General features: G+C 37.4%; 1 pseudogene; it reads left to right on the top strand.

Moving 5' to 3' along the window:
• The first annotated feature begins 15,970 nt into the window (after positions 1 to 15,970).
• Positions 15,971 to 45,938, top strand: LOC123787564 (tyrosine--tRNA ligase, mitochondrial pseudogene; annotated as a pseudogene).
• Positions 45,939 to 72,089: the final 26,151 nt, after the last annotated feature.

Raw genomic sequence — 72,089 nt, 5'->3', positions numbered from 1 at the left:
AATGACTGGTGTATTTGTCTCAGAGAACAAAATATCCTGAGAAGATTCCTGCACCACCTCCCCAATTGATTCCTTCTGAGATGGAAAGCCAAGGTTCCTTACAGAGTAGGCAAAAGAGCAGCCAACCCACTGAGCACTGAGGGTTTTAAAAGCAGGATGCAAACAGGTATTTGAGCTGCATTACTCTAAAATTTATAAGCTATGGGAAAGAATCGATGAGAATTTAGGGTTTTATTTTAAATTTTTTCCAGCTTAGGTTGTAATGGACTCTGAACATGTCCTATAATAGCTTGTCCTGCTGTTCCACAAGGTGTCTGAACATTGATATTATGGGTAAAAGGAATGTTTATAATGATATCACAGCATGTGAAGACACTCTATCCAAGTACATACAAGTGGGTCCAAGTTTTAAGAGTTAACATTTGAGGAAAATATTTCCCAATATTCTCCAATTGTCTATCACCCTCATAAACTCTGTCCCCTTTTGTATTTTTCAGGTTAGTCCCTTGCAATATGTAAAGGAAAAGAAGCAGGAATTGCAGAGATGAAGTTTATTTACTTTTAATATTGTCTTTAAGTAAGCTCTACATCCAATGTGGGGCTCGAACTCAAGACCCTGAGATCAAGAGTCACATGCTTTACCGACTAAGCCATCCAGGCACCCCCAGAGATGAAGTTTAAATCCAGGCCTGTTTGATGCTAAGCCTGTGATTTCTCTAATGCTTCATGCTATATAGAGAAATTATAACTATATTCCATTTATTAATCCGAACAGTGCTTTTTTTTTCTCCAGGAATTTTTATTTTTACTAGAGTCTTTTTTTTTTTAAACTGGGATTGATAAAAATATTTTCCCTCTCCTTTCTTTCTGCCACTGTCTAGACTCTGATGAACACAGGAATTAACATAAAGTTATCCACCAAGTGTCAGAAAAGAGTGTAAACAGCACAAAACTCTGAGTGCCTGCCAGTCAACTCTCAAGAGGCAGGTCTCCATTTGGCCATACTCCAGGTTATCTCTGGTGATTGTTTCCTCCATCCTCTGGTAGTAGCAGGTAATGAATGAACCAGTTTACCCCATTACTCTCTAGACAAGTATTGAAATATCAAAATTAAAGTCTTCATCAATACTATTTTTTCATAAAAATTAATCCTTACCATTATTATTACAACTATAATGCACTGAGTGCCTGTTGGAGGCCAACACTTCACAACACTCATAAAAATACAATCAGAAGTGTTTTTTTTTTTTAATCCCCAGTTTATGGATGAGGGACCTGAAGCCCAGAGAGGTCAAAGCACTGTGCCATCACATACCACCAGTTCATGTTTCAACATGAATTCAAATCCAGATCTGCCTGTTGTCACAACATACACACTTGTCGCTTTACCCTGCTGCCTCTCAACCAAATAAATAAAGAGCAGGCACGAGGCATTGGGGAGGAAGCTAAGAATTCAGGCAACCATCTAATCATACAAATAATTGGCAGTTGCACTTCATGGTATCTCATATGTATAATCTCATTTAATTCACGAATTCTACAAAAGCTGAGGCCAAGACTGTAAGGAGGGAGAATGCAGAAAGACAGAGTGAAAGGAAAGCGCCTGTTTTGTATGGAATCACTAAGGGAAAGAAAGGTCACATTGCCAGCTGGTGCTATGCTGTCTGTCATCAGGTTTTATAATACGGTGTAAACACTGGGGTCTGTGACACTGAACAAGGAGGGAATAGCTTATTACCTCCCAAAATAGCACAAATGCCAAGCAACTTTAACTGGCTTAGCCTCAGGAAATTTCTCCATTCTCCAAGAATGTAAGGTCACATTAAATTATTTAGAGACGTAAGGCTTGAGTGTATCAAAAAACCTCGGTGCATTATTTTGATGATGGTTGAGTGAGGACTTGCTGTGCTCTTGAGTTCAGATTTCCTAAAGAGGCCTAATATTAAATCAGTTGTTGAATTATGAAAAAATAAACACAACATCTTATTAAAGGAAAACTGAACTATACATGTATTAGTGAAAAACCTACTTGGCATATTCCTCTGAATTTAAAATAAAGAAGCTGTCTCCCAGGCAAAGGTTGTCATTCCATAGGGAAGACTTGAAATGAAATTATAAATCCCCAAACAGAGATTTTATTAGAGTGGAAAACCTGACAAAATCCTAACCACAGAAGCAGAATAGAAAAGGCTATGATGAACACCAGCTCTGTAAGATTCTTAAACAATTAGGACAACAGAGAGAAGAAAACATTAATTAATAATTTTATGTGTACTCATTGAGTTCTCACCAAAATGGTTATATTTTCCTTTTGTAAAATTAATTTTGATAATTCTCCTTGAGAAGCTGTTTGTTAAAAAAAGAAAAGAAAGAAAACTCTGAAGGAAGTTTCTAACTTGGGAAAACTTTTCTATCTTACATAATGCCTGTTTTTCAGAAAAGAAAAAAAAATCTCCCAAACTTGGACTTCAAAAAACCTGTGATACTTCCTTCAAAAAAGGGAGGAAGAGGTTGTTTATGCAATATCCACATCCTCACTTCTATTACCCATATGCCTCCTACCTAAGCTGATCGCAGTTCATTTGGTAGGGCAATGCTTGCTGTTCAATCTTCAACAGTGGGATCCTATGTTGGAATAAAGTTGTGTCTAGAGACCTGATATATAAATCAGGTGCAAGGTCAGCCAGATAGTTGAGGACCGGAAGTTGTGCATAGGGAGCAAAGCCCACTTCAGATGGCTTCTCCTCCACACTCAGGAGTCCCTAAGTCTCAAAGGAAACCATGAGAAGAATGCCCCCAACCATATTCTTAACCGATTTGACCTGTTCGGATTCTGTTCCACTCCCTTCTCTGTGGTTACATGCCTGTTCATGTTTCTAAACTCCTGCCACATGTTTATCTTCATGAATAATAACAGATAATCACCCTGATAAGCAAGAAGTCATTTTTTTCTATTGTAGGGTTAACTAGCAGTTTTAAATTCTTTTTTGATAAAAATGGAATCATCATAGCAGGTGTTAATATTATGTATAAATACTGTAGTAAGAGGTTATATTTCAATACTGTATCAGTGGGGGTTCTCCAGAGGGGAAAAAAAATCAATGGGGTGTGTTTGTGTGTGTGAGAGAGAGATTTATTTTAAGGAATTGACTTGTGATTGTTAGGCTGGCAAGTCTGAACTCTGCAGGGCAGACCGGCAGGCTGGAGGGCTTGAGGTTTCAGTCTTGAGGCAGAATTTCCTCTTTTTGGGGAAATTTCAGTTTTGCCCTTAAAACATTCTACTGATTGGATGAGGTCTACCCGTATCATCGAGGGCAATCTTCTTTACTTGAAGTCAAATTATTGTAGATTTTAATAACATCTACAAAATACCTTGACAGCAACACCTAGATTAGCTTTGATGAAATAACTGCTCATAAATCTAACTCATAAATCTAACAATCAAAAATAAAATGTATAAAAATTTTTACTTGATATATACACACAAAATAAATGCTAAAAATAATAACCTAGTAATTTAAAGAAAGTGCAACACATTTAATATTTAAAAGTTACTGCACTTAATCTGAAGTTTTAAAACACACAAAAATATTATAATTGCCCTATCTGAGAGTTGATCTTTGTTTCATGAAAAATAATACAGGTGAAGAAAATTTTCTTTCATTTTAGGAGTTTGTCGATAGAATTGTTAAGGTGAGTTCAAAAGCATCTTCTAATTGGTGTCATATGAGCTCCTTTCCTGTTTTAAGAATAAAAAGATTTGTGTGCTTGTTCTAATTTGGTTTTACTAGTAAAATCAATATTACTTTTGCTACATTAGATTTTATATCAGTTTCTGTGTTCAGATCAGAGTATTACACAACAATCACATCTTCTCTTTGAGACTCCTCTGTTAAAGTATTTATAAAGAACTCTAGCTTTTAGTGGATAGTTCAACACTTAAAAACTTCAGAAAACATCACTGGATAATATTCAAATGATGTAATATTTGCTTCTTTTAGAAGGGCTAAGAACATATATCTCATTTCCATGTTTAAAGACTTCTTTTACTACTAACATGGATTATTTCTTAGAATACATCTCATAGGACTTATATATGTATGCAATTGTTCATATTTATTTTATCTGCAAAAATTTCACACTGTTCGCAACAAGGCCACATCACACAGATGGCAACAGCCACCAACAATACTAATTGATTAGATAGTGGCCACTTCTCTGTTCCTATTTCAGTTCCCAGATATAACAGCATTAACCTTTAGCTTTCCATGTGTATATGTCCTTCTCCTACTTTTGACATAAGTGGATTCTTTTGAAACTGGGAACATATTGACTGCTAAGCTTTCATTCTCATGAGAAAATTAAAATATATTTTCTCTTTTACCTGACTTGTCAACTTAAAAAAAAAAAACTATATTTTTTTCTGTTCACTTAATTTTTGTTTTGACACTTTTTTTTCTCAACAATTTTATTTGAGAGAGAGAGCAAGAGAGAAAGCACACACACACACACACACACACACACACACACACACACACACACACGGGGGAGGTGGGGGGGGCAGAGCAGGGAGGGAGACAGAGAAGCAAGCTCCCTGCTGAGCAAGGAAGCCTGAGGACAAGGGCTTGATCCCAGGACCCAAGATCATGACCTGAGCTGAAGGCAGAGACCTTAACCCACTGAGCCACCCAGGTGCCCCTCTTAAAAAAAAAAAACACAAAAAAAAAACCACAAAAAAACTTGAGCCAATTTTGAGATTTCCCCACTCCCTTCTCTGGGATAAGGAGATCAGCATTAGCTCAAACAAGTAAACGCATTCCTTATAGTAACAAAACAATCCTGATTCCTCCCTCCTGTCCCTGTATTATTGTCATTCATTTTACTTGTATGTAAGCAGATCTACAAGAGGGCACAAACGTTCGGTTCTAAAAGATAGAAGTACTGCGAATCTAATATATAGCATGGTGACTATTAAAAAAATAAGAAAAATAAAAGTTTTTAATTTACCTTCACTTATTTCTTCTTTGATGCTCTTCCTTTCCTTCTGTAGCTCCAAGTTGCTGACCTGTATTATTTTTCTTCTCTCTAAAGAATTTCTTTTCGCATTTCAGGCAAAGCAAGTCTACCAGCCACGAACGCTGGTTCACAAACTCGGGAGCTGCTTGGGTAAAATCTGAAACCGGCCTCCTACACCTAGGGCAGGCAGGGACCGAGGAAAGAGGCAGCTGCTCCAGACCCTTAGGCGGCAGGTTTTAGGAGCAGGGGAACTTCTTTATGAAGATTGTCTTGGCGGTGGCAAGACCTGTAGATCTCTGCACCCACTCGCCAGAGTCTTACGTGTTTGTAGAGAGGCCTTACTGGGGTTCCACCACGTATACTGCTCAGATGGCCTCAATAGCACTTGCGCGCTCAAGGCTGCATCTTCGAAGACAGTTGGCTGTGGGAATGGGAGGCAACTTGCTTGTTTCAAAGACTGAGAAGGTGCAGGAGTCAATAGCCTGGGGCCAACTGGCGGGTCAGCCCGAGGCCGCGTCCTCTCGATGACCTCCCCAAACACTCCAAACCTCAAGACCACCTCTTGTAATCTCACAGGCCTCGCTCTTCTATGTGCACAGCAGGGTCCGCGAGGGGCTTCGCTAGCACTGCGGTGGCTCTTTGGCTGCACTGGAGGCAGATACCACAGCAAAGATGCAGGTACATGCAAGAGAAAACACAGATTAAGATAATGATTCCCAAAATAAGGAATTTTTTTTTTTTTTCCCACCAAGAGCCCACGGATTCACTGAGTCCTCTAGGGTTGGATTACACAGAGAGTTCGTTTGTGTCCTCCTGCGATTTAGTAAAAAGAGGATACATGAGCAGACTCCTCCAGTATGAACACACAACGGTCTGTTTCAATAACAACACAGGTAACTGCTTGCAAGGCAGTAATAATGGCCAAGGCCATTCTGTTTTGGAGGACAGCTTTTCCAATGAGAGACTTTGCAGTGTTCATTAAGGGCAGGCATTGCCAGCTACCATTTAAGGCCCATTAGTGAATTGTGTAAGGGTTTCTATATGTGCTATCATAACCCTCAAACCAATGGAGGGGGGAAAATAGCAGCCAAATGATCATATCAGTAGAAACAGAACGTGCGCTCTCTCTTGAGGAAAGAGAGGTTAGGAATATATGTTATCGAGGGGCAGATTCTCCTGTGCCCAGGGAGAACCTAGGGTGCAGCACTCCAACCACCCAAGTGGAGCCAAGGCCAAAGATTGGGCCACATAGCCATCAGGTCCCATTCAGGGCCACCAAGGAAAACCTGAGGAGGAGTAATGGGTCATTGCCAAACCACTTGCTATCCTTTAATGTGACAGAAGGACTGCGTGGTTCCAGTGATCTCCATCCCATATTCCTGGTACAACTGGGTTGGTTCTGTTTAAAGTGACTTTTCTGTTCCCAGTGTAGGGGAGCCCTGGTGCTCAAACTGCCATAACCTGGGGTGAGCCACATGAACTTATCCCAAATCTGAGTGCAGCCACCCATGGTTCCAATGGTGGTAGTTTTAGGATCTTCCTGATCAGTGGTTGGATGGGCTGCCCGTGTAGTTTGCCACCATGCCCATTGTTATCGATCGTGTGTGTCACAGGCCAGTTTTCTGGACCGGTACTGGTAATATCAGATGAATGAAGAACACTAATTCTAGCTTGTTTCCCTTAATGTACTATTGTAGGCTTTCCACTCCCCTCCCTGAAGTGGTGATATCCACCATGGCAACCTGACAAAGCTAGAGAGGGGCAGCTGGCAACATATCCAACAGTTTGCCAGGCATACAAGGGGGCCCACTGTAGAAAGGTATTTTCATCAGGTGCTCACCCCGGGGCCAGATACCACAGGAGCAAAAGTCCAAAGTTGAAGAGAGATATTTAGTAGGAACTTGAATGGGAAGGTCTTCTCTTTCTGTAAGAATTGTATCTGTGGTCTGATCCTTAGATGTTAATGTGGCTGCAGCATTAGAAACTTCACCTGGTTGTGCGTCCATACATGTTAGCTGGGGGAGGCAGAACTGTCAGGCAGGAGGAGATATGGTGGGGATGGGATATACCCGATTGCGACTCTTGCATTCTTCCCTCTTGCAGTGGTGTGTGTTCCGTTCCAGGTATAGTTTGTTTCCAGAGGTCCAGCTTGAAGCAGGACAGTGGGATCCTAGTGGAGACTGAGTAGTTCTCCCCTCACCCAGGAGTTTAGAAGTAACCCACCCATCCCGGTGGGACATCCCATCACAAATTCCAGTAGATGACACCTTTTCCAGGCATGATGGGACATGGTGTTCTCAACAGCATAACATGTTGATCTGTAGTGAGAGGCCAATTTTTGTCTTCTGTGACTTCCATACCTTTAAGGTCTTGGGTGACTTGGCAGGGGTTCCCAATTTGCCATATGGGGCAATAGGCTCTATTGGCTGATCATTCAAATGTACTGAAGCCTGGACAATAGTTTAGTCCACTTGGCTGAAGCGTTTTTACCTGTTTAGTAATTTAACGTGCTGCTTTAATACTTCATTTTTCCTTTCTACCAGCTCTGCTGCTTGTGGGTTACAGGGGGGATGAAATCTCTGTTCAATAGCATGTTCTTTTCCCAGTCTTGCACATCATGACCTGTGAAATGTTATCCCCAATGACTGACTGTTCGACGAGGGTATCCATTCATGGTACTCAGTTTCTCTAATCCCTAATGGTGGCAGCCTGGTTTTCACCATGACGGGGGAAAGCTTGGGTGAGACCAGAAACAATGTCCACATAAACCAAGGCACATTTAGAACCCTCATTTGAAGGGAGGGGGCCAATATAATCAATTTGCCAATCTGTCACCAATTGGAAACTCCAGTGGACGGCCCCAGGCCCCTTTGGCAGTCGCCTTGGGTGTTGTTTAGAACACAGAGGACATGCTGTTACTGCGCTACCCAAGCCCTGTATTTCAAGGGTAATCTGGCATCCTGGGCAACACACCATCCTAATGATGTGGCCATTTTCCTTTACACCTAATCTGCCATATCTCCTGAAGGATCAGTTGCTAGGGCTCATACCTGAGCTAGGGCATTAACTTCTTGATTGCCAGGAACATTTGGTTTGTTCCACGGTCCATCACCACAACATCCTCCCCTTCACTCTCCTCACTTTTGCAGGGATTTTAACCTTTGACGTCTCAATCAGGCTTTGTCACAGCACCTGGACCTTAATCCCCTCAGGCTGCACCCTCTCAGCTTTGCCGAACTGCATGCTAGGGTCTACAAACTGCTTCTCCTGCTCTCCCACCTTGCCTGCCAGCCCTGAAGCCAGCAGAGTGGTGAACACTCCCCCTCCTCCTCTAACCTTGGCTCTTCTTCCACCTTTCTAACTCAAGCTTCAGCCTACCCAATCCTGGGGCAGCGGTTTGCTCTGTGTTCACCTCTCTCTTATGCACAAAGAAGAATTGGTGATTTTTCAGTCTGTTCCTGTTTTACTTGTTGCTAGGCTGGAGTGAGAACTTCCAAGTTTCTCACCTGTGGCTTCTTCACTCTTTTTTGTTAGCATATTACTTATCTGTTGCCATGTAACAAAATGGCCAAAAAAAGTACCACGTAACAAAGTGCCACATTGCCTGAAATAACGCATCAGGAATTTGGGAGCAATTGGATTGGTTGGTTCTGTCTCAAGAGCTTTCATACGAGTTGCAGTTACAATGTGAGTCAAGGCTGGAGCTATCCAAGGCTTGACTGGTGAAAAGTCCACTTTCAAGCATGCTCATGTGATTTCTGTCAGTCACGCTGTCAGCAGAGAGTTATGGGAAGAGGATGCCATGGCAGGTAATGATTCTGGGTAAAGGTGAATGCAAGGCAGACCAGGATGCATAAGAATGATAGGCCTTGCTAAGGAGTTTGGTCATTGTCTTCCAGTGGAGAACAGTTGGAGGCTTTTAAGTAGCTTCGTTGCTTTATACTGTGAGATCAAAAGGTACTAAATAGGGGTGTGCCGGGGTGGCTCCGTCAGTTAAGAGTCCAACTCTTGATTTCGGCTCAGGTCCTGATCTCGGGGTTCATGAGATTGAGCCCCACGTTGGGCTCCATGCTCAGCATGGAGTCTGCTTGGGATTATCTATCTCCCTCTTCTTCTGCCCCTACCCTTGTTCTCTCTCTAAAATAAATAAATGAAATCTTTTTTAAAAAGTTGTTAAATAGCAGGTATAGCAAAAGACTCCTTGGTCGGGGTTTATGTCAAGAGATACAGAAGGCTCAACAGAACTCACCTGCTCATCTGCCTTCAGATCTCAGGAAGCTCTGAGCCCGCACTAATTCTGTGACATTTTCTGGTCAGAATTAGCCTCTGAGGGGCGCCTGGGTGGCTCAGTCGTTAAGTGTCTGCCTTCAGCTCAGGGCGTGATCCCAAGTCCTGGGATTGAGCCCCACATCGGGCTCCTTGATCTGCTGGGAGCCTGCTTCTTCCTCTCCCACTCCCCCTGCTTGTGTTCCCTCTCTCGCTGGCTGTGTCTCTGTCAAATAAATAAATAAAATCTTAAAAAAAAAAAAAAAAGAATTAGCCTCTGAGTGAGCTTTGAAAACTAGAGGATGTATCCCGGGGCTGGGCTCTGCTGTGTACCAAGCATCCAAGCAGACCAGCCATTGCGCCCTTCTGCTTTGGATGTTTTCTGTAGCTCAGGCAATAGGAAAGCTAATACGTATCAAACACTTATCAGTGGCATGCCTGCTTTAAGTGCTTTATGTGAATTAATACCTTTAATCCTCATAAGAGCTCCTTGATAAGTTGCTATTATTACTCAAATTTTACAGATATGATAACTGAGACCGGGAGTGGTTAAGTGGTTCATGGTTACAGAGATAATAAAGGGTGGTGTTGAAATTCAAGCCTCGGAAGTTAAACTAAAGACTTGATCTCAATCCTCTCATTGATGCCACTTTCAGGGAAATTGCATAAATACTCAAGCTCCGTTGTGCTTAGATAAATGAAATCTCTGCTGCAGACAGCTCAAGGGAAGTAAGCATAAACAATCTAATCTAGAAGTTAAGATAAACCACGGTCTATTTTTTACTGTTTCTAAAGAACATTTTTCCTTGCATTCCACTGATGCCAATAGGATAAGAGAAATGGATTGTCGAAGTCTCATGTAGAGGTCGAGCATTATTGGTAAACGTTAATGTAATTCTTCATGTTAAGCACCCTGTTTTGTTCTTTCCACCTTCAGAATCACTGAACCCCTGAATGTGTCCCATTTCCAATTCTCAGTAAGATGATTTGCCTCTTTCTCCTCAAAGTCAAACCACACCGTAACACATGTGATTAGTCCACTACTTACTGAGACATGATCTGTATGTCAAAGTGAATTAGTTACACTTCTACATGGGTGTGGCTTAAAAGTGGAATTGACAATACAACTGATACTGACAATCAGGTTTCCTTTCTTTACACATATATTCTAGACCAATGGGTTGTGAAATATTAATCCAAATGTAACCCTGTGTTTATTCTTCTCAAAATGGGAAATTACCTAATTCACTTTATATACATATCCTCAATCTGTTAGTCTCTAAATTTGTAGCTCTTATTGTGGCTATTTCTGACCTACATCTATTTCTATTTAACAAGGGCCTTAGGTGGTAATTTTGATAATTCTCAGCTTGTTGTATGAAGAACAAACTTTGTCTTTAATTAGACTTGTACAGAGTATGCATCATAAAAAAGAAAAACTAAATCTTTTTTCCCTTTTACTAAATTAGGGGTAAGAACCCTTTCAAGCATATTATCTTGTATTTATACTGGTTTTAATAAGTTCGGAAGATTAAGGGCAATACTACTTGAACAAAGTTGGAAAGAATCGGATCCTTTTTTTTAGAATGTTACAAACAGTGCTCTTCATAGCTGCCAGGTATGACACAAATCACATTTTTCCACACTGTTTATTTTTAAATAAGAGGATTACATACATTGTCAATCTGCTGTAATCTCACTAAATTGCGTTTTAACCAAACTCTACAGAATACAATTAAGGAAGGTCTCTGAAAATGATGTAAGCACACACAGTGAGCAGCCATGTTTTCCGAGTCCTGCATGGACCCACCAGGGATGTGTCTAAGTAGATGACGCTTTCTGAGGCACTAATGGACCTTACTGTTAATGGTGACTCCTGTAGCTAGAACACAGAGGCCCTGGGAGTACCCTACATACTGTAGAAATTCTTTCTGCAAAATCCCTGGCGGGTGCTCATCCAGTCTTTCTTCCTTACTCAGAGCCTCTGCTCTTGTGTTTCTCTCTGCTTAGAATAACTAGGTTCTTAGACCTTCGCATGGGTAGAGCCTCAACTTTAAGTTGGCTCAAATAGTCCTTCCTCAGAAACTTTCCCTGGTAAATGAAAGAATGAAAGAAAATTCCAGCAGCTCTAGGGACAATGGCATACAATGCCATGGGTTAGGCATTCCATTGTTCGGAGCTCTAATGGTTGAAACATCTGTATTAATTTGCGAGGGCTGCTGTAGCGAACTGCCACAGGCTGGGTGGCTTAAACAAATGACATTTATTTTCTCACAGTTTTAGAGTCTAAAACTCTGAGACCAAGGTGTTGGCAGGTCTGGGCTCTCCTGAGGCATCTCTGCTTGACATACAGATGGCCACCTTCTGGCTGTGTCCTCACATAGTTTTTCCTCTGTGTGCACACATGTCCCTGGTGTCTCTCTCTCTGTCCACATCTCCTCTCCCTACAAGGACACCAGTCAGATTGGATTACAGCCCACCCTAGAGGCCTTGTCTTAACTTAATCGCCTCTTTAAAGGCCCTATCTCCAAATACAATCACCTCCTGTAGTCATGTGGGTTAAGCCTTCACCAAATGAACATGGAGGGGGCACAAACTGAATTCACAGCACCATTCTTTGCCCAAAGGATTCTTTCTGCTTTCTGGATACCCTCTTCTGTGTCATACTTGTCTTTGCAGCATTATCTTGTGCCCTTCATACACACTACTTAGCTGAACTTACTTGAAAATGCCTGCTCATTTACTGTAGCAGATGAGAGAATGTGGCTCTCAGATTTCCTACTCAGTAACCACAATTGACTAAAGGCCTCACTGGGGTGCTCTGAATCCTTTGCTGCACCTGCACCAAGGTGACCCTCCTGTTGGCTGCTCCCAGCCAATGACTCAGTGCAGCAAGTATACTAAGGCAGGTTTTTTCCTATGAGATACAGTGCTCTTCTGGCTGGAGACTTTGCTTGAGGATTCTCATCAGTCTCAGGAAAATGTCTTCAAACTGCTCTGCAAGCTAAGACTTTCTTTCTATCCCTCTCCATCACAGGGGTGAGATCTGCACTAGGCTGATGACTTCCCATCCTCCTCTGGCCCCTTCTCATTTTCCCTCACAGGCATTTCTCCCAATAATCTCTTGCACATCTAATCATCTTGAATCTTCTTGGAGGACCTGGACAAATTGTCTCCACATGTGTAAATGATAGAGGTCTTCTCTTTTCTGAGAATGTAACTTAAATTGAGAGAATGGATTCAAGAGTGGAAATTCTAGCAGGCAAGGGGAAATATATGTATTTTGGAGAGCCGAAATACCATTGAAATAATTCAACGCTTATAACAAGGACAACATGAATTTAGTTAAAGTGTTTCTCAGACTTCTAAATAAATCATTAGACATTTTAAAATATAAATTTATGCGACACGAAATTTTTATTCTGAACACAAGGATATCTTATTCCTCTTTATACTTAAACAAAATATATACTTTTTTTCCTACCAAAATTATCAACACCAAATCAATAGGGTCTGCAAGGATTAAGACCACACATTCAGGATAAAACCTTCCCATTTGAGCCTCCAGAATGTTATCCTCAAACCTATCCCCAGTTCCACAGCCCCCCATCCCTGCCTACTCTGAGACCAGTCAGAACTAATCTCATTAAGCCCATTACCTGTTTGGGTCAATCACCACAGGGAATCCCAGGCTTCCAGGTTTTCCCTCACTGCACACATTTTAATCACTATATATCTTTGCATATCCTTTATTATGTCTCTTTCTTCCATCTTCCCTAACTCCTAAAACCTCTCCAGTGAGCCCTCTGGAATTTATGGTCCATCATAAATAAAACTCCCTGCTCTCTTCTCTAAAAATTACCTTCCACCCACTCTCAATGAAACTTAATTCTCCCTTAAGGACATGGCTTCCTCTGCAGGTTCTCTGGCAGAAGCAGTTTTGTCTCCCTCAGCCCTGATCCCAGGGGGTTTGAATCTGGGTAAGTGTTCTCTTTGTCCTCATGGCCAATTATAGGCTGCAATCCCTCTACGGTCCTGAAACTCTGTGACGTTGATTATGAGGCCATTCGCTTTGGCCACATACCTCCTGTCCCTCACTAAATCTGCTCCAACCACAATGGTCTCCTTAATTTTCCTCGAACTCACTGGAAAACGCCATTCTTGGGGTCATAGTACTTCTTACTTCCTTCCCTACAACATGCTCTCAAATATTTGACTAAGTTCCCCTGTTTCTTCATTTTATTTAATTTTTGGGGGGTCAAATGTCAATGAAAGATATCCTGTCTACAATATTTAAAATGGCAACCGCCTTCTGCGACATTCTTATAATCCATTGCTTATATTTTCTCCATGGCACCTGTTTTTATTCATATCCTCCATTAAGAACTTAAATTTCAAAAACACAGATTACGTTCTTTACCGATGAATAAGAGTCTACTATAGAATAGTTACTCAATAGACGTTTAATGGATGAATACAATAAATCGAATTTATGGAAATTATAATCTTTCTCCCCTCCGAAGAAGGATAAGTTAAATACTGTCTTAAGAAAAATCACATTGCTTTCTGTCTTATTCAACATCTTCCTATTGTTTTTTTCTTTCTGTTATGTGCCTAATGTTCTGCTAATAATGCAAACATGAATAAAGTCCGATTTCTTACCTTGATGGGTACCCTTTCTAGCTATAAGACATAAATATATACAGATTATTATGATAATAACAGGGATAAATATTTATGCATATTTAAGTTTTAATTTTCTCTGGCAACTAGGGACAAAACCAGAGACTGGGAAACCAATTAGAAATACGCACAATAGCCAAATGATAGACAGTGGAACCCCGTGTTAAACTTTTTACTTGGAATGGGAAAGGGCAGACACACGGAAAATATTTACTAGGCAAAATTCAGGAAAAATAATTTTGATTATATTTAAAAAGTGAGAAACTAACAAAAGACTGCATGATAAGGAGATGTTAGAGGAAGTCAATGGAGAAAGATTAGAAATTAACATTTCATCTGATGAATGTTGGTGCCTATGTGAGATACACAGAAGAATAGATCCTTAATATTGGTCTCAATATAAAGCTTGGTAGAGAAGTATGGGATGGAAAAATACATTTGGGAGTTCTCAATGCATCTGCAGTAGTTTAAGCCTTAGAAATAAATGAGATAGCTCAGGATAATATATAAAGTCAAAATAATTGAGGCGCAAAGAATTACACTGAGAACAAGAATTTGGAACACTTGTAGAAAGGGGAATGATTTTATAGAAAGGATAAAATGTCAGCGAGATCACTCCCCAAAAAGCATAGTTCCTACCGTGGTATGATGTAAAGTAAGAGATTAGAGAGTGTCAAGAATGAAAACATAAGCAGAATTCCCAAAAGCAGCAGAGAAGCTCAGTAAACTCAGAAAAGACAATTTTCACTGGATTCAAAATTAGGAGACCACCAATGACTACCAAAGCAGTTTCAGTGCACTAGAGAGAGAAGCAGGCAGCAGGCAGGGCCCCGAGAATGGAATGGGCTGTGAAACTGTGGTCTGTGTGGCAACAAAGCTTTCTTTCATTAATTGCAGATGAAAGTGAGCCATACATGGGGCAGTAGGTGGCTGGGAGATGACCGGGGAGGTTTAAGTACATTGGAGGCTAAGAGGAAGAAGCAGAAAGGAGAATGTTGAAGATGCAAGAGAGAGAGAGAACAACTGATGGCACAAGAAACGTTCTGGACACAGTGTTCAGGGGTGGGATAAAGAGCTGAATCAGAGGGGCAAGAGAGGCCAGAGGACTATGACGGTCTTAGGTGTGGATATAGATTGGCTTGCAGGAAGGGGACAGCCTCGCTGATGTAAAATGACATTGGTAGTTTCATTTTTTAATTAAATAAAGGAGGCACGTTTCTTGCTGACAATTTTAGGAAAAGAGTTTGAATATTAAGGAAGACATCTGTGAAAGCTTGGCATATTCATAGAGGGGAATGGAAGAGAATGATAGTGTTTACAAGTCATTGGAACGAAGACACAAACTTCTTGGGGAAACAACCTGCATGGTTGGGTAATATCCTCCAAAAATCCTTATCCTTCCACAACCACAAATGATAAGGCAGGAGGTGACACTGACGCCGAGTTAAAGTTTTACTAGGAAAGTATGGTAAAACAAGGTAATTGAGAGACCAGATGGAAAAGAAGTAGATTTGATGGTTGCTCCTGTTTTCTAGGTGGGACTGGGAGGGAAGAGAGACCAGCCGGAGTTGATAGAAAAGGAAGAAAGGGATCAAGAATCTTTAACTTTCTTGCAACCAGAGTAGAAATGGTAGGTATGAAATCATGGGAGATTTGGGAGGAAGGGAATACAAGATTAGAGAGATGGTTCTTGGAGGAGAATCTCTCGGGAACGTTTGTTCCAGATGATTTCAATTCAAGACACTGTCTGATAAGAAAAGGGGTAAATTTTATGAGACTCAAGGATGTCCATGAATTTCAGAGTAGGTAGAGTTTTGGAATCCAAAGAAAACATATAAATATTGTAGTTTAATTTCTAGACAAGGGATCTGAGAGAGAAATAACTTGTTTGAGGGCACACAGCTAATTAGTGGAAGAATCTGGATCACAGCAAGATCCTTCTGACAGAGTAGATTTTTTATTTGTTTATTTTAATATTGCTTCTTGTTATCTAATACTGGGAAGTATGGCGATATCTTCTGATTCTTCCCTGGAATTTCGGAATCAAGTGATTGAGGTAAGTGGTGGGATCTTTGTGAATAATAAGCATTTGGAAAAGTAAGCAATGGTAAGAAATGAAAATTTGCTTTTCTTTTGCTCATACATTCCACATTTTTTATTAATAAAAATTCTCTCTCTCCCTGTTTGCAGATACACCTTATAGAGGAAGAAAGTTGTAAGGCTGGTTAGAGATTTCGATGGAATTTATTATTGTCTTTTATTACTTTCAAATACTAGCTCAAGAGGAAATCTAATAAGTGCATTATTAAAAAAGAAAAACAACTTACATTTGCATATTGAATTGTGTACGTGTTTGTAGCATTGCTGCAAATATTTCCTCCAAATTTCCTATGTTGACTCAAAGTTATTCTAGAATTCCAGAGTTGGGGTGCTGATATGCTGATTACTTGCCTTCCCCAGAGTTGGGGTGCTGATATGCTGATTGCTTGCCTTCTGTAAAAAGAAAAGTCTACTTTGAAGGTGGTTTAAGAGGCGATGCTGTGCACAAATTTGCACACATTATTAACACTTTGGCAACAGGTGCCTTGCCTCGGTGGGAACATAGAACAGGTACCACAACTCGCTGAGCTGACTCCCACAACGGATTCTTAGTTAGCTTTCAAAAGATAAATAAAATTGCTTCTCACATCTTAAAGAAGGTAATGTGTAAGCACATGCCAAATGACTGTGACGAACTCCATAAAATCAGCTGTCACAAGGAGCAGTTCAACACACTTTGCCTCTTTGTAGGGAGGGAGGTACCCTTTTATAGTAATAGTATGAGTAATGTAATCTACTGAGTCAGTAATAAATTTTGGCTGATACAGTTAAACTCTAATCCTGTTAGATAACTATTATATATTAATTAGTTAAGTAGGTTTCAGCCCTAGTGTTTGAAAATACAATAGATGATAAACTTACATCATGGAACTAATGATAATACCTTGTGTTAAAAGCGTGAAGGAAATATATTTATTTATTTATTTATTTATTTATTTATTTATTAGGTATTTGAGGCATATGAATTTAGAAAAGTATTTGAGGTAGGTGATGCTCAGCTTGATACAACTTAGAACTTAGAAAGTGTGTAGGGAGCATGGAGATGTGAAAGAGAGAAGTATGTTTGGGGAATAATAGCTAATTTTTAATTATTGGCACACAGGATGTGTATGAAGTAGGGATAGAGGCAAAGCTAAGGCTATGCTGGAGGTAGGCAGGGTCATGGTCCTAAAGCAATAGTCGATTAGGTATAGGGCCAGGACTGAAGCCAATCAAGGAGAAAATAAATTAGAAATATCATTATGCACAAAAGTTGAAATAAAACTTATAATTTGCCAATCATATTCTCTGTAAATACCATGGAAACTGCGGTGGAAGTATTACCTTATATAATATGGTTAAATTATTGTCATTTTCCAACGAATGAAAATGCAAAGATTTATCTCAAGAGACACGCTTCTTGAAATGAAATTGTGTGGCTTATTCTCAGTCCTTAACCTATTTGATTATTTTTCAGTATTTTATACTATGAAATATTATCATCATTGAAAATCTTTCTGATTGGCCTATATCAAAATATACTATCTAATCATTTCTCCAGTGCCTTCCTCAAGCCTGCGCTTCTAGCTGAATCTAATATTACTCCTGCCCCTCCAGTAAGTAAATGTGTTAACTCTCCAATAACCTCACTGTGGGCTACCATGACTGCCCCTACACAGCACACACTTATCTTCACAGGAACAACTACTTCCCTCTCTGGCACTTGTCAAAACCTATTCGGGTCAAGCTCTGGGAAAATGCTACTCTTTACTCGAAGTTCTAATTAACCAGGAAGAATTAATCTTCCCTCTTGCTCCTACAGATGTGTATAACTCTTTATTCCAGGACTAGTATTGTGACCTTCTTTCTTAAATTATCTATTTGCCACCCAAACCTCCAATACAAGATTTAAGTTATTGAGAGGTCAAGGCCCTGGCCACTGTTGTGTCCCCTAAGACACCTTTTTTGTTCAGTTGCCAGTTTCTGCATCCCTCCTTCCCATGTATCTAGGGTGGCGAATCTCTGCTAGATATGCAATCTAATCCCAGTGCCCAGGACTAGTTCTGAACAACCAACTTTCAGGTATAATGTATTTAAGGCATGTACCCATCCATACTGGCCATTGATACATTCCGTTTTATGCTAAGACATGAACCTCTCTGCCAGTTACTCTGACTCAGCTACTCAGCTGATCCTTTCTTTATTCCTTTACCCTTGACTATTCTGTTAATCTTTATGGCAAGGAATAATATCTTCAAGTCCTTTGGTTTCCACCCAGGAGAATTTTTATATTTCCTGAATAGTGATTAATTTTTTAGTGTGTTATTACTGTGCCATGAAATTACCAATAATCTTTATAAGGATGTATTGTTTAAAGGGTGATTTTTTTTAATACATCACTCTTTTCTTGACATGAATGGGGCTTCATATGACATTTTTGCAAAAAACTGTCTGACCTGCCCAACAGCTTTTTTAAAAAAGCAGCAAATGTAGAGTTAAAATTTCAGAGTAAATACTCTCTCAATTCCCAAGACAACAACTTTAAAAGGGAAAACAACAGAGGCCAGTGAAGGAGGTTCTAAGACACCTGTTTTGTGGCCCTCATGGAACTTTGCACTTCCTGAAATCTCTGGAGGAAGGAAAGTTATTTGTGTTAGCACCGCTGGGGTGAGACGGTCCCTGAGAGTAAGTTAGGGGACTGCTTTGGATGTTGCTTTTTGCTCTTTCCAGCCCCTATGAGATTTCTAGCACACTTGAAGCAATAAGGGAAGGAATCAATTCAACTTTTGTGCTTGTAGAGCAGATTCAGAGATAATACTTGTGTGAAATCACTTCGGTTTCGCATCGCTAGAATTTATGGTTGTACTCAATGCTGTTCTACTAGTTTGCCGGGGCTGTTATAACAAAGTACCACAGATGGGGTGGTTTAAACCAACAATCTGTTTCTTTAGACAGGGGTATGTGGACTGGCTTGGGTGGCAGCAAAGATCAGGGGAATGTCGGACTTCAGAGAGCTCAGCCTCATGTCTACCCACAGCCATCCACTCCAAGGCTCACAGACCCATCCCTTCCTACCGGTGCGCCCTTGCCTTCCCAGAGGAAGGGAGTCAGGGCAAGGATGGTCAAGCAGGCTGTGGGGTTATTAAAACATATTAGAGCTGGATTTGATGGGTTTGTGGAGTTAGCTGAACACTGGACCGAAAAATGGCCCCTCTTCCTCATCTCTGCATCCCAACAATCCCAGGACCTCAGAAGTCATCCATTTTCCCACCTCAGGATCAGTGGCAGTTTCTTTTTTTTTCGGGAAAGAACTTGTTATACTCTGTTATACCCTCCACTCAGGAAAATCCATTTCCTTTTATAAAGTGGACACAATCCTATGAGACTCCTTTACTGGGAATCAAAGTCAAGTACAGCTGGCAGAGCTGCGTGACTGGAGCACTCCTGGACAAAATCATGAAGGAAGGGGACAGCTATAAAACCACACCTGTCTGTGGAGAGGTCACCTCAGGCACCACAGAACTTGGGTGAAAAACTGTGTATTCAGAACAATCCATCTTATAATTAGTTTTTGAGAATAAAGTAAGACAATACATACAATGTTCATGCAATGGGACAAAATCATTCTGATTTGCAATTAGAGCTACCCAAACCTGAACTTATTTAAAAATAGATGAGTCAATCTGCCGGTGACTCTGGGAGCGCAGGGCAATGGCAGGATTTGTGCTTGGATTGTTCTTTCAGTAGATCTGACCAAATGGCATTAATGTGATTTGAACTCTGAAGTTCCAGCCAGAACCTAAAAAGTCTTTTGCTCCATTCCCCTGCTACCTGGAAATCACCGAGTTGAAAATGCCTCCAGTTCTAATCCATTAAAGTTAACAACTTTCAGAGCCATTAGAGATAACAACTTCCTCTGTCACAGTTTCTCATAGGAACCCCCTGTGAAGGATTTATGCAGAAAGCGGATCAAAGGAAAATAAACAAATTCAAATTTTGTGACACAGTGACAGGAGAGATGAGGGGCACACGCTGCTCTGACAGGAGTCTGACCATGTCGCCTTTTACTTCAGGATGGAAATCTGTGCCTGAGAGTGGCGAGCCAGGCTCAAAGATGCACACCTTTCTTCCCTTCGTGTCCACAAACAACTGCAAGATGGGAAGAGAGCCTTTCATGGGGGAGGCTGCAGTCCTTTGCTGGAAACTCATTCCTTCAGAGAGGTAATGTCCCCTGGACTCCCCCCCAGGTCTGCCTCTTGGGAGAGGGTGCTCCCCCAGCTCCTCCTTTAGAGGTTGTTTGGGATGGGGCTGTCTCTTGCTGGAATTTGCTTGTTCCAAGGCTTAACTTTATTATTTTTATTCTTTTCCATTTTTCAGTGGTCAGAGAGCACAGCTTCTGCCTCAGAGAATGTGCCCTCCTCTCATCCTACCACAACCGCTGCTTTCTTATCCTTGACCCAATTCTGTATCTTTCAACAAGAAACCGAAATCCATAGTATTGTGAAAAAGAGAGCCTTCCTTAGGCGCTCCTTTAAATCTGCAAACATTCAACATGTTTTTCTTTATACTGTTGTAGAATTTTTTTAACAATTCCATAGGAAAATGACATTTTAGTAAAGGAGCCTGTTTTCATTCTACCTCAGAAACAGTATCCGGTATTGGACTGTGGAAACAGAATAGTTCATAGACACTGAATCAGGCTTGGCTGAGTTCAAATCCTAGAGAATCTAGGACTTCATAGCTCTGTGACTTTGGACAAATGGCCGAGATGTCTGTGCCCCAGCGTCCCTGTCTCTAGGGCGAGGATGGGGATATTACCTACCTCACAGGTAGCAAGTGTGAAGCTCTTAGCCTGACACAACGTAAAACATTTGCTATCTCTAGTCTGATGCTTAAAGCATTAATTAATCCACAGATTCCAAGCTAAATCGTATTCATGTCGGTGAGACTAAAGAAAGAATGCTTGGGTCTCTCCTTCGGCTCACGGAGCGGTGACAGATGTGGTAGGGACAGCAGCAGCCCACCTAGTAATCATATTCACAGCCTGTCTGAGATAGTCTGAGAGTCACTTTGGAATGGCAGAAACCAGAGTTAAGGGAATAATAATGGCGAAGGGAAGAGAGTTGAACATGTGAGATTATTTCCTGTCAGAAAAAAGGCATATTTCTGAGTATCTAAAGAGGAAGAGGACAAGTGAACACGGGAACCAGATCTGGCAGCCTTACTGAATACAAAGCAGGGCATAAATAGCAGATGAGAAAATGTGTTTTCCTGACAATAAATAAATAAATAAATAAATAAATAAATAAATAAATAAGCAAGCTTGCCTGCCAAAGCCATGCCTCCTAGAGTTCTAACGTGGTGGCTTTGGGTGCTGGCTCTGGGAACAGCACCAATTAGGTCACTGGAGAAGTCCCCTCACCTTTTTCCCTCCAGATAAGCACACAGGCTATGCTGTTTTCACACTTTTTTTTTTTTAAAGATTTTATTTATTTATTCAACAGAGACAGCCAGAGAGAGAGGGAACACAAGCAGGGGGAGTGGGAGAGGAAGAAGCAGGCTCATAGCAGAGGAGCCTGATGTGGGGCTCGATCCCAGAACGCCAGGATCACGCCCTGAGCCGAAGGCAGATGCTTAACCGCTGTGCCACCCAGGCACCCCTGTTCTCACACTTCTAACATAGGAGTAACTGGATGAGTAATTTTGTGTGTGTAACAATCATTTTAAGATTTTATTTTGAAATACTTTAGGCTTACTAGAGAGTTGCCATTTTCATATATCATTCATCCAGCTTCTCCTAATCTGAGCATCTTATATTGCTACAGTGCAATTACTGAGCCCGGGAAATCAATACTAATGCAATGCTATTAACTGATCTACAGGGTTGAGTTGAATTTTGTCAATTTTCCCACAATTAGTACAGCAAACTCCAGGAAAATTTAGCTGATTTTTGTCTAGAATTTTTGGTGATAGGGAGAGGAATCATGAGTTCTCCTAATTCGTGGTTCCATTTTGTCTTTTTTTTTTTAAGAGAGAGAGAGAGAACAGGAGTAGGGAGAGGGGCAGAGGGAGAGAGAATTCCAAGCAGACTCTCTGCTGAGTGTGGAGCCCCATGCAAGGCTCGATCTCAGGACCCTGAGATCACGACCTCAGCCAAAATCAAAAGTCAGACGCTGAACAGACTGAGCCACCCAGGCACCCCCCATTTTGTCTTTAGGACCCTAACTTTGCACTATCCAATTTGAAAAAGGGGGCTTCTTCCATTCTGCCGGCTTTGTCTCCCCCAGAACCAAATGTTCTGAACACAGCCCCTTTCAAACACGTGTACTTTCCAATGACTTCCTTTCCTTTGTCTATATTTGATGTCATTTGGTTTTGTGTTTTTGGATTTGAAGGGATTTAGTATTTCTTTCTTTCTTTAAAAAATTTTTTTTATTAAGTAGGCTCCAACACCCAGCATGGGGCCCAATGTGGGGGCTTGAACTCAGGACCCTGAGATCAAGACCTGAGCCAAGATCAAGAGTCCGATGCTTAATTGACTGAGCCAACCAGGTGCCCTGGATTTAGTATATATATATATATATATATATATGTATATATATTAAAGATTTTATTTATTTACTTGACAGAGAGACAGCCAGCTAGAGAGGGAACATAAGCAGGGGGAGTGGGAGAGGAAGAAGCAGGCTCCCAGCGGAGGATCCCGATACGGGGCTCAATCCCAGAACCCCGGGATCACGCTCTGAGCTGAAGGCAGATGCCTAACGACTGTGCTACCCAGGCGCCCCGGGATTTAGTATATTTCTGGCAGTGATTTGAGATCATCCCTTGACCCCATCCGTATTTTCCCTCTTCACTCTTCCATCATTTTTTTTTCTCTCCATTTGCTTTTGTTCATGTCAGAGCCTGGCGGTGAGGTAGGGATGCGTGTGAGAAAGAGATAGCATGTGCCGGGATTAGGGATTTTTCTTTATACACAGTTATTTAAAATCTGGGTATTCTCTATCTTAAGTTATGCTGAAGGCCTGGTTTTGTGTCAATAAACTCTTCCTTTCTTATTACTTTTATTATTTTCCACATACCCAGAAATTCTCGGGGTTTTGTTTTGTTTTATGGATGATAAAGACACAGGTGGTAACTGGACAGTATCCTGAGGGGTCTCATGATCTAGTCTCCTATCATCAGGGAATGTTTGCCCCCTACAGGAGCTACGTCATGTGGACTTAAGGAAAGAAGATTCTGTTAAAGATAAGGCTTACAAAGAATCCCCACATTCTCGAAAATCTCATACGGCAAGAACCTTATTACATTGTTGTTTCCTCATGTAGGTTCAGGAATTTCAAGACGATATTAAAAAATGTGGGCAAACATAGTAAGCAGCATGTTATGGTTGAAAGTTAATTTCTAATGAAACAAAAGGATAACTTTTTTTTTGTTAAATTATAGGGAAAGGAAAAGAATCTTATTCTTTGTCAGAACTGCAAAGATGTGATCATTTTAACAAGCGAAATTTTCTTTTGGATTTTTCATTACTTACTAGTTAAATTTTCATCTAAGTATTCCTTAACATAGAGGATGCTTAGTGTTACAGATGGAATGTTTGTGTTCCCCCAAAATGCATATGTTGAAATCTTAACCCACAGTGTGATGGTAGTAAGGAGTGGGGCCTTTCGGAGAAAGGTGGAGCCTTCATAAATGAGATTAGTGCCCTTATAAAAGAGACCTAAAGGTGGAGCCTTCATAAATGAGATTAGTGCCCTTATAAAAGAGACCCCCAGAGAGCTCTCTTTCCTCCTCCTCCGTGAAAGGATACAAGCCAGCAGCCTGCAGACCAGAGGAAAGCCTCAATAGAACCCTGTCCTCAGATTTCCAGCCTCCAGAAGTGTGAGAAATCAATTTCTGCTTATAAGCCACCCAGTAACTTGTTATAGCGGCCTGCACTAAGACACTTAGCTTGTTACACATAGGAAAACAGAGTTAAAAGTCAAAGTTTCAAGGTCTTTGTTCATATATACCACATATCTACAGTTTCTTGTCAGATTATTTTTAATGTTAACTGCAGTGACCAACGTGATTTACGACCTCACTTTTTTTTGCTAATAGTTCAAGTAGTGTGTTAGGGGAACTCATTCGTAAGTGGGCTGTATACAACCCTTAACTGTGGTTGATTTCGGTCATCAGCTCAATGGGTGGTATGGCTGATCTCTAGCACCATTAATTTTCAAATCATGTCTATTGCACCATAAGGATGATAAAAGCGTAAGGAACTTGAAGTCACACTGCACATGACTTCAGGGTCATAAACATGTCATGTTGACAACACTACAGTCTGCCAAGCGTTCTGATGCTAGCAGAGATCTTAAATCCTTCACTGCCAACAATTTCACATGACACAGGATGGAAAGGATCCCAAGATCTTACATTAAGCCCACTCTTAAACATCTTGATCTTAACCACTTTACAGATGTCTTTTTTGTTCCTAGCGTTACCAACTTTGTCTTTTCAAATAAAAGCTTCTCCCATTTATGTGCTCCTTATGACTTTAACTCTCGCCTTTTAAACCACTGGAAAGAGGTTCTCAATAAATCACCGCTTGTCTTTTAAGTTATATCAATATTTAAAGAAGCAAATTTCTTTTAGCTCTTTTGACTGAAAATGGAATTATATCAATTGTTGGCCTATGAACCATTTCCTTATAAATTTAGGGAGTTTTGATGTAAGGAGGAAGTGAAGGTTCAGAATTTCAAAAGTTCTCTTTATGATTTAGCTTCTTTCCTCCAGATCCTTGATTTTCAGTGTTTTATATAACAATGCTTTTGGTGGTTGTCTTTACTCTACTCATCACTGTGGCTCCCTTCTTAATCTTGGATTCACATTTTCAGTTTTATTTTTTCTGATCTTATGCCCTATTGAGTCTTCAGCTTGTTTCTTGTTATTGCTTTGCCAGAATCCATATCCTTGTTTTGAGATGAAGTTTTAACCAAGAGTTTCGTATGGTCTGGAAAACAGTATTGACTCTTCTAATTTTTTCATTTATTATGACAACTTTATTAATCAAACAGGATGTGACATCCACTGTGATAGAAACTGAGAATGCAGTCCCGCCTGCCCTGAAGAAATTCAATCTAGTGGAGTAGATAAAAGAACTAGGATACACTCTGGAGAGTGTTAAGATTGAGGTGTGGACAAGGTGAAGTGCCACCACAGAGAAGGCACAGAAAAAGGCACTGGAATCGGGAGCAATCAGAAAGCTTTACAAAGGAGCTGGCTTTTGATCTGAGTCATGAAAAATTAATAGGAGTTTAATAAGCTCTCTCTCCCTGTCTCCTAACTCTTACTTTCAACAAAAGCTTTGATTTTAAAAACATAATTTTTATCCTTTATGTCTTTCTCCTGTTAGCATCCTATTTCACTTTTTTCTCATCAGGACTCACCTTCTTGAAAAAATAGTCTGCTCTATTTTCTTACCAACCAAGCACTCATCCATCAGAGCTATCCAGATTGTGCTCTAGCCATGGACAAAAACTCTCCGTCAATTCTCATAGATGATGTCCTAATTGCCAAATTCAATACCAACGTTTCTTTCCTATTTGACCTTTCTATATCATTTGGTACAAGTTACCACCTCCTTCTTGAAACTATGATCTATTTACTTTCTTGCTATCACTTTCTCTAATGTTCTTCACTTCTGGATGGTCATGCGAAAGTTTTCCTTAGGTAATTTCTCTTCCACCTTGTACTACTTAAAGAATCCTACAGGATACAGAGCTCTAGGGTTCCCTTGATTAATTAGATACTTTATTTAAGAACAGCCAAATGCATGATCCAGAACTATCTAGAGCTGAGGGCTGGACCTGCGTTTCTCTGGAGCAGATGCCCTGGTATAATGGTATCTGCGGGGATACCATTATTCTGACATCAGTTGATGCATATGCAGTGTCTGTACGGGGTCTACTCTATGTAAGATTCTAAGGACAAAGGAGGTGTGTACATGACTAGTTAACAAATTATATGCGAATATCAAATGGGCTTATATTTGTTTTCCTTCTTCTATTAATATTCTTGGCTGCTTACTTGTTTGGCAGAGATAATTTTGGCTTATATATTTACCCTTGCTTTTATTAAACCCATTGGCTTTATGGTTCTTTTCTGTTTGCAATATTTCCAGCAGCAACTGACTCAACTCCTATACAATCCTCAGTCATGTATTATTCACTCCTTCTATGTCATTAAGAATAATGTTGAATTGGAAAAGGATGATGATCCATCCTAATAGTACCTCATTAGACACTCCTCTCCAACTGTATGGTGAGCTATTTATTCAATGCCCGTGACCAGCATCCTTTTACCTACATTTCATCAATAACAACTTTAACCAGGCTGTCATTATTTACCAATTTCCCAAATTTCTTTTCTTCATTTTTCTCTTTAAAAAATAGAGCCATATAAAACCCATTATCAATGGCTCATTGATTTTTATGTCCCTCCCTATTTGTTAGCAGGCTTTTATTTTCTCTGCCCTCTTTTTTTTTTTTTTTCACTCTCAATATTTAAAAACTCTACTCACTAACTCAGTCTGTGTGTTTTCCTCTGTCAGTCTTCCCCACTGGAAGTTTCCTTTTTCAGATTCTGTTCATCGGTTCTTAACAGACTTTTGTTTTTTCATATATCTTATATTATAAGTTCCATACTAGACAGTAAGCTGTTGGAGAGAAAGGAAAAGATGACGTGTGTGCTTTTAAAGTGAGCGCTTCACAAATGACGTCTTTTCTAGGTGATAATGAGTGAGAATCACAAATATGTTTTATGAAATGATTCTCTCATGTTCAGCTTTTGGCAGCTCTTATTTTCAGAAATAGTAGCAAGCTCCTAAGACACAGAAGGGGTTGGAGGAGCTGAGGATCTTTATCTGCAGGAGCCACATTTTAAGGATTTCACTTTGGCTGTGCCTCTTGCTGTTGGAACAAAGATCATAGGTATTGATCATCACATCCCCAAGTGCTGGAGAAAACGTTCTCCACAAAATCAACGCCATCTGCTGAGCTTCCTATCTTTCACGATTTTCATATTTTGTTTCATATTGTGTATTTAAATATTTTAATTACTAGTACCTTTTAGTTTTCATTTGTGTAGGAGTTTTTTTTTTTTTAAAGATTTTATTTATTTATTCGACAGAGATAGAGACAGCCAGTGAGAGAGGGAACACAAGCAGGGGGAGTGGGAGAGGAAGAAGCAGGCTCATAGCAGAGGAGCCTGATGTGGGGCTCGATCCCATAACGCCGGGATCACGCCCTGAGCTGAAGGCAGACGCTTAACCGCTGTGCCACCCAGGCGCCCCTGTGTAGGAGTTTTTAAAGTGAAGGGCACTAGTACACACATGAAATACAACAGTAATTACAGGGAATTACGTGGAAGGATGTTGTGGAAATTATCTGGATTCTTCAACCAATTACTGCATGCCTCTCACTCTGCAGAGAAAAAAATTTAATTAAACCTTTCTTACAATACAACAATATGAAGGGGAGAACCCAGTCTTATAGCTCTATAAAGATTATACTCAGAAATTTAGATTTTCAATTAAATGACAGTGTTCTTACATTTGATTTGTGTCTCCTAAATCGGAGATACTTTTAAATTTCTTCTTTTTTTTTTTCTTATACTCCTAACCGTTATATAAGCCTTATTTATTATAATATTACCTGATTTTTCTATATTAAAAAGCTGAAAATAATCATGGGTTAATATTATTAACTGCCTTTTCTTTTCCTTTGAGCATTTCCTTTATGGTTCTCAATATTTGCTTATTCCATTTATTCTGCTATTCTTCCATGGCACGTGAGAGCTTCCCATCTTACAGACAGCCTCATTAAGAAAGGTTTTCCTGGGGCACGTGTGTGGCGCAGTCGTTAAGCGTCTGCCTTCGGCTCAGGGCGTGATCCCGGCGTTCTGGGATCGAGCCCCAAGTCAGGCTCCTCCACTGGGAGCCTGCTTCTTCCTCTCCCACTCCCCCTGCTTGTGTTCCCTCTCTCATTGGCTGTCTCTCTCTCTGTCAAATAAATAAATAAAGTAAAAAAAAAAAAAAAAAGGTTTTCCTAAGAGGGAAGTGCGAGCATATACAGGAAATTTAGAAAATTAAGTCAAATCCAGTCTTAATAATATTACTCCTATATACATCATCCCTACCACCTCCAATTTTGACTTTTCTTTCCCTTTCTTTTTTCATTTTGGGAATAGATTTCTTCTGAAACTATCTTTCAACTTTTTTGATTCTTATCACCTTCAAAACCTAATGAGGAGTAACTGATACTGAAATTTCTATCCCACAGTAACAACTAGAAAGCAGAATGAAATCTATAAATAATTGTTTACAGATAACTGAATGACAGAACAGGGCTGTGACTCTGAGGGTGGGAAACAAAGTGAGTCCTCTGATTGGCTCTGGCTTTCTCTGTGAATCTGCCTTCTGGGCTCTAGTACATGGAGGAACTCAAGTAGATCACTGAAATATTGGTACCTTAAAGAGGCAGAGATCAGACACTGGGGAGACCGAAGTGGCAGGTAACTGTGGGGCACAGTAGCATAGAGAATGGAGCTGTGCATGTAGAGGAGGAGATCAATGAATATTTATTGGGATCATCTGGAGTCTTTGCTGAATACTAAGCTGTGCAAATACTGGTTCTAGAAGATTCTATTAAACTTGACTCTATTCTAGAAGCAAGCTAGGTTTAGGAGAACTGGCATGGAGCAGTTATCAGGAAGCTGTAAGATAAACTGTTCCCAGATCTCAAAAGGGCTTAGAGACATTCAAGTGCCAACAAAGCAATAATGGAGACACTCTGTTAAACACTGGCATTAAGTAGAGAGACCAGAGTGACACACTTTACTGGAAAGGATAAAACAGCCCTGGAATAAAGACTACTGTAGATAAGTCCTGGCAAAGTCTAAAATCAATAAGCTGATCAACAAATAAACTCAACTGCCTGATAAAAGACAACTCTATTCTACCTTTTTAAATAGAATGCAAAACTCAGACTCTTGATAATGTAACTATTATATTGTTCAACATCCTATAAAAATTGCTAGATATGTGAGGAAACAGTGAAATCTTGGCATAATTTAGACAAAAATTATAAAGAAATTCAGAACTGACAAAGTAGTGGAATTGGCGAAGATAAAACTTTAAAACAGTATAAGAGATCATTGAACATGATGATATTGACATAGAAACTATCCAAACTGAGAGAAAAAAAAAAGGCTGAAATGTATAAATAGAAACTCTAGAGGTGTGATCATATCAAGGGAGATAGAATGTGAATCCCAGAAAGCAGGATGCCTAGAAATAAAATGGAATATATAAAGGTTATATTTTTTAAAATTTGATAAAAAATTTTAACTTTTATATCTAAGAGAGTCAACAAATCACATGCATAGTGTCAATGTTACATTATAAGAAGAGCATATAGGATGGAACCTATATTTGTATGGCCGTTCTTGGAAAATACCATCTGTAAGCACAAGGTCAGTGTACAAACATCAAATGTACTTCTCTATACCAGCAATGAAGATTTGGAAAATGGATGATTAAAAAATACCACTTATAATATCTTAAAAATAACATGAAATGATTAGAGGTAAGTTAAAACTACATGTAGAAGACTTGTAAAATGAAAACTACACAATATTGTTGACATAAATAAAAGAGGACCTAAGTAAATGGAGAGATATACCCTATTCTTGGATTGAAAGTGTCAATGTTGTTAAGATGAGTTTTCTCCAAAAAGATCAACTGACCCAAGGGGATTCCATTCAAAATGCTAGCAGGCTTTCAAAATTAAATTTATTTATTTAGGAAGGGAGTAGAAAATGACAAGCTGATTCTAAAATTTATACAGTATTGCAAAATATCTGTAATACTTAAAAGTAGGTTACAGAAATAAAACTCATCCACTATAAGACCTAATGGAGGAAAGGTCAGCATTGATATATTAAAATATTTAATTCACATTTTCAGAAACCTGAAGAAAGAATGGTAATAAAACTTTCTACATGCTTACAGATTATTTTTAAATTTTTTACTACTGGAGAATGTTTTCTATATTAATAATTCCCATTGTATATTTTTGGAGTATAAACATCTGTAATGAATGTTTGTATGCAGATATACGATCTGTTAGTGGGAATATAAACTCTTAATATTCCCAATTTGCCCATTTTAAGTATTACAGATGGTGCTATATATAAAGTTATTACCTTATGCCCAACAAATATGAAATTAATATTTTTGTTTTAATAAAAAATAAATTGCATCTAGGCAAATTATTCCTTCACTTCTTATAGAAACTAAATTCTCAGGACCAAATATTATTTACGAAGAATCATAAGCTAAGCTACCACCAGTTTACAATTGGATATGGTCAAGAAATGTCTTTTGCTGGCTTACTTTTGATTCATAGGAGAGACTTGCATTTGCAGTGTTAGATGCTTGGAGGAGACAGAAATGTAAATATTGACCTAAAATGTTAACAAGATAATGACCAGGAATTTTTCTAAAATGTTTCTAGGAAATTATGGATACATGGTGAACAATGATATATAGACATCACTTCACAGCCTCAAAACCAGCAGACTAGAAATATAAATCCCCTGATACTACCTGCCTACCTACCCTTGAACAAGTAAAATTGTTTTATTTGAATTTATAAAAACATTTTGGGTTTCTGTGAGTCTCTTCTGTATTTGACCTGTATGATATAATGTTTTCCCCAGTAGCAGTTTTTCCCTTTGACTGGAAACAAAACGAATTAATCATTTGGGATGCCCTGCTGTAAAAATCTATATTTATTTCTGGTGATTAGGAGTAGAGAAAATACCATGGCTTGAAGTCTGTATTTCTTTGAACTGATATCTAAAAATTAGGTAGAGTCTCTGAATTAGCTCAGACATATTCTTTACTGTGATGATCCACTATATTATTTCATATGCTTACACATATTTTAGAGTATATCAATCTTTAAAACTTATGTGTATCATTTTATTGCAGTTCAGAATTGGCCTTGTTTCTTAGATTTTAGCTTTTGAATTTTCTAAATTTGTGAGTTTAATCTTTTTTTAAATTAAGTGTTAACATGTTTTGCCTCTTTTATTTTTTATTTTTTTAAAAGATTTTATTTATTTATTTGACAGAGAGAGAGAGACAGGCAGCGAGAGAGGGAACACAAGTAGGGGGAGTGGGAGAGGAAGAAACAGGCTTCCCAGCATAGCAGCCTGATGTGGGGCTTGATCCCAGAATGCGGGGATCACACCCTGAGCCGAAGGCAGACGCTTAAGGACTGAGCCACCCAGGCGCCCCTGTGAGTTTAATCTTAACCCCCATCATTTATAATTATACATATTTCCATTGAATTTATTAAATATTTGTAATTGAAGAGATGAAACATTTGAAAATTGTCTTCTTTTAAGGTAGTGCTTTCAAAGACCATTCCACTAACATTATAAATAACACTAGCAAATAAAGCCTGCCTATAGGAACAATAATTAGCTTTCCTTTGTGATGGGATAGAATCAGAACTCTACCGAAATTCATTATATGGATCAAATAGTATCTACTAGACACTATTCTACATTTTGTGAAATTATTTTGCTAATATTGTGAAGTTTAGTAGCATTATATTTTAAAAACCAAGAAAAAGCAGAATAGCTGTTCAGGGTATTAAATTGTAGCTTAAGCTTCCCCTTCCCCTAATAGTGCTCAATAAAATTTTACCTAATAACTTCAATTTGACCTAATAATTCTAAAAGGAGGCAAGCCAGGCAATCACCAAGTAATGGTAACATAAAAATATAATATCTATCTATCAATCTATACATATATAGATATGTTTATATATGTTTTATAATATATATACCATAAAACATATTTTGAAGTTCATCTAATAAATATTTGCTGAATACCTATGTACCAGGAATTTATGAAATACATATCTTAAAAACTATTTATTATTAATTTGTAAATCATATTTTAATTACACATAATTTTCAAAAAATTAAAAGTATATAAAATATTTTAGTATCTTTTCTCTTCTTGTGTCTTTTGAAGCCACTCTCCGAAGGAACCAGTCATAAAAACTTGGTATATAACCTTCTAAACTCTTTCTGTGATTTTACTATCACATAAATAATATTTGTATTCATTCACATTTATACTAGATTTTATATACATCTGCATGTATAAATGAAATCATTAAATAATGTTTTATTTTGTTTAGTTTTCCTGAGAGTTGCTTTTTTTCCTACTTAAAATAAGCCCTTAATACTTAAATACTTAAAAGTGTTTCCATGTCAGTACATAGAGTCTATCAGTATTTTTAACTTTTTTTTTAAATCTCCTTTATAACTCTTAGTGTGAGTATATCCGAATGTTCCCAATTTTTCACTATCAGGTACGATACTGAAATATATGTGCTCATGATTTGGTTACTGTAATTCTCCCTCCACTGATTCCTGGGGTTTGACCAATGTGATTGGCAGGACACACAAACTCCTCTGGAGGAAAACTCGGAGAACACAACACATTTCTCACAAATAGAGTCTGAGTACTGCAAATCCACATGAGATCAGGCAAGCTAGTTCTAAAACCATCATTCACCAGAATACAGCTAACAGTGAGTACTGCTTTCTTTGATTCTAATTTACCCAGGGAATTTGACCCAGATCATCATCCAAAGTAAGTTAGTTTCTGCATCCTGGTTCCTCTGTATTTTCTATGTGGTTTTCATGTTGTACTTACAACAGTATTTCCTCCTCTTTTTCTAAGACAATTCTTTTCTTCTTTCACCTAAACTATTGCATTGTTGGGGGGGGGTCCTATGTCTCCTTTATCATAGTTTCCCAAATACTTAGAATAGTGCCTGTGAGCAGTGATCCAGAAGCATTTCTGAATGATTACCTGTTACATATAACATATCAGTTGTTTAATATATTTCTGTGAAAAGGAAGGTAGTACAACTTTAATGTCATGCAAAGCCATAATAATTTAGTTCATCAACATGGGAGCTATCCTATCATCCATTTAGAAAGTTGGTTTCCACTCATTGCTTTACTTTTTCATAGGAAAATAAAAGGCTACTTACTTTTTGTGAAACAAATTATCTTTAAAAGAGAAAGAAGGAGCTGTTTTATAATTTTTTTGATGTTGGTGGATTTAGATATTTAGATACCCTTGATCTAGTAAGATTCTGACTTCCTGCATTCAAACTTCAGCTCCACTCTTTCTAAGCTGCCACCTTAGTTTCTCTGAGGCTCAATTTTCTCCTCTTTAAAATGAATATAAATATGCTTTCCTATAATGAGTATTGTGTGGATTAAATGAGATAGAGCCCAAGTCGTATGTCAAGTGCCAGTCTCTGACAATAAGAGTGCAATATTAATACTAGTAATACACTAATTAATAACAGCATATGGAGTACTGAATAATAACAATGATTAGTAAAAATAAGAATAGGCGTAATAATACTTACTGAGTATTTACTATGTGCCAGGAACTGTTTTTGGTTCTTCATATACATTAACTCATTCTGTCTTCATTACAACACTTTAAGATGGGCACTGTTGTGTCCCTATTGTATAGATGAGAGAACTAGGGCTCAGAGGTAAATAATGGACCAAGATTATGTGGTTAAATAGAGAAACCAGGCTTCAAATTCAGGAATCAGCTGCTGGTGGTACTGGAGATGATAAATAAAGAAATAATGACTGCTATCTCTATGTGAGTACTTCCAACTATTGTCCTTTAAGTTCAAAGGCGAGTGAGTTAGAATGCTTCTAGTTTTGAGAATTATGCTAAATGTAATAGTAAGTTCATAATTCTCAGAGGGTATAAAGTTATTGATCCTTTATTTGCTTCTATTAGTTGCTAAATTTTCATCTTGCTGTCAGATTAAGCTATGTCATAATGAAACACATAAAACTTGAGTAAATTAAATATATTAATTGACTATGTAAAACCATGTTAGTAACCTACATTTGTATACTAATGCAGTAAAATTTCCTTCCATCAAATTTCTACTTTTTCTCTTGTCTTGTCCTTTATGTTTGTTATCTGGATATTGATACAAACAAAAACACTGAACTTCTACTTATAGTATCATGCATGTGGTTAATTATTCCTCACACTGTTTAACATAGTGTCAGATTAGCTCTAAATTTTTAAAAATTAAGGAGAAAATAAAACCAGGATTATGTAATTAGTATTTTTCCTTTATATGTCTTGGTCTGATTAAAAAATTCAGATTTCATAGATGGACGTGGAAGAAAATATAAGAAATACCTCCTTGTATTTAAATATCAAGTTTTAATCTTAAAAGAAAGAAAATTATAGCTACTTAATTATCTCCATAAAATATTAGAAGTTAGGTTAAGCTGATGATTACATTAAAGAAATCAGATAAATCCTGCTCCACCCAGACCCACAGTACTGCTGAGAGTGTTTACAGCCATAGCCATGAACAGAGTTAATACTAACATGGTTATTTTCATTATTTACTGGGAAATTCAACATTATTTGTGTGGAATGTGGGATATTCAGTAGACGGTTTTATGGAGGGATTATAGTATTCAGTTTGTTAGTTGTAAGTAAGCAAAGGGACAGATTATTGTCATCCTTATGGAATTAAATTCTATTTGGGAAGATATAGTTTATACCTATGGATGGCTTGGAAAACATTTAAAGGAACATATAATGTATGGACATAAGACTGTAGAAAAAGTAGATATTGCGAGTATGAGAAAGATAGAAATTAAAGATGTGGTTTGAACTGCATAGAGGGAATAAAGAGTAGAAGTTTGTGTAACAGTCTCTTCCAAGCCATGCTTTGAAAGGGTTGATGTTATAATCAGAAGTCTAAAGGAAGATCATTTAAATTCCATTCTCTACATTCTCCACAGGTCTACCACTTCTTTTGATGTCAATGTAAGAAACCTGCCTTTACCTACTTCTTTGCAGGAAAAATAAAATCAAAGCCGATAAAGAAAAAGATCCCCTGAACTTTCTCTCAACATCCCTGCAAACTTAAATGAATGCATAATGCATAATGATTCCCAGCTTCCACTTCAAGGAAGGAACTGATGTTCAAGCTGCAGGGTGTGCTGTGACAGTCTGCCCCTGAAATCCCTTCAGGGTCCATCTCAGCTGTAGAGAGACTCCCTGTCAAGTTCCCACCTTTACCAAGACACCAAACCCAGGGACTGATCATAGTAGAACTGTATAGACCTTGGACAAACTGAAGGGCCATTCTAGCTCCAGGGCTCCCTATGGGATGAGCCAAGGCTGTCATTAAAACTGCCATATAGCGTTCTTTCTTTTTCTTTCTAATAATGGTCCCTTCAACACTTTTCCAAAGCTAGATCCTATTAGTGCCCCTTAATTAGCACCCTGCACACATCATTTAACATGGTCAGCCATGCCTTTTGAAATGGTCTGTCAATTTGTCTTTGAAGTCAATATATTCCTTTACAGTCTTTCTTTACAGTCTCTTTACAGTCTCATCTCCTTCACCTAACTTTTTCTTTTCTTCTTTCTTTCTTTTCTTTCTTTCCTCTCTTTCCTTCCTTCCTCCCTCCCTCCCTCCTTCTTTTCTTTCTTTCCTTCTTCCTCACTCCCTCTTTCTTTCTTTCTTTTTCTTTCTTTCTTTCTTTCTTTCTTTCTTTCTTTCTTTCTTTCTTTCTTTCTTTCTTTCAAAAGAGAGAGGGAGGGCAATTTGGGAAGGGAGAGAGATTCGGAGAGCAGAGGTAAAGAGAGACTCTTAATAGGCTTCACGCCCAGCATGGAGCCCAATGTGGGGCTTGAACTCACCACTCTGGGATTATGACCTCAGCCAAAATCAAGAGTCGGATGCTTAACTGACTGCACCACCCAGGTGCCCCTTCCTTCACCTAACTCTTAAATGTTGCTCTATCTTAGGATTCATCCTAGATCCTCATGTACACATGATCTCCCTAGACATGAATGAATAAATCTCATTCATTTTCATGGTTTCAATTACCATCCACATGTTTAAAAGTCACAAAACTACACCTTCAAGCCAACATTTTTCTCCTGTAATCAACATCAACAAATGGAACTCCTTATTGGCTTAAAATTGGAATGCCCACAGTGGTCTAAAACTCTCATTTATGCCCCCAACATTCAGGGATTCAGTGAATCACTAAGTCTTGTTGCATCTACTTCAAAAACACTTCTGTATTCTAACATCCTTCTTTCTTTTTCTTTTTTTGGTGGGGCCGGGGGCTTGTGAGGACCCTCATCTTTATTAACTCTAGTTCAGGCTATCACTCTTCACCCTTCTGTATTCTCTTCATTTTCGTTCATCTCTTCACCTTCCCATTGATTTAGAGCTGGGGCCAGAAAACTTTCTTTGTAAAGGACCAGACAGTAACTATTTTAGGTTTTGTGACTCAGACGGTCACTGTTGCAACTTCTCAATTCAGCCACATGAATTTAGACGCCACATGAGTGACATGAAAGCACGCACAGGCAAAATGAAAATGAATGGTCATGCATGTATCTCAATAAAACTTTATTTAAAGAAGTAAAACAGGGTAAAGGCCAGATTTCCTTTGTTTGCCAATGCCTGAGCTAAGTCACTATTTTTCCCAAAACTTTTTCCTAACTTCCACTCTTTCTTTAGATCTCAACTTAGATATTACCTGCCTCTGTTCCTTTGCATGTGTTTCCAACACTTTATTTTCCCTATTACATTTTATTTTAGTTATGTATGTAATTGCATGTTACCCCATTAGCTTACAAACTGCAGGAGAGTAGCAACCAAACCTATCTTGATAGTCTTTGTATCCCTAGGATTTGTACAGTGTTTGGCCCAAGGTAGGCACTAATAAGTATATCTGGATGAATGAAAGCATACTCAAAAGTATGGATTTGGGAATAAGCTAGATGTATTTAGGGGAAACCAGAATTGCTTAAAGGCAAAACAGGCTATGGGTATGGGTAGCAATCTGATGTGAGATACGATTATACTTTCTTAGAAGATGCATAGAATCAGTAAATTATCTTGAAAACATTCTAAGGTTTGAAACAGCCTTAGGAATTATATATTGCAGCAGTGAGCTGGACTAAATTTTAGTTTGCTTCCATATGATTCAAAGGTATAATGCACTTCCATCAATACGGCATGCCTAATGAATTTTCAGTGTAGGTTGGAGGGGTTCTGGTGAACGTAAAGGAAATTGGTCCCAGGACCTGACTGCCTGTCCAATTTGGACTCAATCTAATTGTCCTTTCTCATGCATATTTTCTCAAAGCCAAATGCCTCATTTCAATTACTTCCACAGGCTTTTTTATTTTTTCCCCCTGCCTCTGAATCTTTTCATCTGCTATTACTTCTGCCCTAAGCAACCATCCCTCTGTTTTTCATTTGGCTTCTTTCTTCTCAGCCTTCAAGTTTCAGAGGGGATTCTTTGGGTTAACTGCCTACATGCTGATCATCCTACCCTTGTAGTCTCTTTTCACTGTATCAGATTGCTTTTTAGAACCAATCACCAGCTATTGGAAATTGGCAGTGTTACTGGAAACGCATTGTGCCCCAGATTCTCTGTGAGGAGAAGATAATGATAGCACTTACCACACTGGTTTATGCGAGAATTGAATAAATTAAAGTCTTGAAATCTTTCTGGAAAATAATATAGGTTGGCTGTGTAAAATAAAGATGATTCATTTAAATATTAATTATAGGATTATTAATGGTGATTGTATTACTACTTACTAATTAACCATTATTAACTATTGTTTATTAATTATCTCCCTCACTAGACTGTATAATCAATTAGAAAAGGGCCATATGTGATTTTGTTCTAAATTATATACCCAGTGCCTATGGCTGTGACTGGCACTGCAGTTACTGTTGAATGAATGAGACAGTGCTGGCAGCCTTCTCTCCACTGCCCATGGTTAAAATCCTTGAGCTAACCGGTGTCCAAAGCTAGACCAAGAAGCAGAGGTCTACAGAGGAATATACCTTGCTCAGGTCACCTAATCAGCAGGTTTAAAGTAGGGAATTAAGCTGGAGAAATTTATCTTGTCCAGGCCTGCCTATGCCAGATTTTATTTCACCAACTGCTAAATATTTACAAGATTTTGAATGCCACACAGGACTTCCCATCTCTTCACCAGTTTCCACTGGTAAAGCAGTTGTGTATGGGAAGTTTTCAATTCAAATACTGTCTCACTCCAAAGTTTGTTCCTATGTCCAAGTTTATGAGTATAAGGAGGCATTAGATAAGCAAGTTATTTGCTTCTACCGGAGGTTGGTTGTCACTAGTTCCCTCTGGTGTACATGTCTGTGTGTCTAAGTATTTCAGAAATAGAAGCTTTTGTACTTAAAATTAAAAGTGAGGAAGAAACCAATGGCAGCCAGTCAGGCAAAGTGGGAGCTACATCGTTCACATAAAACGAATAAAAGCATTTCTAGTACTAGAGGATGAATATTCCAAACTACATAGCTTACACTTGAACAATAAATATACATTTAAAATATTTGACTGATGTTAAAACAGGTACTTAATTCCTGAGAAAACTGTTTTGAAACTATTGCATAGATACCAGAGGAAAAGCAGCTTATCTATTTTGGAAAATAAGACTGTTACATTTACTTTCAAGTATGCTGGTAAACAAACATTCAAGGTTACACCTTACAATGTATTTTTACGGTAACAATATTTCCCATTAAGCACAACACAATAAATCCTTTTAAGTCTTTTTTGGATGTATTTTTCTCTGAGCTGTATTTAGCCTTGAACAAGGCATCCTGATGAAAAAATTTCCTAGAAACCAATGTTGAAAAACAAGAACTTATGAAATCCCATTTTATCTACAAAGAGACAGCAATGAAAAGAAAAAAAAAAAACAACTTATTACAACAAATGAAAAATTGTAACTCCTTTGCTACTAAAAATTCCTTTTATTGTATTAACACACTGTCAGAACACATAAACCTATTTTGTATAGCAATCAATTCTAAAACAATTACAAAGCTTGCAACACAGCTCTGGAAAAGATCTTTGAGTTGTCCTGGCTGAAAAAATTCTCTGAAAATAATAGAACTATAATTTTGAAGGAAGGGGCCTAGGAATTGTTTTTCCTAGGGAAAAATATTAAAAAAAATAAACATTTAGGTTTTTTTTAATCAAACTAGGAAACACTGATACACATAAAAATAGAAATCATCATTAATATTTGGTATCCATGGGTCATTTTTGTGTGCATTTGGTATATAACCATTCGTTCTTTTTATTCTGTATTTCTTTTCATTTGAAAGGGATGCTACTAACTGTAATGGGGTACTATTTTGAGCAAGTATGACTGTTTTTCTTTTCTTCCCCACCACAGAGCTAGGTGAATGTTATCCCCATAGAGAAACTCTTTTGCCAATATGGTACCTAAAACAGTAGAGTAGCAATAACTGAAAGACAGATAGGTAAAACCCCTATGTTTCTCAGTTGTACACATAATTTGTAATGTGTAAAAAAGTTACCATAAATATCTCTAGAAGAGCACAGAAGTACATGACATTAAATTTGCATATCTAGATAAACCAAGGATTAGGAACAGAAGTGTGTTCTGCAGGACTAGAAGCCCTGTTCCGAGGCATCGGTAGAACTACGTGAAAAACAAAAAAGCAGAAGCAATGAGCTACCTACTAGAATGGAGGACAGCACTCAGACCAATGACCCTCCCTAGAGTGACTCAGACACTTAAGCTCTTGTGGAAATTCAGATTAATCCTGGGGAGAAGAGGAGGTGAAGAAACTTGAAATGACAATAATAATCGTAAAGAGACTGAGACTGCATTCAGGGGGGCTCAGTTTCCACGAATTGGAAAGCTTAACTTTTTGGCAACAATTCACAGAGGTGATTTTAGTTGACTTATAGCTAAAGAAATCTCACCGCATATCCAAGATGCATATTTTAACCTGTTAACAAATACATTCATAAATGTAACAGTTTCTCAAATGCTAATATATTTTATTTTAATATTTATTTATTTATTAATTTATTATTATCATTTTATTTTATTTTTTTAGTAATCTCTACCCCCAGTGTGGTGCTAGAACTCAAAACCCCAAGATCAAGAGTCGCACGTTCTACCAACTGAGCCAGCCAGGCACCCCTCAAATGTCAATATATTTTAAACATTTTTCCATAGCAGTACCTCTACCAAATAATTTAAATTTAACACCCATATAATTTTTCATTGTATGAGTTTATTGTAATATATTTAACAAATTCCTTTTTTTTGGATATGCCTTGTTTCCCACATCTTTATATAGTTGCACATAAATTATTTTCATCTTTTCCTTTAAATTAAAAGTCTAACTCTTTAATTGCTAGATCACATGATAGCTACCTTTTGAATTTTTTTATGTGGAAAATCAAATATTTCTCTAGAAATATTATACCAATACACATGGCTGAACAGTATCCATAATGGATCTTTTCACTGTTACGTGGGGAGCAAGGAATAGGAAAAAATTTGGAAATTTGATAAACATTTAATATTAACTCAGGTTTTTAGAGACACTTTATTACAAGTAGATTTAAATGTTTGTCTTTAGGTAACTGGCTGTTTATTTTTCATTTACTTATTTTTCAAATGATACTTATTTATCTGATTGTTTTTATATACAATATTAATGTTGATTCTGCCTATATTAAAATATTTCCAGTTGATCTCTTCATTTTTAATTAATTTTTTGGAATAAATTTAGTTTCTCATAACATTAAGTAACATAGTAAATAGTGTTCCTGTATACCCTCAGCCTAATTTCCCCCAATGTTAACATCTTACATAACCATGGTGCATTCGAAAAAACTAAGAATTTCAGTCTGGTATAATATATTAACTAAACTGTAGATTTCATTTAGACTTCACCAGTTTTCCCACTAATGTCCTTTTTCTGTTCCAGAATCTAATCCTGGATACCCCATTTCATTTTGTAATCCTGACTTTTTAGTTTACTTCAGCCTGTGACAATTTCTCTGTCTAGTTTTTCATTACTGAAACTTTTGAAGACTACTAGTCAGGTATTTTGTAGAAAGGTCTTCAATTTGTGTTTGCCTCATGTTTTCTCATGATTACACTAAGATTATTATGGGTGTGGGGGAAGAATACCACAAAGGTGAGGTGTACTTCTACCATGGTTAGTGTTATACGTCAACTTGGCTGGGCTATATTACCCAGTTTTTTAATCAAACACTAATTTAGGTGGTGTTGTGAAGGCATTTTATAGATATGATTAATATCTACAATGAAGGGACATTAAGAAGATTATTCTAAAAAATGTGGGTGGATGTCATCCAACCACTTAAAAGCTTTAAGAACAAAGACAACTTTCCTGGAAAAGAAGGAATTCTGCCTTAAGGGTGCAGAATCAAATCCTGTCTGAGTTTCCAGCCTGAGTTTCCATTGCCCTACAAGATTTAGATTGCCAGTCCCAACAATCACCTGAGCCAATTCCTTTAAATAAATCTATATCTCTATATCACCATATCTATCTACTGTCCATGTATCTATTTACTTTCCAACCCACCTCTCTTATCTACTACTGTTACTATTTTCTGGAGAATACTGACTGATACATCTTCTCATTGCTTGATAACAGGAGATAAATAGAATGAACATGACTCATGATGGGAGAGGTTAACCTTGATCACTTGGTATGGTTGATACCTGCCAGGTTCCCTTTCTGTAAAGCTTCTATTTTTCCCTTATGATCCTCTACATTTTACAAAGAGTTGTTAATTCCAACGGATAGTCAAGTAGATTGGAATTAAGTTCTACTTCTTTGGAAGGGCAACTGTCTACATGTATTATTTGGAATTCTTCACTAAGGAAGACTTATTCCTTCTTCCCCATTTCTTTATTCATTTGACCTTTTATTTATCTCAATATCGATGAATATATACTTATTTTGTATTTTAGGTTGTAATACAATATTATCATTTATTTTATTGCTCAAAATTTTCCAGGTGTGGCCATTGGGAATTCTTTTAATTGGCTCCTGTATCCTTTTTACACACCCCCAGCTTCGTTTTGCTTTCTTTGAATGTCCTTTCTGGCACTTCAAGATCTCCCAAATCATCTTGCCCTATTTTCCAAACCCCAAGAATCAGTCATTTTTTCCAAAGGACCTTGGTTAAACTTACTGGAGAACTGTATTTGGAAAACAAGAGCTGAGTTCTCAGTGTGCTCACTGATATGTCATTGTTTGTAGGCCCTGTCAATAGACGAGCTAAGAAATATATGTGTGTACACAAAGCTATGCATATGCTATATCTGAAGTGACTCCTCTGCTAATCCAGTATCACAGGACATTCTAGACCTCCTCTTGCGCTTATTTTTAACTTTTTAATTTGACAATGAGGAAACTGGTTACCATTAACTATAATTTATTTACTTGCTTGCTTAACTGTAGAATACATGTAAAGTAGTTTCAGAATTGGTAACCCAGGGGCGCCTGGGTGGCTCAGTCATGAAGTGTCTGGTCATGATCGCAGGGTCATGGGATCGAGACCCGCATCAGGCTCCCCGCTCAGCGGGAGCCTGCTTCTCCCTCTTCCTCTGCCTGCTGTTGCCCCTGCTTGTACACACTCTCTCTCTGTGTCCAGTAAATTAATAAAATCTAAAAAAAAAAAAAAAGAATTGGTAACCTATACTCTTCTGGGAAATCAATTTAATAACTAGAGTATAATCTTTATATATGGTTCTTTTAGTCTGTAGTTTTAACAATATTCAGTAGAAACATTGTTTCCAAAGCTACTCAGGTCAGTTCCTTTTTACCTTCACTTTCATCAATGAAGTCATACTATAATTTAATTTGCTGTTTCTTCTATTAAAGGTGGGGACAATGCTATTTGCAACCCAGCACATCATTAAATTGATTCTAGAAGTCTGGAATTGTTGATAAAGGCTTCAAGGAATTCAATGGGAAATATTTTTAACAAATTGCACAAGATCAACTGGATATCATATACTTTTAAAAATTGACCATTAATTCATACCATACTCAAATATTAACTTAAAATGGATTGTAGATCTAAATATTTAGTCAGAAATCATAAATTTTTTAGAATAAAATCATTAAAAATTTGGGGTAGGCAATGTTTTCTCAGATAGAACACAAATAATGGAAACCATAACATATATCTTTAGAACTAGGTACATAATCACATACCTATGTCTATAAATTTGACTTCATGAAAATGAAATCTTTTCTTTCTGAAAGACACTATTATGAAAATAAAAAGGCAATAATTAGATTGGGAAAAGAGGACTTATAAGACATTTATCAAAGACACTGTATACAGAATGTATAGAAATCTCTTACAATTCAATATTAAGACCACAAACCATGATTTTAAAACACTGATAAACCTGGGCACCTGGGTGGCTTAGTAGGTTAAGCTGGCAGTTTCAGCTCAGGTCATGATCTCATAGGTCCTGAGATCCAGCCACTTGAGTCGGCTTAGGATTCTCTCCCTCTTCCCCTCCCCCACTTGTATGCGCTCACTCTTTATTTAAAATAAATAAATAAATAAATCTTTTAAAAAAACATTGATTAAGACCTCAGACACTTCAGAAAATATGCAAATGTTCAATAAATACATGAAAAAACACAGTATTATTACTTATGAGAGAAACTGCCAAATTAAAATCTCAATGACATAGCCCCACAGACCAAATACAGTTATTAAAATTAACATGAAAAATGCTTACCATAATTTTTGTTCTCGAGGATGTGGACCAACTTGAACTCTCATATACTATTGGTGGAAATGTTTAAGTGGTACCACCATGTTGGAAAATACTTGGTAGTTTTTTACAAAGTGAAGCATACACATACTGTGACTCTTCGGTACTTATTCAAGGAAAAAAATGTAGAAAGATGTTTACATCAACATTATACCACCTTCATTTCCAGTAGTCCAAAGCCGGAAACCAAGTGTTCATCCTCAGATGAATCGATAAACTTAAAAGTAGTAAAAGTACTTAAAAGTAAACACACACTTAAAAGTAAATACAAAAACGCAGGGGTGGGGGTGTGTACATGGCAAACCATTGGTAAATACAGATGCATCTCAAAACGTTTATTCTGATTGAGAGAAGCCAGGAAAAAAAAAAAAAGACTGTAGAACATGATTCCATTTGCAGATAATTCCTGGAAATGCAAACTAATCTGTAGTGACAGAAAGCATATCAGTGATTGCCTGGGGATATATTAGTATAAGTGGTATAAAGGAATACAAAGAAATTTCTGAAGGTGACAGAAATGTTTTCTTTCTTCAATGTGGTGATAGTTTCATATAGGACCCACATACATTCTGACAATTTTTTTTAATACTTCAAATATACTTTATTAAACCTGTTTTTAAGAATGTACCAAGTCGAGTAGGAGGAGGGTACCGAGAGGTGTGTGTGTGTGTGGGGGGGTGTCTGATGACTCTAAGATCCCAGCATTCCCTTCGTGCTGCCACCAAGATGGCGACACCCATGTCACCGCTTTTTCCAGGCAGGCCGGTGGGCTGGCACCTCAGGGCCATCAGAAGTCTTGCCCTTGAGGCTGCCTGACGCCACTCAGGCGCTCACGGTTGCTGGCGGCGCAGAAAACTCAAGAATTCAAGGAGTTCTTACCTGAGAAGGGAATGAAAAGACAGTTCCCGGAGCTCTTCCACGGTGGCAGGGCAGGCAACTCCTCAGACCATCTACAGCGGCTTCACCAACGGCCGTCTCACTTCAGGTGGGGCATCTGCCGGCGCTGCTCGGCCTGTTTCCCTTCCAGGGAGCCGGCCACAAAGTGATCGCACTGGCGGGAGGCGTCACGGTGCTCCTGGGACCTGAGCTGCAGCCTAAGGAGCCTGAGATGTGAGCCGCGTCAGCAAGGGCTGAAAACCCCAGTGGCGGCTAACGCCCAGCCGCCCTTCACAGATGGGCAGACCTGGGGCTGCCTCACGGTGCTGCACAACACGGCCCGGGTCAAGAAGCCGCTGCTGGTGGACTTCCGGCGGCAGTGCGCAGCCGCTTTCCCACGGGCATGCTGCTGAGGGGGCTCTGCCTCCAGACTGGTTCAAGAGCCCCGGGGGCGTGGTGTGGCCTACTTCTTACTCTTGAGGCTCCAGGCCCTTCACCTCTACTGCCTGATCTGGATGTCAGGTCCAGCAGGGTGGATCCGATTAGCTGGGCGACGTCGTATCCGGATACGAGTTCATCCACAAGTTGACCGGAAAGACATGTTCCACGAATTACAACTGGAGCAAATCTGGTGAAGTATGCTGGCAGTGCTGTTTGGCTGCGTAGACCTAAGACATTTCCATTTGAATTCTGTCAGTTCTTTGTCGGGCCGCAGGATGATTTGGTGGAAAGGTACCGGAAGCTCTCCACCTCCCTTTCCCTTCCAGAGATTGACCACATAATGGAGTTACAGGTCGAGAGAGAGGAAAGCGGGGTTCCCAGAAACGACTTGCTGCAAAAGTTAATAGAACTTACTCACGGACAAGAAGGACTGGATTCTGCTAAAAGGTGTGCAGAAGCCTGTTGCCTTAGTAGCATAGATGCACTGGAGGTCATGTGTGATCAAGAGTTAAAATGGCTGTTTAAAGATTTATTTTCTGAATTAGTTCTTGACCCTGGAACAAGCATCTTGAATACAGGCCGCAAAGCAAATGCCATTCTAGGGTATTGGATGATAACACGGGCGGAGTCAGTAGCACAGACAGGCAACAAATCCTGAGAGCGTTTTATTTGTTGGGCGACATATTCTTAAGAATGACTTGCGTTAATTAAAATGGGAAAAAGAAATTGCTACACCATAAAATGGTTTCAGCTGTGATGAAAAATCCTGATTGTTCAAACAAACCTATCCATCATTCATTCTTAAGTTATACGGAAGTTATGGCTCCGGAACTTAACACCATGGATTGCCCGCATCAGAGCAACAGGGAATGGAGCGTAATCTAGGCCTCCAGGGTGAGTAATTTCATTATTTATGTAGCTTGGTTAATAAGTAGGGTGTTTGTGTCATGAGGGGATATTTTATTTTCTGATCTGCAAATGTTAAGGACCACCATAGAAAACCATGATTTCTTGGGTTAATCTCTTTTAAAAATAGTACTTCATGAAGAAACTAAATGCTGTTTTTCGTATCTTACCTTTCTTGTTCTCATTTTTGGTAATGAGGAAGAACAATGAAGAAGAGCTGTGTGAGGAATTATGGATATTTTTATATCAGGTACTACACATAGCTCACTGATCTCACCAGTGTTGTACTGTTCTAAAACCAGCAGCGCCTCTAGTGTCCACATTACATTAGAGATATGAAATCTGGGGGCGGCTGGGTGACTCAATCTGGTAAGTGTCTGCCTTTGGCCCAGGTCATGATCCTGGGATCCTGAGATGGAACTTCACCTTGGGCTCCCTGCTCGGTAGGGAGTCTGCTTATCCCACTGCCCCCTCCCCCTCGTGTTCTCTCTCTGAAATAAATAAATAAAGTCTTAAGTAAAATAGAAATATGAAATCTGGTGTCGGAAACTTGTAAATCTCTAGTTTTTGCATTGTTTAGGAAGTGAAGGTAGTTCTCCTGAAAAAGAGGAAAAGTATTAGGTAAAGCCAAGTTGACATTAGAAATTACAGTAGACAATGTATCATTTCAAAGAAAACAAAAAAAGTCAATACTTGACTTTCCAGAAAGTTTCTAATTCAGTTTTCCAGTCCCTTGCCTATGTTCTCGTATAATTAAATTTAATACAGCCTTAAAAGAAAGTACCAAATGGACATTACTGAACTGCAAAATCCATCTGATGAAATTCAACAGTTGCTTGGATATAACAGGTTAAAGAATCCAAAAACTTGAAGGCAAATGTAAATAGGTTATTCAAGTTAAAGCATGTAAAGAAGACCAAAAAGACAATAGTTTCAGCTGTGGGAAAGTATTAAGGTAGGTAATGTGCATGTCATTGGACGAGTATTAGAACTAATATGTTGCCTGCCTAGAGTGCTTTATTTACTACCACATCTAATGTCTCGCTCAATATGCAACTCCAGGGTTTAACTACCCGCAATGATTTTCTGACCCCCACTCCTTCCATAGATATCAATGCCTAGTCATTCCTTTGCATTTCTTAATTTTACAGTATTATACTTTTATTTTTGTACCTTTAACAACTCATTAAATGCTTTATTTATATTTGTCTGTCTCTGCCACTGTAAAACTGAGACAGGGACGATGTCTTATTTATATTTATTTATATAGTATCTAGTAATGTGACTACACATGGTTATTCTTTAATAATTATTCATCAAGTGAGAGAAAGAATACTAAAAAAAGAAATCTGAAAAGATAAAACACAAGGAAGAAAAATACCTAAAACTCATTACTATGAAACCTCAATGGATGTGAGAAACTACTCTGTGAAAGAGAAACAGGGCAAATTATTACGCTTGATAAATAATTGATAAATGAATAAATAATTATAAATAATTCCGATTCCCTTAAAATTGATTTAGGGTAGCATGGAAAACAGACCACATTTTGAGCTGATAGAGAGCATGGCTTGTGAATCAAAACAAATGAGTTGCCTCGTATTTGTGTAACACATGTCTTTCATTGACGTTCATCTCCTTTTTCCTGTCTGATAAGAAGCTAAATTGGTTAGCATAGGTCTTTCATTTATTCTGTTAACTTCAATCTATTTTGGGGTTAAAGTGTTTCTTCTCATTTTAAAATAATTGAAAAGCAATTGTCTCTAGTATGCAACAAGATAGCTGTCTCACACTGGTTCCTTGCTGACCTGCCGAGGACATAGTAGTTCTCTGCAGAGGGGTCTTCAACTGGGACATAAAAGTCTCATGAATGTGAAATGGTCTTCTGAGAGTTTCTTTTTTTAGTGAGGGACATGGTTTAAATGACTTCTCTACTCGGGGAATTTCCATATCACTTCCTTATAAAAAGTTTCATTACAAATGTGAGACCAGAATTTTTTTGTAAACTCCCATCTCTTTATTTTGAGCATTGCTTCCTGAGTCAGGTAAACCCCTACCTTACACTTTGATCATACATGAATATCATGCATGCCCTATACAATTAAGAACAGAGGGGACATAAAAAGGCCCATTGGTTGGGATGCTAAGTATCAGGTAGAGTGGACTGCATGCCATTTTATGTCTTTCCATTTATAGGACTGTATGATGCTCAGGAATCAGCAGGATCTCAATGAAACAACAGGCAATGTTATCAAATAATAATGCTGATAGAACAATCAAATATTTAGAGAGTACTACTATCTAGCATAGAGTGGCTGGAATCTTTAAATTTTTTCTTAAATTTTAGCAAAATGTATGCCTATAACACTTTTTTTTCTCAGCATGGTTGTGGCATACATGCTTACTCTCCAGAGTTTCCATGGAGACTTGGCACTATGGTTTGTTTTTGCTCTGTTCCCCTACTTAAATTTTTCCTTTTAGTAATTTTAGTTCTCCCAGTGAAAAAAATTTGTTAATGATCTTCAAAAGTGTAATCCTTGGATTTGGAGAAGTTGTCTCCTTTCTTGTCATTGTCTTTTGCTGAAGTACTTCGAATACATCAGCCACCTTATTTATTACATGGACATTGCATGAAAGAATATATTTTATTAAATATTCAAGAGTTCTGGGTATTTATTTACACTATGTTGCTTAGAATTGTAAAGTCTAAAAGCTTTACAATTTATCTAATCCTCTAATTTTATGTATTAGGGGACTGAGCAGTAGAGAATTGAAATGATGTGTGTTAGAGCATATTCCAGTTTGCAGAAGTCCCAGGAGTAGCCAATTCCTTTGTCGGTCTCTCCTGCCATGTCAGATATATTTGGTTTGTCCCTGTAGCCTTTTGGAGATTGGAGAAGACACTGCCTCTGTTTCCCCATTCACAGAATTGTTCAAATGAAATAGAAAGCTTCTTGACCGTGGGTGAACTCAGGCATCTCTGTTGGTGAGAAATCTGCTTTTGCGAACTGTGAATCACTGTGCGGCAGCTGCTTGCAGGGAGAACACCTGGCTCTGTGTCTGGTGTCTGTGCTTTGGCACCTTTCACCACCTCCGGTTGTAGTTAAAGCAACAGTTTTTGATTTTTAGAGGACACCAAAGTTCTATACAGTAACTTATTTTTCTCTTGGAGAGAAGTCCCCTTTTGGAGTCCCTGGGCTTTAATAACACGTAAGGACCCATTTTTAGGTTCTCTTTTGTCAAGTTGTGACTGGACTCCAAAACGTTACTTACTCTTTCCTGGGGTAAGCCCATCACTGTGGGGAAGACATATGTGATTCATTTTTATCTCACATTGGAAGTATACACTTGCCAATAGGCAACTCTTACAATCTCATAACTGCAAGTTTCCAAACAACCTTACTATGACGTATGCTATTTTGCTGTTGGACACCGTGCATTATCATCATAATCATTGGTGCTGTAAAGACAAGCACATTAAGTATAATATAGAACAAATAGAGTACAAAGTTTTTGCCTTCTGGGAACTTGAATTTTAATGAATGCTATTATTTAACTGAAAATGTATTATGCCAGAAGGTATTCCAACTTACTGTGAAATAAGTTGATGAAAATGTTATTTTTCATAACAAATGGAGGAAAATTGAACAAGCAAAGGGGACTGAGCAAATTTCATTAGAAGGTGCAGTATATCTCGTTCAGAGTTTAGTTTATGGGTTCCTTTCATGTATCCTTAAAGCAGAGATTCATAAAATGTAACCATTTCTTTAAATGAGATGACAAATGTAAAAATTTCCTTTATTCATCATTTCTTACTCTAAACTTATCCACACTCATCATTATTTTCAAATAGCACAGTGGTAGATACTCAATAAAACAACTCATATATATGTTTAGAGGATTTTGAAGCCAGCTTGTGGTTTGAATATGTTATATTTGATGGTACTTGTTTAACGAATGAATGGGTTCCCCAGTCCTGTCCTGTCAATCATCTCTCTTCTAATGAAATCCTCAAGGGAACTGTATAAAAGGGATAAGAGTGAGTGAGAATGAGCATGTCATTTTATTGCCAGCTGGGTAGATACCAAATTCTAGTGAGCAGCTTGAGGCACACGCTTTATGTTGGAGGCCTTCAGGGGCCATTATTTCCCTTAAGGTTTAAATCTCAATTTTGAGAAAGTACAATCCTCTGGTTGCCTGCATAATCTTGGAACCTGAAGGAATTGCCAGCATATGTAAGTGTTCAAATGGCAAAAAATATAGCCAAAAATGTCTGTCTTAGGATGGTAGGCTTGGGTCAGTTTATCTCTCAATTTCTTGTAGGAGAGGAAGGAAAGAGAACATGACTTTTTATGTTAAGTCCTTCTTGGGTCTTCTCATCATACAGAGGCAAACAGTAGGTGGTCGTTCTTGGAAGGAGGCCAGTAAATTCAGATGGTTTCTACACATGGGTGTATATGCCCTCAAATATTATGGTACAGTCTGAAACAATAGTTTAATGCTTTATTCACTGTGAGAGATTGGAAGAGAGGAGTGGGGAGTCTCAGAGGCAGGCGAGACCTCTTTCTGGAATGGAGAGCCTCCCCGTTCCTCCTGCAGAAACAAACACTGACTACCAGATTAGACTGGTATTCAACTTTCTTATTCCTTCTGTAGAATCACAGAAATATAGTCAAGTCTTGGCATTTTGTATAGTGCACTTTGCTCGTTAATGGGAGATAGCTTCTGGAGACTTTTAAATTGCACAAGTACTTGAATGTTTGTATTCTTAATGAATTTTCTGAGGACTAACAGTTTTCTATTCTCTCTTTTGCAGTTTACTTTTCATTTCTTTCAATTCTCTGTTACTTCTCTATGTCACTAACAAACTTAAATATCTGGAAGAAGCCAAAATTGACCTCAAGCCAATAATACAAATGCTCATGAAAAATAGAACTTGCCTCTGCTATAAAATAGACGAGACTCTCAGATCTTTACTTACATTGTCTTATCTCAGTTTGCAAAGAAGTCTAACAATCAAGATTATACAAGATACCAGACTGTAAGTAATTAGAAAGAACAAATTGAGAAGAGGTTACTTGCATGCTGTTCATTGAGAATAGCAGTGAATAGCTTAATAGCCAGAAGATAAGCCTATAAAAAGGAAATATAAGAATCTTATAAAGCATAGGATCCAAGTCAGTTCCTGTAGGAATAAGCCAAGTTATAGGACAATTGACCCTGCATTATTAGGGAGAGTTTGATACATTCAATATTGTCTATTTTATAGATTTCTTAATCTCTATTTAAAATATATAAAAATATAAAATACAAATAATTATTTCATTTTATCCCTGTCTCACTACACACAAAACATAAATCACCTTTATGTAGAACCATATACAAAGTTGAACGAATAAAAATCATTAATACGTTACATGTTTATTTCATCATGTAAGTTTTAGTTGTTTTTAGGAAGTGTAGAGAATTCATTTTATCATCCTAGATATATGAGAAGTTGCATGTAAGAATAGAAAAGCGGGACTTCAGAAGAACAGTAGTTAAACAAGGGCCTGAAATCTAATGAGACTGTGTTCAAGCCCTTGCTTTGATATTTGACTCTCATGCATTCCAGTTTCTTCCCCTGCTATCATCATTGTAGGGATTTAATGCTTATTCCCATCATACAGACTTATTCTGATCATTAAATGATAATAAGTAGAGGCTATTTGGGCTGTCTATTGAGTAATGTAGAATAGAGGAATAATAGATAATGGGTACAGCTTATTCGATTTATCTCTAACATAGGCCTTAAGAATTAAGCACTTAGAATCAGTCTCCTAAAAATAAACTTACATATTTGAGTGAATAAATGTGAATAAATGCAGGACATAGAGAAACTATGTCTCTAGTGCCTGCAACTCTTGAACCCATAGTAGGCATCATAGTATCATGGCCCCAGCACTGTCCTTCAAGATGGAGGTGGCTGGTGGTAGATGCCAATTGCTTGACTCCTCTTAGAAAAATGGCTTAAAAAACACTTATTTTCCAAGTTAGTCACTTATCTCAGGGGAGTTGGGTCGAACCACAAAGCACCATCCAAGCAGAGAGTATGTGCGCCAGGGCACAAATCCTGGTACAGATCATGACCAAATCCTTTTCTCTTAGTGCTTTTCCACGAAGTGAGAGGGAAAAGTGGGGCCACCTTCATCCAAGGTTGTGACATCATATGTGATGTCTCTAAGTCTGGGTCACTGAAACCAAAGCATTTTTCTCTGTTCAACTGCTTTGCTTAATGTAACGGTATTAGCAATACCAGGAATTACATTATTGCTGTAAGTAATTTCTCACCAGTGTTGTCAATGTTCATTTTTTGTTTTTGTTTTTTTAACTCAGAGTTCTTTTTTTTATTATTATGTTATGTTGGTCACCATACAGTATATCATTAGTTTTTGATGTAGTGTTCAATGATTCGTTATTTGCATGTAACACCCAGTGCTCATTAAAATACATATAAACACTCTGGCACTTGTTCTGTTTTTCATATATATATTGAAGTGTGAAAATGGCAGAATTTTCCAAATTTACCAAAGTTCAAATGTAAATAGTAGACCCTTTCTGTTTGAATATTAATTGCATACTATTGTCCTGGATTTTTTTTTTAAGATTATTTATTTTATAGAGTGCATGTAAGCACAGGGAGGGACAGAGGGCGAGAGAGAGAGGGCGAGCTTTAAGCAGACTCCACTCTGAGTGCAGAGCCTGATGGAACTCCATGTCATGATCCTGAGATCATGACCTGAGCTGAAATCAAGAGTCAGACGCTCAACAAACTGAGCCACCCAGGCGCACCAAGACCCAGGTTTTTTGTTTTTTGTTTTTTTTAGTGGAATCATTGGTTCAGAGAATTTCAGTCACATATTAATGTATTGTTTTAAAATCCTGGATATGTTTACAGAATAGTTAACACCCTCAAATAACTGTCAGTGTGTGTGTTTAACTTTTCATCAAACACTGTTGTCAAAGTGACAGTTTTTTATCTGGAGTTAAGATGTTCCATTGTTAAACACCTTTACCTCTATAGTGGGGCAAGGAGAGCTGATAAATTCAATCATGCTCTTCCTGGTTGCTGAATATCAAAGTAAAGAAGCTAATTAAGTCACCTAAGGATACATGTGTGAAAGCAAGGGAACCCACAGGCTCTAGGGTAAACATGTTGCGAATTTCAGAAAAGATCTGGCTTCACAGGAGTGCCAAAGTGCACATTAGGATAAGTGCAGTTGAAATATTAAGCATAAGTTTACACTGGCACTGCACGTGGGATTGAAATTTGTGCTTCTTAAATCTATAGGGATGCAACAGTGAAGGAAGGGCACTTTTGAACTTCAAGAACAAGAGATTCTCAGTATTACTCCTTTCTCTAAAGACTCATCTTTACACATCTGAAATCCAGAGATATTGCTTGTTTACATTTTGGCAAATACAGTTCTATTTCAGTGCTTTTTTATATATATCATTTATATTTTAAAAATTGATGTTTTTAGGAATAGGTAAATATATTATAATTTTTACTATATATTATATTATTTTTTAAAAAATGTTAAGTATTTTCAAAATTCTTAAAAACTATAATTCTACTATGTTTGGATATTTAATTTGTTTTCACTGGTTTGCTGTTATAAACATGAACGTCTCTGTGCACACATTTATGTACATAATATTGCTAGAATTAAAATTAATGGGTCAAAGGATATTGATCTAGTTTTTTTTAGTACATATTGAGCTTTTTCTCTGAATAGTTTATATCTATTTATGTTTTGCTGGACAGAAATGCTTTATCACATCCTTAGGTTCACTGGGTATTATTAACATTTTTCTTAGACTTTTAGAAAAATCTTGGGATTTGCTTTCTAAATTAAGCAAGATATACAAGGCATCATTCAGTATAAAATAATGTGGCACCACGTAGAAGCTAGCCTTCTGGTTCTTGTATGGTTTACTGTTCTACCACCAGCAATGAATGGTGGAAAATCACAGTCCTTTTAGACCCATGCCAACACAGAGAACTGACTGTAAGTTAGTATCTACTGAAGAATAAAAGAAGAGTCACAAGAAACCCTTTCCTCCTTACACATGAAATGAGAAAGACTTTTCATGGAAATACTTTATTACATCATTAAGTAGCTATTGATAAGTTTCCAAATGATATAATAACTTTCTTGTGTCATTCAGATCATAGTGGTACATCATTAATAAGAGTCAACCTTTGGTCTAAAGTGATCATTACTTGTAGTGAAGAAAAGTTTCAACTTTCTGATTATTGTTTTAAGACTTCAGGGTGAATCAACATTAGATAAACAGGTAATTTGAAGCCCTATGCTTTTTAAAGTTTGCTTTATGGTTGTGTTTTTGTTTTTTGTTTTTGTTTTTGTTTTTTTTTTTTTTGGTTTTTGTTTTTTAAATGCAGGAAGCCTGGTATTTCACCTAGCACTTTAATCTTACTATGTGTAACCACCTAACTCTAATTTATGTTTGCTATCATTTCAGACAGGACCAGTCCTGTCCAAAAACAACTTTAAAATATGAATTTGTAGGTCTACTGTGCTGAAGCTGCATTAAGTAAATGTAATAATTCCATTCCAAATGATGAAAATTGATGATGACATGTTACTTTTAATAAACAGAGTCTGCAGTTGATATAGGAGTGCCTTAGATCAAAATCAAGATATATTAAGGACAAAAGAATAAAATCAAAGAAAGAATTATAGTAAACCCAAGGAAAACTATTCATGAATTAACCTCAGGGTTTAGGACAGCCATGAGCAAGAGTCCTGGTGGCAGGATTCACACCTGTATTTAGATGCTAGTGCCATATATCCTCAAGGAGTGTTATTGTAGCTGTGAGCAAGTGTAAAAATATTGTCCATAAAAATATGTTGTGGACTGAGGGCAGGCTTTGGGATATAAGAGGCCTTGCTTGGCTCCTGGGAGGCAGTCAAACTTGAGTACTAAGTATGACCTTCTCCACTTATTGTCCTGGGCCAAGAGACAAACCGAGTTCAACTGAGTGGCCTTGCTTTATTTTGGGAACATAAATGAGGAATTAATTAGTTCCATGGGGGAATACTGTGTAATTATTCTCCTTGTGGACTTGTTCTCTTTAACTCTTGTGTTATTCATCTATTTTGGTTTGTTTTCTTTTCAATATTTGTTGCCTTGAAATATATACTTAGGGTACACAAAATACAAATGTAAAGCTAAATGGTTGACAGCACAACAAACACCAGGGTTAACCATCATCAAAGTCAAAAACAGACTTGAAACAATCCTCACACCCTCAAAACTGTTAGTGCTCCATTCTAGACAGTTCTCATTCCCTTTCCAGAGAATGCACACTCTATCCTGATTTTATGGTTTTTTCCATTTCCATGATTTTTTTAAAAAATAGTCTTTATTTTTTAGAGTAGTTTTAGGTTCACACGAAAAGGGAACCAAGGCACAGTCATTTCCCACATATCCCGATTTCATTCATGCATAGTTACTCCCGTTATCAACAACCCCCACCAAAGTGATATATTTGTTACAACTGATGAACCTACATTGACACATCATTATTACCTGAAGTCCATAGCTTATATTAGGGTTTGCTCTTGGTGTTTTATACCCTATGGATTTGGAAAATGTATGATGACATGTATTATTCACCATTATAGTTTTATGTAGAATGGTTTTCTTGTCCTAAAATTTCTCTGTGCTCTACCTATTCATCCCTCCCACCCTCCTAAACTCCAGCAACTACTGATCTTTTTCCTATATCCACACTTTAACCTTTTCTAGAAAGTCATGTAGTTGGAATCGTAAAATACATTGACTTTTCAGATTGGCTTCTTCACTTAGTGATATGCATTGAAATTTCTTCCTGTCCTTGATAGCTCATTTTAGTACATAACATTACATTGCCTGGATAGACTGCAATTTATTTGTCCATTCACCTATTGGAAGTACATTTTGGTTTCTTTCAGGTTATGGAAATTATGAATAAAGCTGCTATAAACGTTAGTATGCAGGTTTTTATGTAGATACAAGTTTTCAACTTCTCTCACCAAGGAGCACGATTGCCGGATCACATAGTTAGTGTATATTTAGTTTTATAAGTTGCTGCTAAATTATCTTCCAGAGTGTCTGTACTGTCTTACATTATCGCTGACGATAAATGAGAATCTCTGTTGCTCTAAATCCTTTCCAGTATTTGGTGTCATCTGTTGTCAGTGTTCTGGATTTTGGCCATTCTAATTGATGTGAAGTAATGTTTCATTGTTGTATTAATTTGCAATTCATTAATGATATGATGTGGACCATTTCTTCATATGCTTATTTACCATCTGTATATCTTCTTTGGTGAGGTGTCTATTAAGGTTTTGGGCCCATTTTCTTAATCGAGTTGTTTATTTTCTTAGTTTTGAGTTTTAACAGTTCTTAAACATTAAAAGTTCTTATATATTAGTTCTTACATATTTAAGAGTTTTGATAATAGTCCTTTATGAGATTTTTTTGCAAGTATTCTCTACAAGTCTATGGTTGTATTTTCATTTTCTTGACAGTATGTTTTACGAAACAGAAATATTTCATTTTAATAAAGTCAATTAATTTAATTGATAAATTCAATTAATTTAGTAAAGTCAAGCTTATCGATTATTTCTTTCATGGATTGTGCCTTTGGTGTTTCTCTAAAAAGGCATTGCTCTACCCAAGAATATTTGGATTTCCTCCTATGTTATCTTCTTGGAGTTCTGTAGCTTTGCATTTTACTTTTACGTTTGTAATCCATTTTGAATTAATTTTTGTGAAGGGTGTTAAGCTCTGTGTCTAGATTCATTTTTTTTCATTTTTTTTTTGCATATTCCACATAGCAGCATTTGTTTAAAAGACATTTTTGCCCCAGTGTATTGCCTTTGCTCCTTTTCCAAAGATCAAAGGAATGTTACTTATATGGTTCTATTTCTGGGTTTTTTATTCTCTTCCATTGATCTGTTTATCTATTCTTTCATCCATATCAAACTGCCTTGATTATTGTAGCTTTATAGTAAGTCTTGATTCAGGTAGTGCCAGTCCTCTAACTTTTTTCTTCTTCAATATTGTGTTCACTATTCTGGGTCTTTTGCTTCTTCATATAAACTTTAGAATCAGTTTGCTAATATCCATACAATCACATGTTGGGGTTTTGATTGGGATTGCATTGAAGCGGTAGTTCAAGTTAGGAAGAAATAACATCTTGACAATATTGAGACTTCTTATCCAAGAATATGGGATATTTTTCCATTTACTAGGTCTTTGATTTTGTTCATCGGAGTTTTGTAGTTTTCCTCATATGGCTCTTGTGCATATTTTGTTAGATTTACAACTAAGTATTCTGGTTTGGGGGTGCTAATGTAAATGGTATTGTGTTTTTAATTTCAAATTCCATTTGTTCATTGCTGGTAAATAGGAATTAGATTGATTTTTATATTTTAGTCTTGCATCTTGGTAATATTGCTATAATTGCTTATTAGTTCTGGGAGTTATTTATGTTGATTCTTTTGAATTTTCTGCGTAAACAATCACATCATCTGTAACAAAAATTGTTTTATTTCTTCCTTTCCAGTCAGTCTGTTTTTATTTCCTTTTGTTATTGTAATAGCTAGTTCTTCTAGAATAGTTTTAAAAAGGAGTGGTTTCAAGGGGACAGCCTTGCTTTGTTCTGGATCTTAGTGAGAAAGCTTCTAGTTTCTGTCTGAGTTGAGTATGATGTTAGCCGTGTAGGTTTTGTAGATATTCTTTATTAGTTTGAGGAAGTTCCCCTCTATTGTTCATTTATCAAGATTTTTTATTATAAATGGGTGTTGGATTTTTGTCAGATGCCTTTTCTGCATCTTTTGATATGACCATGTGATTTTTCTTTTTAGCCTGTTGTTATGATAGATTATATTAATTGGTTTTCAAATGTTAACCAGTCTTGCATACCTGGATCAATCCCAGTTGGTGTGGTATATAATTCATACTTTTCATTACTGCATTCAATTTTATAATATTTTGTTAAGAATTTTTGCATCTATGTTCATGGGAAATATTGATATGTAGCTTTCTTTTCTTGTAATGTCTTTGTCTGATTTTGTATTAGAGAAGTGCTGGCCTAATAGAATGAATTAGGAATCATTCCTACTGCTTCTGTCTTCTGAAAGAGATTGGAAAGAATTGATATAATTCATTTCTTAAGTGTTTGGTAGAATTCACCAGTGAACCCATCTGGACTTGGTGTTTTCTGTTTTGGAAGATAAGTAATTATTGTATCAATTTCTTTAGTAGGTAGTGAGCTACTCATATTGTCTATTTCTTATGCGAGTTTTAGCAGATCTTGTCTTTCAAGGAATTGGCCCATTTCATCTAGATTATCAAATTTGTGGCCACAGAATTTTTCATAGTTTTCCCATATTATCCTTTTAAAATCCTTGGAATTTGTATTTTTGTTCCCTTCATTTCTGATGTTTCGTAGTTTGTGTCTTCTCTCTTTTTTTTTCTCAGCCTGACATTACACTTACAATATTATCCATGTTTTCAAAGAAACAACCTTGGTTTTACTGACTTCTCTAGTGGTCCTGTTTTTAATTTCATTGATTTCTGCTGTAATTCTTATTTTTCTTTCTCTGCTTTTTTTTGAAATTTATTTTATATTTCTCTCCCTACTTTTCTTTTTGAGTCTCCTAAGGTGGAAGCTTAGATTATTGATTTTAGATCTTTCTTTTTTTTTCAGTATGTGCATTCAATGATACAAATTTCCCTCTAAGCACTATTTTCAGTAAATCCCACAACTTTGGTCAAGTTGTGTTTTCAGTTTCATTTAGTTCAAAGAGCATCTAATTTCTCTTGAGATTTCTTCTTGCCCCATGTGTTATTTTTTTAAGTGTGTTGTTTAGTATCCCAAGTGTTTCTGAATTTTAAGGTATCTTTCTGTTATTGATATCTAGTTTAATTCCAACCAGAAGCAGACATTTTATGATGTCTATATTTTTCAGCTTCTTAAGATATCTTTTATGGCCCCGTAAGTGGCTATCTTGGTGAAATCCAAAATATGTATACCAATTGCATTCCCACCAGCACTGTATGAGAATGTTGATCCATATCCTTATCATCTGTGGGTTTTAGTTTTATTCTGGTGTATGCTTAAAGGAATGTTACTGTGGCCTTAATTGGCTGTCTTAGGTTGAGTTTCTTCTTGAAAGCAGAGCCTTAGAAAAGAACTTATATGCAGGATGCCATCCAAGGAAGTAGGAAAGAAGGACCTTAGGGACTGACTGAAAAATGAAAACCCAATATAAATGTGTGTTAGAGAGGTCACCACTATGGGCAACTAGGGTTTGTTCCCTTTTAGGACCTAATGAAGAATGTACAGAATATCATTCAGAATCCTCTGCTCAAGGATCAACTAAGAAGATAATTATTTATTGACTATAGTCCTCCTTTGTAAGGGATTACTCAAGCTTTCTTGCACTTCCACACTTGCCCAGTAGGCTTTTACTGGTGTTCTTAACGTTGGAGAAACCCTGAAGCAGGCAGAAATACATGAGACACTCTTAAGGCAAGATGCTGTCTGAGCAAGACTGAAAGACATGGCTGAAATTAGAGATAAAACAGAGGGGATATAGGGAGGTGTGCAGTGGCTTCTAAGGGAAGTTCAATGGTAACTAATGGAGCAAAGCACGTTTTGTGCTTATTGACCATTTGGACTTTTATAAAGTGATACTTGAAGCTTCTTGAACATTGTTTTATGATATCATCTCTGTGTGTTTTAGTTTTCATTTGTAGAAATGTTTTATATAACATAGTTATGATTACTTTATCACTTACATGTGCTGTAAATATCATTTCATCCTTTCACCTTGCCTTTCTACTTTCTTAATCATGGGTTTGCTGAATAGGAGATCCTATTTTAGTGTAGTCTAATTTTTCAAGCTTTGTATTTGTAATTAGTATTTTCATGCCTTACTTAAGGAATCTTTTCCTATAAAAGGTTTATAGAGATATATTATTATTAAAAGGTTTTTGCTTGGAACACCTGAGTGACTCAGTGAGTTAAGCATACAACTCTTGATTTTGGCTCAGGTCGTAGATCTCAGGGTCCTGGGAGCAAGCCGCCCCACGTAGGGCTCTGTGCTCAGGGCAGTCTGGTTATCCCTCTCCATCTGCTTCTCTCTCTCTCCCCATGCCCCACTCATTCTCTCTCCCTGTCTCCCTCTTTCACATATACATAAATGAATAAATAAAATCTTTAAAAAAAAGAAGGATTTTGCTTGTCTTTTATGGTAAACTCTACAATCCATGTGTATTGATTTTTATATATGATGCATTATATCATATGTTAATGTGTATAATATATATATTACATATGTAATACATTTATGTTTTGTGCCCAGCCTCCTCCTTTCTCTTTCTACAGGGATCTCTTGTACATCCCACCCTCACATAAATGGTAACCTTGCAATTAGTGATTTTCTTTTCTTTTTTAAAAAATATTTTATTTATTTATTTGAAAGAGAGAGAGAGAGCACATGACCAGGGAGGAGAGGGAGAAGCAGGCTGCCCACTGAGCAGGGAGCCCAATGCAGGGTTTGATGCCGGGCTTGATGTGGCACTTGATCCTGGGACTCCAGGCTTGATCCTGGGACTCCAGGGTCATGACCTGAGCCAAAGGCAGACGCTTAAACAACTGAGCCATCCAGGCGCCCCAATTAATGATCTTCTTACAAGACCCAGGTTCCCTTGCCAAAATTGTTTGCATCAGTTATGGAGGCTTGTTCTAAATTACCTGTTCTTTCTCTGGCAGTGGATGCTCCAAAGTGGAAAGATTGGGTTCTACCTCTATGTTAAAGAAACAATGAGGAGACTCTCGAGACCAAGAGAAAAAGGGTTGAGGTGGGGAGAGAAAGTACTGAAAACATTCTAGTACTGAGTTTCTCATATTTTCAAGGTAACCATCCTGCCTTTCTTCAGATTTTATTCCTCAATTTATAAATCAGTGAGTCTTCCTTTTTGCCTAAGCTGGAGTTAGATGTCTCTCACAAGAGCAAAAATCTTTGTCTCTCTATTTCTGTAGACTAGATTACTAGAAGTACTAGAAGTAAACACATTGCTCATAACACATTCATATTTTATATTTCTACTTTATTGCCAGTTGCCTTCCAGAATGGGTTTAAATAATCGAATTTCAATCAATTATGTATGAGTAACTTTTTTCTTTACACAATTTTATACCACACACATTATTAGCTTTTTCTCTTTTACTTTTTCTAAATCTGTTAGTCCCCCTAATTTCCATGATTGTTGCAACATTAGCCGTTGGTTCAATAAAGGGAGGAAGGAGCAGATGAGTCTTGTAGAAAAAGAGAAACAAGTGCCTAAAATTCAAGAACCACAAGATTAGGGAAGGGTTTTTTTTGTTGTTGTTGTTCCAGAATTGTTTTAATTTTCTTCTCTACCTTCAACACTGATGTTTGACAATCTTAGGCCTAAAAATAAATGGAGAAGAATGATTAGAACTGGCTGGAGATTCACCATTATAAATGTGTCTGTATTCAGTGCCCCTGGCAGCATAACTGGACAAGCATAAGAGCCATTATATTCCCTTATGTTACCAAGACACAGCTACTTTTTGGAAGTAATACATGAATTTTGAAATTGAATGATTCTTATTATCTCAAATAAATATTTTATTTTATTTTTTTCTCACAAAGATATTTTAAAATAAATAGCTCTTGTCTTCCATCTGGTATATCTCCTCTGTTCAAAACTATAATTTGGGAAGGACCTGAAATATGATTTACATGTCTAATTTTAATAAATGAACAGAATGTAGAGGAATGAGCTGGCCTCATGATAGCCTCTAATAACAAAAACATCTTCAACAATAACAAGCATTAACTGAGTGCCTACATGTTTATGTGGGACACACATTTTACATTTGATAATTGTATTACCTTCCACAATAGCACTAGGAAGTGTTATTAATTAATTAATTATTTTTTTTTACAAAATACCCTTTTTTAATTTTTTTTATTTTATTTTTTATTTATTTTATTTTTTAAAGATTTTATTTATTTATTTGACAGAGATAGAGACAGCCAGCGAGAGAGGGAACACAAGCAGGGGGAGTGGGAGAGGAAGAAGCAGGCTCATAGCGGAGGAGCCTGATGTGGGACTCGATCCCATAACACCGGGATCATGCCCTGAGCCGAAGGCAGACGCTTAGCCGCTGTGCCACCCAGGCGCCCCTGCAAAATACCCTTTTTTTTAAAAAAGAGTTCTAGACAAACTCCATAGAGATAGGTATTAACTTTTTTAACTGTTCCACTGGTAGCTTCCATGAGTTGACCTGACATTATTATAGAGAATCAGAGGAAATTGTACTCTTGTTTGAAGATGGAAGAATGGAGAGGTAAGCTCCTATATGAGGTTTGAAGATGACCACTGTATTATGACCTGGAAATGTCATAGGAAGTATGAAGCCTATAAGCAAAATATTTTAGGGTAGAGAAAAGGTCTGGGCAAGTGACTTAGTCAATGCAGAAGAGAGACATCTGATAAATGAGGTAGAAAAGAAAAATTATTTTTCACTGTGATATGCAATAGGTAGTATAATTCTAAATTGAGGACCATAGGTTTTCTTTTTTGTATAAGTTGGATTTCTTTGTTCCTACATTGATTCATCTTTAAAATCAAGATGGCAATATATTGATTTAACTAATGGGGAAACACATAAAAATATATACATATAATTTAGTCATTGATAAATACAAGGCAATGTAGAACTAGTAAAATAATGTTCAATAGTTAATTAGAAGATGTTTCGTGATTTGGTATTCTGGAGCTATGGATAATTAAGTATTTCTGACAAGCAGATCATCTGAGCAAAGGATTCAGTGGTTGTTAATTGAATTATGTCTATGTGTTTGTTACTTCCTTTTGTTTGCTTGCATCAATTTAAGTTCACAGTAATAGATACATTAAAACTGCTCACCACCCTATGTCTGCTGGTTAAAGGATTAATTAAATCAGGTTGAATGCAATTCAATTAATACTTTTTATCTGGCTGCTGTTTGTTTGCTTCTAGATATTTTCGCTACTGTCTGTAATGAAATCAGATACCAGCCATAGGTTTTAGGTATGGTGGTAGCAGTCAGAACGCCTGGGCCTAGGAAGTTTATTTCTGTCGATTAATGATATCTCACTGAGGCATACACTTAGGGGTATGACAAAAACGAGTGATGCAAAAAACAAAACAAAACAAAAACCCCAAAAAACAAAATGATGTAACTGTCAGCTTCCAACAAATAGTACATATCTCACCTGACTTGCGATGGGGTTATGTCCTGATAAATTCATCATAAGTTGAAAATAACAGAAGTCAAAAATACATTTAATACAGCTAGCCTACTGAACACCATAGTTTGGCCTAGCATACCTTAATCATGCTCAGAACCCTTACATTAGCCTGTAGTTGAGCATAATCATCTAACACAAAGCCTGTTGTATCATAAAGTGAGGAATATCTCATATAAATCATTGAATACTGTATTGAAAGTGAAAAACAGACAAGTGTATGGACACAGATGGTTGTCAGTGAGTCAGTTGTTGACCCTCATGATCACTGGCTGACTGGGGGCTGTGGCTTACTTATGAAAGAAGATTGTACCACATATCCCTGGCCTGGGAAAAGGTCAAAATGAAAAATTCAAAGTACAGTTTCTACTCAATGAGTACCACTTTCACACCATTGTAAAGTCAAAGAATCATTAAGTCAGGACCATCTGTATTCCATAGGTAGCTTGCCTTTGTTTTGGAAATATGAGAGAGGGCACAAAAATTTGAGAGCTTGTCTCTGACATTTGAGTTTTCAGGATGGTTTGTTATGCAATGGGAGGAGTTCTGCACAGTGTCTATAGGCTCTGCAAAATTCTGGAATCAGGGGTGTGTGTGTGTATGGGGGCAATTTCACAGCTTTTTATCATTTATCAAGAATAAAACAATTACTGTATACATTTTCATCCCACTTGAAATATTGAGTCAGTATCAGTGGAGGAAGGAAAACCCAGTAATGACTTGGTCTTTTTATTTCTTTAGAATGAATCTTTGGGTAGGCACAATAAATTGTTTCACAGCATAATTCATTGGGGGCTCTTGAACTTCAGTTTGTATTATATATTCATAGCTTTTTGTGGCAGCCATAGGCCATGAGTCTTAGGCCTGACATGATGAGTCTACAGGGAGAAGGCTGCAGTTTGTGTTACAGATGCCCTTAAGAGAGTTCCCAGCTGTGTACTCTGCTTTTAAAATGGATGCAAAATTAAACTTACCATAATGACTTCTGTTGAAGTCAGTGAGAATTAGTCTTCAGCTATACAGGTGCTACAAGATAAAATGACTTATTTAAGCACTCATAAGAGATTTCTGCAATTGAGAACTGAGAAAATGAACACTCAAGTTTATGTCTACTGCATATTTTTTAATCCTTAAAATGAATATATAAACTTCTGAAAAAGAAAAAGAAACCCCTCTCTGAAGTCAGGCTAAATGAGGGGAATGAATGCTATTCCAAAATTCTTAAATTATAAAAGGAAGTCTTCCAAAGGGATCAGATGAGAAAGATAGCTTTAGAGAAATCTAATTTAGGGAGAATCTTTACAAAAGGGCTGTTGTTAGATTTAGAGAGAGAGAACTCCATTGTTCTACCCTACAGTAGGGTTGATAGATGTTTCTGCATGGAATGTATCTATAGATATGGCTTCAAAGGGCTTTCTCTGTTGGAAGGTATGCATCTGTATCAGGGTTGAAAATGGCATTACTCTTGTCAAAATCTTGGTCGTGATATAGTAGGCACTCTTCCAATATTAGAGTGGTGATAGGAACAATCCTAAGGAGTATTCGTCTGAAGAATTTTGGTGGAATAAGGAATAGGAAAGCAAAAGCACTATCTGGAGTTCACTTGATCTTCACTTCATAATCCTAGAAAGTATACCAAGAATTGTGGAAACAGCAGCTTATGAAAAGTGGAAGAGTGCAACACTGAAGAACCATGCTCAGTGCAAGTGTTTTTACAATTCCAAACCTAGGGTGCCACATTGTTCTTAAGTCATCTGAGATTATGAAGCCACTATGGCACTCTGTCTTCTAAACATATAGTAACAATTTCTCTGTTTGTATGTCAGCTCGCACAGCTTTTCTCCTGGGCTGCAGATACATTGAGGTACCAAAATTTAGCCGGAACAGGAGGATATCTGGAGCTAGGATTCAGAGCAAACTTCCTAAATATAGGAATTCTCCAAGATTCTCCCAGATTCTGTGAAATGTGGAAGAAACCTAGAAAACTAGAGCAGTATTAAAATCCAGATAAACAATAGGGTTCCTCATCTCATCTTAGAGAGGGTTCTGGTCAGGAATTCCTAACTTGAGCATAAACTATGTAGCTGTGTATTTTCTGGGAGGATATATTTGGAACCTAGAAGAAGAAATGATGGTGTTTGGAACTCAGCAAAGCCTGTTTTTATGAGAAGCCAGTCAGAGCGAACTTGCCCCAGTTTGGATTTACTTCCCCTTCCAGATGTTCTTGAATCTAGATGCCACTTTATTTTTGGTTGCTTGCCCTGCTTCCTGGATGAGAGGCCCAGAAATGCCTTGGGCCCTTGCAGGATCGTGACATTTCACCCCACCATTGTTACCTCATCTCCTATCGTGATCTGTGACTCAGACTTCCTGATGGCGATGTCAAGATTTTGGAAACCACAGTAGTTCCTGATTCCAGATCCCAATGTTATAGGATACACAGAACCTCTGAATATCTCAGGTAAGTTCCAGAGAGTTGGAGAAATATACAGTCTCCACCGGGGTTCTCTCTCTTGGGAAAATTTGGGCTGATGTAAGAGAAGTGATATAAAGAAACTGGAAGAGAAGGTTTTTCACTTTTTCTTTCTACTTATGCATTGTCCTAAGATACAGCAGTTCTACATGGTCTCCTAAAGGCATCCTGAAAAACAAAAAGTTGTATTTTCCTGAGATATTGAGGCCAGTTTGACTATGTACAGCATTATATTTATGCACCCTTTCATTTTATCCCCTACTTTCCTGTCTCTCTCATTCTTGTTTCTTTCAATTGAACCCTACTCTCAGTAAAGCATTACCATGTGAGTTTGGCCTCAAGTTCTGTTTTCTAGGAAATTAGGTCTAAAATAGAACTTAACCAAAGAAAGACAGTCAGATGGGCAAGATTAACCTAGTCATTAGAGCTTAAAGGAAAAAATATGATTATAGAGTGGCATGATTTACCTCCCATCTTAGACTCTATTATACCTATGTTTGCCATGTAAAGTAGCGGAATAAGGTCTGGATTAAATATGAACCAAAAGCCCCTATTCCCTAAAAAAACTGTGGTACTGGAGCACAAACAACACTATTTTTGATGCCCTGTGAACACTGTACCTTGTAACTATAGACTTACAGTAAAATAATTAGATTTGTAGTTTAGAACCTTTTCATGTAGCAAACCCCAGGCCCAGTTGGCTTCACTGGGGAATGCTACCAAACACTTCTGGAAGAAGTAATATTTCTACACAAACTTTTCTGATCTTGGACAATTTTTGGATTCTGGACAGTATCCATATAATTCTTGAGCTGTGAATGGAAGAAAGGAAGTAGGCATTTGTACTCCTACATCAACCAAGCATTGAATGGGGGCTATACGTAGCGGGGAATTACAGTCTCCAGCAAAGCTCCTTCCTTTGAGTAAGGGCAGTTTCTGGGGAGGAACTGGACTTTGGGCTCATCCCACCCAATCTTCCTGGCAGCTCAGTGGAGGAGCGTTCTACCCTGAAGCTGGGTATCTGTGTGGTACACTGCAGTGCCCACCACAGATCTCTCATACAGGACTGATTATGATTTAGATTGAAGATCCTAGAGGGAAAAAAAAATTGCTTCAGCAGTTCTAGGTCTCTACCACATCACAGACTTGGTAGTGTTCAGTACGATTTGGAAGTACTTGTGAGCAGGAGGTAAAGACCCTTTAGGAGCAAATGTTATCTAGTGAAATTAGTTGAGGTGGTTTGTCTTATTGGAAGCAGCAGACCTTGTGGAGTTTGGATGCCTGCCAGTAGATGGGGGACAACAGGAATGGATTTCCCTGGAGGGGAAAGAAGAAATACATGGCAAATGTTAATCAGTAGCTAATATTCTTTATTTACAAGAATTCATGTTGGAGCCTTAAAACACCTCTAGGTCTTGTTGTTGGCGGTGGTGGTGGTGGTGGTGTGTGTGTGTGTTTATTTGAAACCTTAGCTGAGACTTCTACTTTCCTGGGCTTCAGTTTTTGCTTCACATTAGCCACTATGTGCCTCCATTCCAGAAGGTCCTGTTCCCATTTTTCCTTTTTGTTTCTGACCTTTGAAATGAGACACAGTGACTTGACCGTCATGCACATACTGCTACTAAACTGTTTTCCACAGTTATGAGGCCTTAAAGAGGCCATATTTCCTTTTAATGGGTACCCAAACCCAAAACCAGAGCATCGCTTTTTATAAATCTATGCTTAAGGACAGTACGTAACCATTACGTGTGTTATTTAAACAGACGCTTCTTGCTTGTTTCCATAATAAATTTAATTACGTTCTAGATAGTATGCTTATAAATATTTTCTAATGAATGTACTCCCAATTGAGAAAATGGAGCTTTTGCTGTAAAAGAGTATATGCTTTCCTGAAAAAACAATCCCACATTCTATAATAAACAAGTCCCATGGGAAAAATAAGATTGAGCCAGACCGCTCAAAATCTATGCAACTTTATATTCAGAATATCATCGAAAGCAATTCTTGGTTTATCAACGGGTAACTTGAAGAGTATCCAGACGCCTCAGTGAGGCTGCATGCTGCTTCAGGAGCTTTAAAATGCATTAGAAGAATAGTGTCAAAATGATAGCTTCTGAGCTGTGAGAGAATACAGGTGGACATAGAGCTCTGAGCACAGGCGAAAGTGCCAGCTGCCAGAGGTGACAGCAAGGTGTGCTTCTGTGTAGATGAGGCCTCTGTGCATCTAAAAGTGCTCCTGTCTGTATAGCAGCCATACCGAGGGTCTTTCTTTTTCCTGTAGAAGATTAAAATTCTGTACAAACTATTGTAGCTTCAAATTGCATGTGGACCCAGTGAACACTCAGCTTAAACTGACAAAATAATCCTATTTAACGATCACATAAGAACTAACTCATGTAAGAGAAATATGTCCTTAATCAAAATAGACTATAGCTCCAAATATAACGCATTCAATTTATATTGCTTATGGGTTTAGTATTAAGTATGGTTCTGAGTGACATTGGCCATGAGCTTACGAACTTTGTAAGGCAGATTCTGCATATGCCATGTTCACTTACAGGCATGACAAAAAACACCATGTTTTGAACTTAAGTAGATGCTTAAATTTTTTTTTTAATATTTTATTTATTTATTTGACAGAGATAGAGACAGCCAGCGAGAGAGGGAACACAAGCAGGGGGAGTGGGAGAGGAAGAAGCAGGCTCATAGCAGAGGAGCCTGATGTGGGGCTCGATCCCATTACGCCAGGATCACGCCCTGAGCCGAAGGCAGACGCTTAACTGCTGTGCCACCCAGGCGCCCCTAGATGCTTAAATTTTGATAGAACATTTTTTTATAGTTCAAACAAATTAGTATCTCATATGCATGCTCCCTAATGTTTTCATTTACATTAACCCATGAATTACAGTAGGTTTATCACTGAATTTTTACATATATGAATATCAAATCTCAGGGACTTCAATGACCAAAACTAGCATTAAACATTAAAGTGGGGAGTAAAATCTCCCACATTATATTCTTCCACTCCATGTTGCCTTTCATGAAGTAAATTTCAGGTTATTTGAGGCTTATATGCAGTTAAATAAAAAGGGATAAGATACTATCAGGGAAATGAATTACACATGATACACAATGCTTGAAATATGAAAAGTAGATAAAGTGACTGAAATACATAAAACTGATGTGAAACTGGAAAGAATAAATATGAGAAAATCACTAAATTTAACATCTTTATGTATCCTGAATTGTTCTTTAAATACCTGCTGCCCCAAGTGATTCTTTATCAGTTATATTCTTAATCTTGCTTATTTTAAATGTTTGAGAAAGACTGGAAATTTATGAATTTATAAAAGCATTTATGTACAATGAAACCATCATCCTCAAATACTTATACACACATAGACGTCAACACCATATATAACTGTGAGACACTGTAACATAACATGTAAGAGTCTGAAATTGCTTGAAATGCAGGATGGTATTATTAGACTTTAAATAATTTAGGCATGGCTGCATAGGTGGCCTGCCTGCAGGTCTCAGGACTTGGGAGCCAACTGTCAATTACTTTAAGTGTCTAAACTCATGGTACTCATTATTATGAGTGTTATTACAGATTCTACTGTATTTATATATAATTTGACCCTTAACACAATTTGTAGTAATGAATGTAATTTAAATACCCATCTTTTAAATTAAATAATGTAAATTTATATAAAGAATTAGAGTTGATTAGCTATCTTTCCAATATATAGGAAATATTTTTAGTTCTTATTCATTCTTGTAGGCATTGTACAAAAATATTTATAAAACATTTGCTTATACTCTTAAAAAATATCAAAGAGGAGGGCCAACATTATCCTGATATTAAAGCCAGAAAAGATACCAAAACACCAGCATTATCTTGATCCCCAAATCAAAACTACTAGAAAAGAAAACTACCAGCTAATATCTCTGACAGATATAGCTACAAAATATTTCAGTGAAATACTAGCAAATCAAACTCAGCAACACATTAAAAGAATCATACACATGATCAAGTGGGACTTAACCCTGGGATGTAAGGATGGTTCAATATATGTAAATCAATCAATGTGATACATCACATTAATAGAATGAAAGAAAAGAATCATATGATCAGATTAGCAGACCCAGAAAAAGCATTAGACAAAATTCAACATTTATTCATGATATTGATAAAACTCTTAACAAATTAGGTATGGAAGGAACGTATCTCAACATAATAAAGGCCATATATGACAAGCCTATATGACAAGCCCACCGCTATCATCATATTCAGTGGTGAAAGGTTGAAAGCTTTTCCTCTAAGATTAGGAATAAGATCAGGTGCCACTCTCACCATTCTTATTCAACGTAGTGCTAGCCAGACCAGTGAGGCAAGAAAAACAAATAAAAGTTATTAGAATTGGAAAGGAAGAAGTAAAAATATCTCTTTTGGAAGATGACATGAATTTATATTTAGAAAATTCTGAAGACTCAACCAAAAAATTAGCTCTAATTTTTAGCTCTAATCAGCAAATTGAGTGAGGTTGTAGGATACAAAATTAACATACAATAATCAGTAGTGTTGCTGTACACTAACAATGAATTTTCTGAAAAATAAATAGATCCCATTTATAATAGCATAAAAAACAGTGAAATACCTAAGAATAAATTTAAGAAGGTGAAACTTCTCTACTCTGAAAACTAGAAGACAATGATAAAAGAAATCAAAGAAGACACAAATAAATGGAAAGATACCCTGTGTTCATAGATTGAAACAATTAAAATTGTTAAAAAGTTAATACTACCAAAAGCCATCTATAGATTTAATGTGATCCCTATCAAGATACCAATGACAGTTTTACAGAAGTAGAAAAATAATACTTCTATAATTTATATGGAACCCAAAAGGCCCCCAATAGCCAAAGAAATCCTGAGAGAGAATAACAAGGCAAGAGGCATCATACTTCCTGATTTCAAGGACTGTATTATAAAACTATAGTCATCAAAATAGTATGGTTACTGGCATAAAAACAGGTAGGTAGTCCAGTGGAGCAGATTTGAGAGCCCAGAAATAATTCCAAGCATATATAGTATATTTGACAAGGGAGCCAAGGATACTTAATGGAGAAGAGACCGTCTTTTCAGTAAATGGTGCTGGGATAATGGGATATTCACAGGTAAAAGAATGAAACTGGGCCTATATCATATACCACTCAAAAAATTACTCAAAATGGATTAAAGATTAAATGTAAGACCTGAAACTATGAAAGACCTAGAAGAAAACATAGGGATAAATCTATTTGACATGGTTTTTGCCAATTAGTTTTTGAATATGATGCCTAAAGCACAAGCAACAAACTCAAAAATAAACAAGTGGGACTACTATCTTCACAGCAAAAGAAACTATAACAAAGTGAAAAGACAGCTTGTGGAATGAGAGAAGATATTTGTAAACCATATCTGATAAGAGGTTAATATTCAAAATATATAATGAACTCATACATGATTATGTTGTACACCTGAAACTAATCTAACCTTATGTATCAACTTTGCAAAAACAGAAAACCTCCTACAACTCAATAGCAAAAAATATAAATAAATAAATCTGATTAAAAATGGGAAATGGACCCAAATAGACATTTTTGAAAGAAGACATATGAAAGGCCAACAGATACAAGAAAATATGCTCAACATCACTAGCTATTAGTGATATGCTTCAGTGTGATATGACTTCATGCCTGTTACAGGCCATCAAAAGATAAGAGTCAACAAATGATGGGGATGTGGAGAAAAGGGAACCCTGGTACACTGTTGGTGGCATTATAAATTGGTGTAGCCACCATGGATAACAGTGTAGAGTTCCTCAAAAAATTAAAAATAGAACTACCATATGATTCAGCAATTCTACTTCTGGGAATATATCTAAAGGTAAGGAAAACACTAACTCAAAAAGATAACTCCATCCCCATGTTCATAACAACATTATTTGCAGTAGCCAAGGCAAAGAAACAACCTAAGTGTCCAGTGACGGATGAATGGATAAAGAAGTTATGATGTATATATACAGTGAGATATTATTCAGCCATAAAAAAACAAGGAAATCCAATCATTTGTAAAAACATGAATGGACCTTGAAGA

This window comes from Ursus americanus, chromosome 19 (genome assembly GCF_024610735.1).
Source record: "Ursus americanus isolate L20-20 chromosome 19, mUrsAme1.1.p, whole genome shotgun sequence".
Lineage (NCBI taxonomy): Eukaryota > Metazoa > Chordata > Mammalia > Carnivora > Ursidae > Ursus > Ursus americanus.
Note: the sequence above shows the minus strand (reverse complement) of the source record. Positions and strands in the feature narration are given on the sequence as shown.